Here is a 72,089-nt window from a genome sequence, read left to right as displayed (position 1 = left end):
AATTTACTTTGAAATGTGCCTTAACTACCTATGTTATACTTTACTTGATGCAATATATTGGCTCTCTCTCTCAAACACCTCATTCTGTTTTACTGCCTTATTTTTGTCATATAGATCTGTTCTCAAAAAGTTTAACATAACGAAGCTCTGTATATAACTAGACCACTTATTTATATTTTTATATTTATTAGGGAATGTATTTTTCATTTCATTTTAGGGAGAAAATGATCAATCGGGAGGGAAATGTTTAGGAGTGAAATACATGTTTCTGAAATTCGGCCATTTTATGAAATAAATCCCATTGGGAATGGAACCCATATTCAGCCCCATATATCCCCTTGGCAAAGGCCTGACATAGTAGACACCTTAATACACCCATAGTTTACAAAGTAATTTGGAATTTAGTAAATTTTGGTGGAGAGGGATGAGGTGGTTGTAAGGGGAGGTGTATAATTATATTCAACAAAATGTCTAACATGTAAATTCAAAGTGTACATGATGTAAATTGAATGCGTGAATTATTGTGAATGAAAAATATTGGTGGTTTATATATATAAAAAGCAAGGGAGATGTTGGTTCTTGTCGTTTTTCATACAAAATAAATAAATATATCGATGTTCACCCTAGAAAAGTATGCAATAACTGAATTGTACCACAGGCTGTCCAAATTAACGACTTGATGCTTAAAATACGGTAAAATTCTTCATTTTCCTGGTGGATTCATTATCATTCTTTTCATGGGTATTCTTACGCAGAGAATCCATGTCTACAAACTTTTGAATTAGTGTAGGTTGATTTAATGACCTATATTCAACTGTCAATGAAAGAGCATTTCTTGAAAAACCACGAAAGTTAAGCCCCAAGAAAATATTGAACTTCTTCACACAATCATTTTAGAGTGGTAGGTCTCGTCTAAGATTCCAGAGAACCTAAGGCTATCAACCAATAATCAACGTTATGCAGAGATTTGTAGTGTATCACATATCTCCAGCCATTGTTTGCGGCAAACCTCAAGAACAAAACTCCACCAGTATATTTGAGTGCAATTTCAAAGAATGCACAAAAAGACATGACTGAAATGTAGTTATCAAGTTGTATCGACATACCCAGTAAAGTGTGTTACTGTAGTCATGGGTACGAATCCAGTAGAACTTTCTGGTAAAATCAAGAAACGTCTTAATGTACTCGGGGAACTCAGGGACCCAGCTATTGTCAAAGAAGTCGTGTCCCAACTTATGGACAATGCATTATCTAAAGACAGTTTATTAGCTAGTCTTGGCATTACTTCCCTCCACAATCAGATCAAACAATTACAAACTAGAATTGACGACATGGAGCAGTATTCCAGGAGAAATTGTTTGAAATTTCGTGGTATTCCGGAGGAAGAAGGGGTGATCACTGATGATAAGATTCTGCAGATCTGTAATGATGTACTCGGGGTAATGGTTTCCAGTATGGACATCAGCCGTAGTCACCGAGTTGGGCCTAGAAATAGGAAATTCCCACGCGATATTATCGTGAGATTTATATCTTATCGTACTAGGGCAGCTGTGTACCAAGCCAGTTTCACTCTGTTCAGTAAGACTGGTGACACAAGTTCCGTATCCGAGGACCGCAGTAGTAATACTCCACCTCATCATCAGCCACCCTCCCTAAAACTCTCCAAAGACCTAAATAAAGTGTACATCAATGAAGCTCTAACTAAGGCTAGAGCAGCGGTATTCTCTAAAGCCTTATACTTGAAAAAAATGCAAATCATTTCTGGGACGTGGACCTCTGATGGAAGAATAGTTATCAGGGAACACAATGGGGAAAAAGTACAAGTTACTAAACTTGATCAACTTTCAGGCTACCCAGATCCTCCCCCGCGAAAGATTAGAACACTTGCTGATCGTACAGAGAAACAATCTGTGTCTGGATGGCAGACTCCAACCCAAAACAAGTAGTTCTATGACATAAATACATTTAGTCAATTGCTGACCAAAAGTTGTGTGACCATATTTTGTACCAGTGTACATTTTTAATTCATATTGTTTACATGTAAAATAATTTCTACTTGACTAAAGTATTAATGATGAATACAATTGTATAATGTAAGTCTGTATGAAGAACATCATCATCTGATGAACTTGTGAACACAATAGTTGTAAATACCTAAAAGGCATACAATGTATTTGGATACAATGTACATGTAAGATTGTTTTCTATATTCTATGTAGCAAAAAATGATAATAATTTGAATTATGATAACAATATCACATGTGAAATTGCTTTATTATATGTGTATAATGCAATTATAATAACTGCAACTTCATGTTGAATTTCACCCCCATATATATATATTTCATATGTTGGATTATATGCAATAGAAAAATATAATATTTCATGTCATTATATAAAACATTAGGTTTGATATTTTCCTATATAAGTACAGCAGTATACATCTATGTATCAACTACTACCTATATAGTCAGAGACTATAGTGTACATGTATATGTATAATGTGCATGGCGCATTGTGCACTGTACGTGCGCATGTACTTTGTATATAGACCTTGTCATAAACTATATATACACAAGTTACTATTACATGTATTAATATTCTTTGTTTTTTAAAACTCATGTATCTAAAATCAAAACCGCCTGAATCATCAAAATATTGTAATTTTTTACATGGACAGTCTTCATCGGTAGTTTATTTATCATAAATGTACGATAATTTCACGTGCAATGTCAGTAATAGTAGTATAACGTACTCACGGCACTAAAACTTGATATGAACATGTTGTCATGACTCTTGTAATTATTATGAGTTGAAATGGTAAATAATATCCCAATATGTATAATGTACATGTGACACGTGTCAATATTTACAACATGACTTGCTTACCATTATATAATTACTTTTCTTTTTACTGTACATAATGTAAATATATACACGGTACATTGTATGTGACACGATGAAAATGTGGATATCACCAGTTTTATGTTAAACCTGTTATACTATGAGCATAAGATTGATTTTCGTTTTATTTTACATGAAATTCTAGTTTGTTTTTTTTATATATAGGCCAACTTGTACTTTAAAACGTCGTTTTTGGATTATAAGCTAGATCTATTCCATTCGGTAAAGCCACATAAATGAAACTAATTGACCTTGACATTTTGTCGTTGTCACTTAAATGTTTACATCAAATAAGATTTCTGAATTGTGAATACAAGCATCTAGTTGAGCATGATTAAAAAGTAAGGCGAATGAAAGCGTGCGGTGTACGAGTGACTGAAGTGGAGTGTTCGTAAGATTTGTTGTTTTTTCTGTTATACTCAATGTGTTCTATGTGTTGTATGTCCTATATGTACAAGAAAAACCGATATACCAGAATTCTTCAATGTCTTTTGATTTTAATCACTTGTGTCCAGTTTACTTTCGATTTCGTCATGCTAGGAATACACATGTTTTTGATCCCGGTTAATATCTTCTACACCGAGTGGACACAAGTGAAAATTACAAGACATCATCTTTTCTATTTTCAGTCGAAATTGTTGATATATGTTACAACTTGTCGTGATTTTTTCTATGATAATTCTTATAGCTGGCTACTTTTTATTTTACTGCTATTAAGTAATGATATAGAGTCTAATCCGGGACCTCTGTGTAACCTAGATATTACTCATCTGAATGTTAGATCCTTACGTAATAAAATTGATATAATTGATTCGGAATTATCACACAGCACTATCTTGTGTCTTACTGAAACACATCTCTCACCTAATATACCTGATGATGATATAGTTTTATCCTCATATTCTAAAGATTTTCATAGGCGTGACCGTAGGACTGGTCCTGGGGGAGGTGTCATTATTTATTGCAAAACTTCTGTTCTTTCCAAAAGACGTATAGACTTAGAAAATAATGATATAGAAATCATTTGGATAGAAATTAAAATTGACTGTCACACTTTCTTGCTTGGCTGCTTATACAGACCTGAATCAAATATTGCTTATTGGTCCAAACTTGACAATATGTTTGAAACTGTTATTGAAACTAACATGAACATAATAATTACCGGTGACATTAATGTAAATATGTTGAATATTGAACAAAATCCTCACCTTAATCATTTACTATTGAAACATAACCTTACTAGTTTGGTAACTGAACCTACAAGAATAACACCAACTACTTCCACTTTACTGGATGTTGTTCTAACAAATAATACTAACATTATCCAAAACACTTCTGTTTATCCTCCAATTTGTAGTGACCACTCAGTCATATCTTTTGATGTTCTTTATTCAACATTTAAGTGTAAATCTTATATCAGTGAAATATAAATTTTTCAAGAAGCTGATGTTGAGAGTATGAATACTGAATTGGCATCAATTGATTGGAATACAGTATCTAGTACTTTATCTGTGGAAGAGCTGAACCATTATCTTACTGATTGTATAAAGGATTTGATTTGTCGTTTTGTTCCGGTTAAAAAGATTACTGTCCGTCCCAATATATATATACATTTCATAAATCTTAAACACTTTCAACCAATATATATTATAGATAAACCCTGGATGAATAGAGATTAAATTGAAAATGAGACAGCGTAACCGTATTCATAAAAAAGCTCGATCTAGTTCATCTCAACATTACACAACACGTGGGAAACTTATAGATTAAAAAGAAATGAAGTAATTGACTTAATTAGAAAAGCAAAGAAAACTTATTATGAAAATCTAGAGAAAAGTTTAAGCGATAAAACCCTTCCCCCAAGTAAGTGGTGGAAGATTGCCAATTCAGTATTCAAAACTAATAATAAATCAGTTTCTCTACCACCTTTAAATGATAATGGTTCATATATTAGTCATCCTTTTGCAAAAGCTGAATGTTTGAATACCTATTTTACTTCTATCTCTACCTCCTCTGTAGATCTTGAGCCTCTACCTCCAGTTTTATCTTACACTCATCTCGTCCTTGACAATATTGTTATTTCTGAACAAGATGTAAAAGATCAACTTTTTGCCCTTAGCGATAAGAAACCACCAGGTCCAGATAATCTTTCTCCTAAAATCATTAAAATGCTTGCTCCTTCTATTTATCTTCCTCTTACTATACTATGTAACAAAACTCTTGAGACTGGTACTATCCCCTCTCTTTGGAAATCTGCTAATGTTAGTGCTATCTACAAAGGAAAAGGTACTGAAAATAATGTTTCTAACTATAGACCTATCTCTGTAACCTCATGTTTTAGTAAAATTATAGAAAAAATTATTTTTAAGTATCTGTTTAATCATCTTTATGAATCAGAAATTATATCAAAACACCAATCTGGTTTTATGCCTAATGACTCAACTGTTAATCAACTGCTTTCCATATATCACACAATAATAAGTAACTTGGATAATAACAAAGAATTAAGATTTATTTTTTGTGATATAAGTAAGGCATTTGATAGGGTCTGGCATGAGGGTCTGTTACATAAAATTGAATCATATGGAATAAAAGGAAATGTCCTGAAAAAAAATTATCTTTCTAATAGAAAACAAAGGGTGGTAATTGATGGTTTTGCTTCTACTTTTAAATATGTCCATGCAGGGGTTCCTCAGGGATCAGTCCTAGGGCCTTTTCTTTTTCTTCTATACATAAATGATATAACTAATTGTGTAACAAGCTGTATAAAATTATTTGCTGATGATACATCACTTTTTAGAATAATTAATACTAACCCCATAGAAGAAGCTGAAGTACTGAGTAATGATCTTAATCATATCAATAACTGGTCTAAACAATGGGATATAAACTTTAATCCAGCTAAAACAGAATCCGTAATATTTTCTAGAAAATCAGAACCAGATCATCCAGACATCTTTTTTAACAATGAGCTTGTCTTAACATCAACTTCTCATAAACATCTTGGTCTCTTCTTTAGTAGTGATGGCAAGTGGAATAAACATATTGATTACATATACAAGAAGGCAAACCAAAAAATGAATATTTTAAGACTCTTAAAAAATAAAATTGACAGAAAATCTCTTTCCATACTTTATATATCCCATATTAGACCAATTCTTGAATATGCTGATACCGTGTGGGACAACTGTCCAGAATATGCCAAGAACCTATTAGAATCAATTAATCTTGAGGCAGCAAGGATTATAACTGGGTTACGCAGAGGTACATCCAGTGAAAAACTGTATTCAGAACTGGGCTGGGTTTCTTTAGGTGACAGAAGGAAAAAACATAAAATGACTTTAATGTACAAGATTTTAAACAAAGAATCACCAGATTATTTATATGATATCATACAACCATATTTAAACAATCCTAATGAATCAAGATACCAACTTAGAAATAATAGAATTTTTTATGAACCATATTGTCGCACTGTTAGTTATTGCAATAGTTTTTTCCCAGATATGATCTGTGAATTCAATAAAATCGGTGACTCCTTGATTGACATTCACTCCATTGGCCAGTTTAAGAAATTACTTGATAGAAATATATATGTAAATAATAATGCTAAAGTTAGTGTTGTTTTTAAAGAATATGGACAAAGAAAATACAATATTATCCTCTGTCAGCTAAGGAACTCAGCTAGCTCTCTCAACTTTGATTTACATAATAATCACTTGATAGAATACCCCTCATGTGCTTGTGGTGCACCACTTGAAACTGTACAACATTATTTCTTTGAATGTCCAAGATATGTAACTTACCGTCAAGATTTGTATCATTCTCTATATCAACATGATCATCCTCATTATGAATTAGATTTTATTCTTAACCGCTGCCAAGATTGTGATATTAATGTTAATAAATTAATATTAGCCTCTGTAATTAGCTATATTATTGGCACAAAAAGATTTTGCAAATTATAAAAGGTTTTAAAATTATAAATTATGAATATGAATTTGTATACTTGGTTAGATATTGAAGAATTCTGATATTCTAGTTATCATTTATTCCTAAAATAGGGATATAACTCTCTAATGTTAAAGTAATTGACCACCTGTGTTGTCCCAGGAGAAGACTTATATAGGCACTAGCCTGCTGTCTAATCCTATTAATACTTTGTATTAATAAAATGTTTTGAAATGGAAAAAATGAAAGAGCATTTCTTGAAAAACCACGAAAGTTAAGCCCTCATTTTAGAGTGGTAGGTCTCGTCTAAGATTCCAGAGAACCTAAGGCTATCAACCAATAATCAAAGTTATGCAGAGATTTGTAGTGTATCACATATCTCCAGCCATTGTTTGCGGCAAACCTCAAGAACAAAAGCCCACCAGTATATTTGAGTGCAACTTCAAAGAATGCACAAAAAGACATGACTGAAATGTAGTACTAATCCAGCTAGTAGACAAGCTTATGTCAAATAAGAAATTCAGTTGTATAATACAGATGTTTTGTATGTCATTTTAGGTCTATTCAATCTACTTATTTTTCAGGTATTGAAATGGTACGCTGGAAATATTGAAAATATGGATAAAAAAAAGAAACCTCGATACTGCAAGAAAAATAAGAAGATAAAATCAAATGATGGAGACAAAATGGGAAAAAAAGGAATTTTCAAAAAACAATTACACATAACAAGCAATGAACAATACAACAAAGAAGTGAAAAGTTATAAAGAAGAGGCAGAGGAGAATAAGTCGCGTGTAAATATCGGTATTCTCATCTACGCAGCTCAACATGATAAACAGGAAGACCTGAAATATTTCCATCAGAAAAGAAACCTGCGATGGTGTCTACAAAAGCTTCTCAAATATGCGCTGAACCATGGTGACGAGGATCTGGCTCTGTGGTTTCTTCAAGAGGGGGAAGACTTAACGAAGTTGGTTAAGCACTCCACTCCACTATTGCATCTCGCAGTCGAAAAGGGATATTCCATAGTTTTAAATGAACTTTTGCAACGACCACATGTGGACGTCAATGCTAGAAATAGAAATAAGGATACAGCTTTGCAATTGGCGTTGACAAAGGAAAATCCCACCATTTGTAGAATACTTCTAGAATATGGTGCCAGAACTGATATCCCTAATCGGAATGGCATGCTTCCTTTACATCAAGTGACCCAGGCCAGTACAGATATCAGGTTGATTGATCTATTAATAGAATTCAAAGCTGATATAGAAGCTCTAGATGAACACGGAATGCGACCAATCGAATATGCGTTGCAGAAATCGATCAACAGGCAGGGATTTCTTCGTAAACTGATCAGCCATGGAGCAATGGTGGGAAAAAAATTTGAATCAAAACTACATTGCAAATGCATGTCTGCAATTCAGGTAGGTCAGAAATTTGGAATTACGAAACTTATCATGCGTGAATTGCGAAAGCGCAGTCCTGAAATCAATTCAAAAGACATATCGGTACTAGACTGTGTGAACCTGACTGGAGACATTGGATCTCTCGTTGATCTCTTGAAAGAGGACGGGGATATCTCTACCTTAAGTCAATTGGACAAAAGTGCTATACTTACGCGCCTTTTTAACTATATCACGTGGACGGGGAGTCATCGTCTTCATCAATGCTTACAGGAAAGGGGTATTATAGCTGATGATGAAAACAAGACTTGGCTACATAAAACCGGTTTGTATCCTTAGACTTGCAAAGTCTCGTTGATACAATAGACTTGTTCTTAGTAGATATGATTATTTGTTATCCTGTGAAAGGTGATGTCAAGCGAAGCCGAGGCAGATTTTGTTCACATGTCGATAGTTTCATTGTTATCAATTACGCGATTGTCAAATCCAGAGAGAGATAGACAGACAGAGAGAGAGAGAGAGAGAGGGGGGGGGGAGAGAGAGAAAGAAAGAGAGAGAGACAGACAGACAGACAGAAGGACAGACGGACAGATACATATATAGAGAGAGAGAAAGACAGAGAGACAGAACGACAGACGGACAGACTGACAGACAGACAGGCAGACACATACATAGAGAGAAAGTGTGTGTGTGTGTTTGTATGTGAGGGTGTGTATGTGTGTGTGTGAGGGTGGGGGTGTGTGTGTGTGTGTGTGTGTGAGGGTGTATGTGTGTATGGGTGTGTGTGTGTGTGTGTGTGTGTGTGTGTGTGTGTGTGTGTGTGTGTGTGTGTGTATGTGTGTATGGGTGGGTGTGTGTATGTTTGTTTACGAGGGTGTGAGGGTGTGTGTATGAGTGAGGGTGTATGTGAGAGTGTGTGGTGTGTGGGTGTGTATGTGTGTGTGTGTGTGTGTGTGAGGGTGTGTGTGTGTGTGTGTGTGTGTGTGTGTGTGTGTGTGTGTGTGAGTGTGTGTGTGTGTGTGTGTGTGTGTGTGTGTGTGTGTGTGTGTGTGTGATGATGCATAATACATAAAATCCAATTTTTAATGTTGAAAGAGTTAATAACATTTTCATCTTTTCAGGCATGCTATTATCTCAGAAGCATGTAGCAATGTTTCATGTTGAAGTGATGGATGATCTTGAATTCATCTTGTCAAGACATGTAAGTTAATACTGAAATCCTAGTTTTCTGAAACGTACATCGGAATCACTTTCGAATTACATTTGCAAGAGTGTTGGGGGGAGGGGGGTTGCAAAAGATAAAGAAATAATTAAATAAATCAAAATTATCCAACACGAATGTAATTCTTTATGAAAGGCGACCACGTTAATTACCGTTAGAGGCAAATGATCTCAGTATTTTGTATACGTCAGGTTTTGTTAATGGAGCATAGTAGGGTTGTCATTTAATTAGATTGATAACTGTAGACAATGATGTTTATTTATCATTTTACTGACGTAAAAACTTCTTCTATGTATTGTCTTAAACTGACAAACCGTGTGTAAGTATACGGATCCCATAGATATGTATTTCCTGTATGAAGGTATCATTGAACCAGATACTGTGAAAAAATTCGATTGAAAAATATTTCTTCACAGCACATGAAATCGAATATGTATAATGTTTTCCCGGCATATATACCATAATCGTTGAGTATTTAATTATAATGAGATGTGTCTACACTACAGTGAATACAATCCACAGGGAATAGATCCTAAAGGAAAAGCATAAAGGTTAACTTATTTTTTCTCACTTGTAGACTGAATCGTTCAAAGAGCATATGGATGTCAACTCCATAGAATCGGTAGTTACCATATCACCTGCTACAAACGAGGGTGCTGTCATGAAAGTATTTGCCCTTGTTATGCAACATCTGTTAAACACAGTTCATGGCTTTCCTGCAAAATCTTCCATCAGATTCAGGCACATTCACACCAGAGAATTCCTTACTAATCACTCCCTACCGGAAAAGATTTGTTCCAATGAAAAGTATTCATCATTGCTTTCGGAAGACACTCATTCAGACACATGCTTTCTGAAAGAAATATACGAGTTTCATGTTGCCAAGAATGATGTCGCGTACGGTAAGTTTTCTTTTTCTTTTTCATCGACAATGTTTTTAAAAGACAACGTTTTTAAACTTTCAATTAACATCGGAATGCTGAGTTGTGCAGGACATTTGTTTGTTAAATTCACTGAAATGATATTGGCATTAATGATATATCGAGATATCGTTTCCATACACGTAAATTCATCAAGATTCCAAGTTTGCATGGAAGATGGATTTTCCTATCGATCTTGAATGATATATACTGGATTTAGAATTCTATTACATGTAAGATTTATGAGCCGGGTCTTGGATTCTTTTTTTCTATTTTCACAAGCATCTGGCGACTGTTACAAAGTAACGTGACGAAGTTAGTAACTCTCATATGACAAAAAAAAACCAAACATAATGTTCTTTTTACCACAAAATAAAAAAATAACATTGTTTAGACTGATACAAAACTTAATGATATGTTCACTACTTTGTTTACGCCACAATGCACAATACACATTATTGCGTCACAATAGAAAGTACGGAAACCTTCAGCGAATTACCTTTAAACCAGGACATCGAATACATTCGTGTTTCATGTATCACTACAAAAAAGTACCGTACTTCATAACACTGTGATAAAAAAGCCTCGAAGGTTGTAGGTTGATGAAAATGTTTACTGCCTCATTGGAACACATTGTATTCCTTTGTTCGATATGAAACTGGACCCGTTTGATGTTCGTATGCTGCGTTGTTGTATACATTATTCTCATGAAATAACATAACATGAATTACTTGTATTGACTGAGATTGAAGAGCCTAAGCATCACTAAGAAGGTTTTTGGCTTCACTGTCTTTAATTCTAAATTCTGCTGTCTTTTTTACCATCTTTGAAATTTGTACACACTACTGGAGGACATTTAATCCCTGATGTATGCCGTAAGCCAATTCATTCGAATAGTGGTATGGTTCAGAATGTAGGTGACATGTACTTTGACATCTATTTCGATCACTTCCGATTCGTTTAGTTTTGCTCTACAGTATCTAATTTGTACATAAGGGTGCTATTCACTATGTTGTCTTTTGTACAATGCTATTATTGTGGTCGTGGTAAATATTTAGATCGGTTGAGCGTCAGATTATTACGCCAGAGGTCCCGGGTTCGAATCCCAGCGGAGGCATTGGAATAAAAAGCCTCTGTTACATTGTTTTGTTGGAAACGTATGTACATACATATATATAAAAATCCTTTATCGGTTTACAATGTGCTTCTAATATTGTTATTATTTTATCCTGGCCACTATTTATTTTTCAATTGTATATAGTGTTATTTGTTAACTGGTTGTAACTACAATGCATATATGTCTATGACTAAAATACTACCATTTGCGTTTTTTAGAGTGCCACTCACTGCATAATCAGATTCTTCATAAAGGTTTGCATGATCTGGAAAAGAACTGGAATGACTCTGAATACATTCATTCAACAGACAACGCTGGATGGACACCATTACATCTGGCCATTGTTTTGGGAGAAAGCGAAATTGTCAAAATACTGCTTGACCACGGCGCAAATACATCATTGTATACAACGCTTTGTCTCCCCGCCTTTGTCTGTGCAAAGTCGAACAGGAATATTCGCATGCAGTTCTCACCCCTAGATCTAGCCGTACGCCTCAATATGAATGACATTGTACAGCTAATTACAGAAAGGAGCCCGGCTAATCCGTCCATGAAGGCTTTCATCAAGATGTCATACGGATTAGAATTAGAATCCACTTTGCTGCAATCAGTTTGTAAGGAAGCAGAAAGAAAATATAAGGATATCGGAGCACGATTTAAGCCAACATACACAGTGCGCAAAAATCAAGCGATTCTTCGTGTCTGCCTCGGATTTACGGATGATGTGTGTGACGTGAAAGAAGGAGACATACATGGTGTAAAAGTTATAATCATGAACCCGAATATTGCACCAGAAAGCGAATGGATAGAAGATGATAAGATGACAGAAAATGAAGAAATCGTTTGTAAGGCGATCGTTGATCGATGGGCCGATAATCTTTGGAATCAGCATCCGAATTTGAATGCAATCACTGCCGGAAGCATAGTTAGCGTAAAATGTCCCAAAGCAAACCCTGAAGCACATATCATGCTACACTGTTCACACAAAGGATACATTCCCTTGGCGAGCCAATGTTTTCCAACTGAACTGAAATGTGAGAAGGGAGCAATGCCAGTGGCAGTACTTGAAGGAGAGTTTATTTTCAGCCCGCGGTCATACAGCTTGAACGCCATTGATATCAGTCATCCACCTACCGGACGATGTCGCATGGAAACAACTGAGCACATTCCTTTGAAAGTTGGAATGAGTATATGTGGTTCTCATGGACAAGAAGGTTCTGTAGGAACTTTAGGAATATTTGTGGAAATTGGCAATGGAAAAACGGGGTTCATCACTTGTTCCCATCTGTTCCATGCAGAAAAAATCGAAAAGGGAGATACTCCTTTTAGCTATCAATCTTCACAAGAAAAGAAAGGTGATGACGTCATAGCTCCATTTGATCATTTTTACGAAAAACATATCAGGGGTGTAAAAAGGATGGAAATCGATGATGATCCGCCCGAAGACGTTGATGACAGCCCAGAAAACACGTATGTATTATTTGGTTACCTTTTGCAATCGCTCTTTGTCCGTGGTCTTACGGACACCAAGCGTCAAGTGTTTACTTCTTTCTTGTGAAATCAATAACTTGAGTAAATATGAAGTAATTTTGATACAACTTGCTATGCAACCTTATATCAAGAAGATCGATTGTAATATACATTTGAAACATTGCAGTATTATTACCATTGACCATGTGAACCCAACCCGAAAACTTGATAAAGGGCCGGTTTCCAAAACGGCCCCTTCTTTGATTCAAATTTCCTGTTGGTGGTGCATTGCCCATGCCGTTGCGGTCACAAATCTATACAGTATAAAGATTTAGGTCACTTGGTTTGTTTTTTATGGCTCCTCAAAGTTGTACCTTTCAGAAGCTAAGTGTTGATAAAATGTGCATGTTATGTAAAATATTAATGAAAATCTAATCAAAATTAGTCACCATAAAGAATACATTCATGGCATGATTGTGACAAAAAATCATGTTTCCATCGCGCCATTTGGCTGTTTTATGGAAGAAACAATTTCAAAAATTCCATTTTCGATGATAACATTTTAGACACAAAAACTGTGTTTTTTTAGAGAATACACCCTTTTATGGGCGTTGGATGCAAACCAATTTTTATCCAATTAAATAGTACGTAATATGCTATTGATGAGAGGAAAAATCATCAAAATGTAAGTGGTGGAACAAAATGTTGGGTTGAATTAGCCTATGGTTGAATTGCCGATTTTCGACTTTCTTTAGATAATTAACAAAAAAACGAGAGTATTTGCTCGGTATGTTGAGAATATGTACACAGATATGAAAAAAAGTGAGAGAAACACTTTTTCATAAAAAAAAAAATCCAAGATGGCTACTTCGCAAGTCCCCGTGGTTGAAGACATTGGCTGACAAATAGACAGAACAACAAACAAAACGTGTTCCTTATGATTTTGGTTGGTTTTCGCATTTACGGGAGTGTTCATAGCTACGGGCGATTGTATAATACCTATATTTATAAGTTTGGTTAGTCACATGGTAACGGGGATCTTTCATATCGAGCCCCAAACATACTTTCGACATATGCACTCTGTTGCCGCATGGAAAACTATTTCAAGTTTTGTCGGAATTTCTTTACCTGTGGTTGTAATGGTCGAGGGTTTTCCAGCGTCCTGTAATACCCAAGGTAGTACAGAATACTGGAGATAAGCGCACACATTCCCATCGTTCTCTCTCCAACTGGGCACTGGCAGTAGTAGTCCTTTATTGGGGCCTCAACATCGGGTGAAACTGTGAACCGTATCCAAACGTTATATTTCGTTTGGCTTTTGTGTCGAGAATGTATTTGACATCGGAGAAGGTCTGGGGAGTGCTGGTAAAGCCACACCTCATAGTCTCCGTCATCACTTACATGTTCGGCGATGTAACCAGGAGCCAGAGATATCTGATACGTTCGACACGTAATGGTTCTCAAGTAATCAAAATCGAGACGGGGAAACAGTACAGAAGATGCATCCATCTTGACAAACTCGGACCTTGCCCGTCTAGATAGATCTGGGTCTATCTTGACTCTCTGAGCTAAACCATTCGGTGTTGTCAAACGGTCCTTCATACGTTCAGCCATTAGCCTATCTTTGGCATCTCTCTCTGGAGATCTCTGGTAGATCGGTCCTTTAATACCATTCAGACAGGCTGTGACGGTTCGAAGCAAAGCCTCAATGACATTGATAAAGCTGTTAGACACCAATTGCGTTCGGAAGAACGTCCAGTGTTTCAGACGACCATGATAGGATTCCACAATCCACTTCGATTTGGTGATAGTTCTGTCGGGTTGAGGTTCAGGCTGATTTTTGTTCCGAAGATACTTCATGGAGCACTTCTGGCAAATAAATGCTTGTTCCTTTGTTGACATCAATCCTTGTTGCACCAGCGTATCTAGGAGCCATTTATATTGTGGACTATTTACATTGCGTGCACTTCTGTTCTTATTGCCACTACGTTTCTTGAAGTATACTTGACACTCTTCTCCAACACATTTACCCTCCATCTTGAAACAATAACGACTGGTTTATGAAGCGTCGATAAAGTAACAAAATAGCAAGCCACCGATGATTGCTGTAGACAGCTAATACTTAGTAGTTTGGTACAATTATGCGAAAATGTGTGATAAATAACGAACAACTAATTACACAAAATAACAAGACAATATAATAAATCACATTCAATACCTCCAAGAAGCGCAGAATTGATTGATTTCTTCGAACAAAATAAAGTATTTCATATGGATAATCTATCTATTCGATGTGGCGTTGTCGGCAGGCACAAAGAAAGTGAGACAAGTCAGGGTCTCAACCCGGACAGAGCCACAACGCTTTGGAGATGGGACAATAAAACAAGGAAATTGAGACAAGAATAGCTAGCGTCGAGTGAATGATTTCGTAAACGTATAGACAAAGACAAGAAGATACGGATAAATGTACAAGGCCACACGATCAGAAAATTCAGAAGAGGACAGCTTGAGATAGAACAGTATTCATGTATCAGGGTGTCCTCAGTGTAAATCTTTATATCGATACTATTTATTTAGTCGTTACACATCATAAAACTGTCATGAAAATATCCGCTCTGATATTCAATAAGAAAAAGTTTGTATATAATAAGCTATATAATAGGGTTACAGACAAGGTTGTTACTCATTTCCCCTTTTCTTTCAATTTACAACCACATTCAGGCGGCGATATGAGAACGTTCCACCACATGGAATTAGCTGACTAATATGAAACGAGTAAAGCTCTATCCGATTTTCTGATGGAAATTTGCATCCAAAACTATATAACGGGAGAAAATTGCAAATTTATGGCATTTTTCTTCATAATTGTGTCTCTGCAAGTGCATTTTCATCCGAGAATATGTTTTTTTTTATGTTTTATGAATAAACACGATGTTTAGGAAATATTTGTCAAAAGAAATTTATACTATGTTTCGAATTACAATTTCGAGATAACCTTCTTTTATTCACGAACTTATGTCTTTGATGTTGAAATTGATAACTTTATAAAAATACATTTTCACTGAAATTATGAAATCTGGGTGTCGGAAAGGTGTAAAATTATTTTTCGGAAAAGAAAAAAACAGTGGTTGAGCTAGATAAGAAATTATACGGGGCAGGCTCCTATGGAGAATTAACATTACTGGAAACAGGCCTTTTCAACATATCTGAAACAGTTCAGTGATTAAATGAGAATTGTATATATCGTTGTGGACAGGACCGTCTACTGGCAGTGTGGAAATGTAGAACGAGCCGTGTTTAACTCTGATTTAGAAACGGGAATTGATGCGGCACTTGTAGTGATTGACCCAAACCGAAATCCACGTGATGGTTCTTTTGATGACGTCAAGTATACCCATCTTAAAAATGCAGGTAAAGTGATTATAAAAAAAAAGCCCGAAAATGGAATCGTGTTCACATATTATAAACGCTAAATAGAATGTGTTGTTGCGTAATTCTAGATATAAATACATGTACTTGTCTAATATATTTACGATCTCTACCATTAAAAAGCAAATGACGTTTTCTTTGTTGCGAAGAAGAGAATTAAAGCATTTTACTCAGTTAACAGAATTGTGACATCGATTGTTCTTTGAAAACTACAGATGATCAAAGCTGACAACAGTTACGTCGTCGGATTTCACTTTCGCTTCCCTGGTAATATAAGAACAGTAGCATTTTTGAAAACCGATTGATGAAAAAAAAATTTCATGACGTATTTACAAGAGGAATAATTAAGAATATTTCTAAAATAATGTTTTGTTTACAATTGCTTTTAGTGTATGATATTGTATTGGCTTTGTCTTTGAATGTTTGATGTTCAATATTTATAGAAATGAATGTTAGAGATCATCCAACATTTGCATCAGGAAAACAGGCCGATGTGAAATACCTTGATAACGATTGTAAGTAAATCTTCCATATCATTGTTTCCTTAAGTAAACGTATATCGTACCAAACAAAAGTGTCCCAATAAACCATAAATATATTTATCAATGACGTTGAGCTATCTTCAAAAGGACCTGTTTCACGGTAGTTTTATCCACATCTCAATTAAATCATTAGTGTGTGTAACCTATAATAAATCATTGTATAGAGTCGAGTCATCTTTTTTGAAGTCTGCTGCAAGTTATGAGGTCAAATATAAAGCTGAGTATTACAAATATAAAAAGTTATGGAAGTAATATCTTATTGATGTTACGAGGGCAACCATACCAGAGGTTTTCTTTCATGCCAGGCAAAAAAAAGTACGCCTTCACAGGATGGTCAGATTCATGCTCGTCAAATTGAATCCTAACATTTTACTTCGGTTGAGACTTGTGACGAGAGATCATCATCGGGGGAATGATATATCAGATGCCTCAAGTTTTTTGCATTCACTTTTCACTCGGCGTGTCATGTTGTGGTCTTCACCAACTCGCTTTGCCAAAACGTGGCCTTTTTTGTCGGAGCGAAAGCATTCGCTGAGCCATTTTAGTATCTCGTTCCACTCTAAGTGGCCAAATGATCTCAATGAAGTAATCTGATAGTAGTTGATCCTTGAAAAGTACCTACTTCTTCAAACTTCCACGATAAGACTCTACAACCCATCGCTCAACAAGAAAATCTAAGACATCCCCTGAAACTGCAATCCACAATTATATTGTTGTTTACTTGCATTCGATATTTCAGGAAGTCGAATTTCTCCAAGATGAGTTAAGTTATGGATACATCATTCACACTGCCGTGATAAGGACCAGTTGTGTCTAAAAACAAATATCTTTACAGTTTGGTTTTGTAGAGGATAGTAAGCATGGTCATTTTATTCAATGAAAGATTAGTTTTTTGTTTCGCCCAAAAATACAAAAAAAAAGTCAATTGCAGTTGCACTGTCAATTGAAACTAAAATTAAATTGACCCAACGTTAGCCGGTTCTTACATGGCAGCCTTAATCTGATAATTTTTGAAATCTTAAATTCGGAGAACTCTCATATTTGGATACTTGATGTACGTTCTGGCAAATCATTGATTATAACCGAGGAAATGAATCCACTCGGTTTACTATGCAGAGGAACGAAAATGTTTATACTGATCTTTGGATCAGGATGTCATTGTCATTTGGATTATTCTCAGACTCCTGAACTGTTTCGCAAATAACCTTAGAATCATTATTACACAGAGTATCGTCCTTGGGGTCAGGTCGTGGTCTTTTTCTAACGTACCTCATGTAACACTTAACACATAGCTTACTCCGCTCTCTACAGCTAGTCCCTCTGTGTTAAGCATATCTTTCAACCAATCATTTCGAGGAGAATCTAGAATTCTTGCTGATTTCAAGTTCTTTATTTGATCTTTAAATCTCGTTTTGCAAACTTGGTATACCACATACAACATTCATTTTTACCAGAAGCAATATCACAAACATAAGTATTAGTTCCAAAACATTGAAACACAGGTAATGGTATTCTGTGTCTTAGGCAGATAAATCAAGGCTTAGATAACCAAGGTATTGTACTAAGTGTGAAATTATAGTGCAAAGTACCAATAGTAGACCACAGAATATAACCGCTCCCGTTTGCTAAAAATTACTCCGGTGTCATTCAATGATGAATTAATTCTAGGGTAATGTGTTGACTGAACAACAAGTCTTCATTAAATGACAGCATCAACTTCAACAGATGAATTACTTTTATAATGATTTGGCGGCATTGCTGACTAGTTTTGCTAATAAGCAACCAGGTACACAATGCAATAAGATATATAGCTGGAGACTAATGGGCACAGTTCACCAGTCCGTGACCTTCAGCTGCTTACCTCAACTTCAGCTTGAATGTTTTACGCAAGGAGGGATACGACCATCTTACTGATTCATTGATGATGCACAGAATACCGCTTTGATATACCTTTTATATCTTATAGAACAAGAGCAAGTACAGGCCATGTGAGCCTTTTCTGATTATAATCCAAAGAGGCAAAATGTGATCTATTATCATTTTTAATCAAAGACACATAGATAAAATGAATGAAATTGAAATAAACATATATTTGGATAAAAAATAACACACAGGTTGAAATGTCAGAAATAAGTGTAGTTTCTAATTCTGTCATCACAAGAAAATCTGTCCCTGAAACAATTTTACCGGTTCTAGAATTTGATAATTTTTTTGTGACTTAAAGAACATACATAAATGTGTTAATATTTTCGGTGAACAGCAACTGTAAGTTTTCCAACTTAAACTTCCATAATTGTTTTATATTTGTAACACGTAGTTCTATAATTGAGTTAAAAATATGAAGCAAACTTTAATGAAGAGGATAAGACCCAATTATTTAATTCATTAAAGGTTTTGAACACGTTTTGGGGAAAGATGTGCACCCTGGATCACATTTATGAAAGGGTCATAAAATTGGTCATAGTACGGGTGACTTTTGGATTTTTTAAACATACATTCTTCAACTCAATGAAAATATTTTTCAACCTTAAATTACTACAATTTCTCCTGCAAGTGTAGATATAGAACTGAAGAATGAAATAGAGAAACAGCTGACTAATTAGGTGCTTACCTTGTGTAAATTGGTTTATTATACTACGAGATGACATTGAATGTTGATATGAGGATATTATATGCTCTTTTCTCGAATTGATTCTACATTTGATTCAAGAAATTTTATGCCATGGGTGTACTTAAAGAAGTGGAGATATAAAGAGTCAGTTATTGCTTTCATTGATAGGTTCTCCTGAATCGCCTATCAGGTGTATGAAGCTTGGAGCTGGTTCTGGGCTGTCTGTTGGACTGCTGACATGGACATCTGGTCAGGCAAGAACCTCGGATTCTGATAAGCTTGGGATTAAGAAAGATTCCTCGCATAAATATACGTTTAAAGGCCAGTATGTTATTAGCGGACTTAAGGGAAAGCAATTTTTTGAAGAAGGAGATTCTGGATCGGCAGTTTTTGTCATGATAAAGAGAAACAAACATTATTATCCGGACGCTTGTCTTGGGATCGCTATTGGATTTGCTGAGACGAAGACGTTCGTTACTCCCATAGGTAATATTCTTGAGGCGCTGAAATTGGACGAAGGACCAGCACTAACACTTAAACAATTTGTTCAACATTGATTTTACGTGTCAAACAAAGTCAAACATGTCTAGACATTCTATGGGTCCTGTTATTATCGTTCATGTATGTAACCATCGGAATCTATATAATAATTAACACATATAATAATGCTCTTGAAGTGATTAATTTTTTGAAAGTTCAAAAGCTGATGGATGTGTTAATTTTGTAGATTTAGAATTAAAGACATTTGTATCTGTGTGAGGAAGAAGATAATATAATAATTGTAGAATTTCAAACACGATTTGTTAGCTAGTTATAGGTCGAATTAAGGATGGTAAGGTTAATGACCTTTCTTCATTGTTACCCACATCAGTGTCAACTCAGTGAGATTATTTAGTTCTTAACCTTCATGTCCAATCGAAAAAGTTTTGTCGATTGTAAACATTTTATTTGATAATGACTTCAGATAATAAAGGAAACATGTTTTATATTTTCATCAGCATGAAACATATGGTGGGTTTACTATTGAAGCCATGCCGGACTATACATTACAATTTTAGTTTGAATTGCTCTCTTCTTTATATTCCTAGTATTTAGTGTATGTTTCTTCATATTGAAATTAAATGTTTGTGTTTTATGTAACTGACTTTCGTGACTGCTTGTCCACTTAGATAGATCTAACTCAGCTCGATCAGTTTTATCTAAGGATAAACAGGAATGAGAAATGTGACATTATGATGAAAACAATAAAGATAAATGATCGCATCATAAGTCACAAGTAAGTAATATGTATCGTGATGCAAAATGACGGAACTAACAATTTTAAATATTGATATGTAATGTAACATGTAAAAACTTAACGTATGACTTTATTTTTGCCCACTGCCAGCACACAGTGAGCTGGTCAAATCGGATTCACCAGAAAGCGCAAAAGCATGGCATTTAGCTGATGTATTTTCAGTATGAACCCTTACAAAATTTGCAAAAAAAATATCTCGAGCCATATACTAGTTCACAGGAGTTAAAATTGTTAAAATCTTAAAACAACATCTTATTAAACAAGAGGCACATAAATATGGTATTTGGCCGGAAGGTTTCTGGAAGCGCGGCATATACTGTAAAAAGAAATGAGCTTGACCCATATTCTAGTTACAGGGATCGAGTTTGTTATAACCTTAAAAACGACTTCTTTTTAAGAACCATAAGGCCTAGAAACATGATAGGTTAATAAGTCTCCCGATTTAGGATTGACGAAATTTGCAAAAACAAGAATATGATCTTGAACCATATTGAACGTCGCAGGGGTCAAATTTGTTAAAACCTGTAAAAGATCTCTGGTAAATCAAAAGTCCGAGTAACAAAATATGTACTGGAAAGGTGTTTCTAGATCAAAGCCTGGCAAATTTTGAAAAAAGGAGGTAACATTTACCTATTATCTAGGTAATGTCTGCCACTGTAAGAAGCTAATATTGTTTTGAAAATTCGTTGTATAATACGTAATTATATGTTTATTATATCTATATATAGATGTATAATACGTATCTATAAGTTTATTATCTATATATAGATGTATAATACGTATCTATATGTTTATTATCTATATGTAGGTGTATAATATGTATCTATCTGTTTATTATCTATATATAGATGTATAATACGTATTGATCTGTTTATTATCTATATATAGATCTATAATACGTATCTATATGTTTATTTTCTATATATAGATGTATATATCTTTTTATTTTCTATATATAGATGTATAATACGTATTTATCTGTTTATTTTCTATATATAGATGTATAATACGTATTTATCTGTTTATTTTCTATATATAGATGTATATATCTTTTTATTTTCTATATATAGATGTATAATACGTATTTATATGTTTATTATCTATATATAGATGTATGATACATATTTATATTTGTATTCCCTACATGTAACTGTATAATACATGTTTATATATCTATTCTTCACATATATATGTATAATACATATGTCAAACGCCATTTAGACTACAATCCAAAGAGAATAATTTACCTTTATTTTTCAATCGCGTTTTCATCAAGTAGTATATTGAAACATATCAAAAACTTGTCCTTTTATAATCTAGCAGCAAATCATTAGATATTACTAGCGGGAAAATGTTCCGAACATGTTTGTCACTGATGACGATAACGAAGTAAAACACGATAATCATAGTTCATCATAAAAGCGGACACTGAAGCATATATGTATATATATATATATATACATTATTTCGATCATATGTCTGTGTATAGGTATGTGTACAGGTCTGTGAACAATAGCCATTGTATCAAATTTGTTAAAAAATATCCACGGTAATCTATTTGGGGTACCGAAACGGTTTATTCATGACTGTCAAAAAACTGAATGATTATAATTCTTAACTAAACAGTTAATCTTGTTGAGTTGTGTAATGATATGTTGTCAGTACAAGAAGGCTTAAAATTTCAAGTTTAGGAATGATTTAATGAATTTTAGATACTAAGATTTAAGACTTTAGGAATTGTATATAACTATATAAATATAATTTGTTGTAGTGCTGTGATTTACGTACCTGGATTTACCTGTGCTTCCAATAAATTGTGTAATTATCCCCTGATCTGTGGTTTTCTTTGTCATCACAGTCTTATCTACACAATTCCTGCGTGTCCCAAAAATTCAACCTGATAATTAGGGACATTAAAACATTAAAACCAGATAGTAATAACTACATGAACATAATAGGGACGGACACGCCGGTTAATTTAAACCATAATGAATGTGCAGCCAGTAACATTGGAGCAAAATTGACAGACTCATTGGGTACTACAAAATCAGCAGAGAATTACGCTGGAGTATTAGTGAATTGGACAGCTAAAATGTTGCTAAGACACTTACGACGGTCTTCACGTAGCTCGTTATCGGGGTTATCCAAAGGCTGGTGGGTATGATAACGTACATGCATTTCCTGTTGACGAATGTTACCACAAACTCGCTAAACCCGGACATACACACAAGGAAGAAGATTTAAGTGGATACAATACTACACTCAGATGTAAACAATACCATGTTGTGAACCAAGGTCAACGGAGAGGAAACTTATGATCCGTATGTATTTACACAGATAAATCCATGGTTATAATGTATTTACACAGATACATCCATGGTGATAATGTTTTTACACAGATACAACCATGGTTATAATGTATTTACACAGATACATCCATGGTGATAATGTTTTTTACACAGATACATCCATGGTTATAATGTATTTACACAGATACATCCATGGTCATTATGTATTTACACAGATACATCCATGGTGATAATGTATTTACACAGATATATCCATGGTCATTATGTATTTACACAGATACATCCATGGTTATAATGTATTTACACAGATACATCCATGGTAATAATGTATTTACACAGATACATCCATGGTTATAATGTATTTACACAGATACATCCATGGTTATAATGTATTTACACAGATACATCCATGGTCATTATGTATTTACACAGATACATCCATGGTCATTATGTATTTACACAGATACATCCATGGTGATGATGTATTTACACAGATACATCCATGGTGTTAATGTATTTACACAGATACATCCATGGTTATAATGTATTTACACAGATACATCCATGGTTATAATGTATTTACACAGATACATCCATGGTCATTATGTATTTACACAGATACATCCATGGTTATAATGTATTTACACAGATATATCCATGGTGATAATGTTTTTACACAGATACATCCATGGTGATAATGTATTTACACAGATACATCCATGGTTATAATGTATTTACACAGATACATCCATGGTTATAATGTATTTACACAGATACATCCATGGTTATAATGTATTTACACAGATACATCCATGGTCATTATGTATTTACACAGATACATCCATGGTCATTATGTATTTACACAGATACATCCATGATGATAATGTTTTTACACAGATACATCCATGGTTATAATGTATTTACACAGATACATCCATGGTGATAATGTTTTTTACACAGATACATCCATGGTTATAATGTATTTACACAGATACATCCATGGTCATTATGTATTTACACAGATACATCCATGGTGATAATGTATTTACACAGATACATCCATGGTTATAATGTATTTACACAGATACATCCATGGTAATAATGTATTTACACAGATACATCCATGGTTATAATGTATTTACACAGATACATCCATGGTTATAATGTATTTACACAGATACATCCATGGTCATTATGTATTTACACAGATACATCCATGGTCATTATGTATTTACACAGATACATCCATGGTGATGATGTATTTACACAGATACATCCATGGTGTTAATGTATTTACACAGATACATCCATGGTTATAATGTATTTACACAGATACATCCATGGTTATAATGTATTTACACAGATACATCCATGGTCATTATGTATTTACACAGATACATCCATGGTGATAATGTATTTACACAGATATATCCATGGTGATAATGTTTTTACACAGATACATCCATGGTGATAATGTATTTACACAGATACATCCATGGTTATAATGTATTTACACAGATACATCCATGGTTATAATGTATTTACACAGATACATCCATGGTTATAATGTATTTACACAGATACATCCATGGTCATTATGTATTTACACAGATACATCCATGGTCATTATGTATTTACACAGATACATCCATGGTGATGATGTATTTACACAGATACATCCATGGTGTTAATGTATTTACACAGATACATCCATGGTCATTATGTATTTACACAGATACATCCATGGTTATAATGTATTTACACAGATATATCCATGGTCATTATGTATTTACACAGATACATCCATGGTGATGATGTATTTACACAGATACATCCATGGTGTTAATGTATTTACACAGATACATCCATGGTTATAATGTATTTACACAGATACATCCATGGTCATTATGTATTTACACAGATACATCCATGGTGATGATGTATTTACACAGATACATCCATGGTCATTATGTATTTACACAGATACATCCATGGTTATAATGTATTTACACAGATATATCCATGGTCATTATGTATTTACACAGATACATCCATGGTGATGATGTTTTTTACACAGATACATCCATGGTTATAATGTATTTACACAGATACATCCATGGTCATTATGTATTTACACAGATACATCCATGGTGATAATGTATTTACACAGATATATCCATGGTCATTATGTATTTACACAGATACATCCATGGTTATAATGTATTTACACAGATACATCCATGGTAATAATGTATTTACACAGATACATCCATGGTTATAATGTATTTACACAGATACATCCATGGTTATAATGTATTTACACAGATACATCCATGGTCATTATGTATTTACACAGATACATCCATGGTCATTATGTATTTACACAGATACATCCATGGTGATGATGTATTTACACAGATACATCCATGGTGTTAATGTATTTACACAGATACATCCATGGTTATAATGTATTTACACAGATACATCCATGGTTATAATGTATTTACACAGATACATCCATGGTCATTATGTATTTACACAGATACATCCATGGTGATAATGTATTTACACAGATATATCCATGGTGATAATGTTTTTACACAGATACATCCATGGTGATAATGTATTTACACAGATACATCCATGGTTATAATGTATTTACACAGATACATCCATGGTTATAATGTATTTACACAGATACATCCATGGTTATAATGTATTTACACAGATACATCCATGGTCATTATGTATTTACACAGATACATCCATGGTCATTATGTATTTACACAGATACATCCATGGTGATGATGTATTTACACAGATACATCCATGGTGTTAATGTATTTACACAGATACATCCATGGTTATAATGTATTTACACAGATACATCCATGGTTATAATGTATTTACACAGATACATCCATGGTCATTATGTATTTACACAGATACATCCATGGTTATAATGTATTTACACAGATATATCCATGGTCATTATGTATTTACACAGATACATCCATGGTGATGATGTATTTACACAGATACATCCATGGTGTTAATGTATTTACACAGATACATCCATGGTTATAATGTATTTACACAGATACATCCATGGTCATTATGTATTTACACAGATACATCCATGGAGATGATGTATTTACACAGATACATCCATGGTCATTATGTATTTACACAGATACATCCATGGTTATAATGTATTTACACAGATACATCCATGGTGTTAATGTATTTACACAGATACATCCATGGTTATAATGTATTTACACAGATACATCCATGGTTATAATGTATTTACACAGATACATCCATGGTTATAATGTATTTACACAGATACATCCATGGTTATAATGTATTTACACAGATACATCCATGGTCATTATGTATTTACACAGATACATCCATGGTTATAATGTATTTACACAGATATATCCATGGTCATTATGTATTTACACAGATACATCCATGGTGATGATGTATTTACACAGATACATCCATGGTGTTAATGTATTTACACAGATACATCCATGGTTATAATGTATTTACACAGATACATCCATGGTCATTATGTATTTACACAGATACATCCATGGTGATGATGTATTTACACAGATACATCCATGGTCATTATGTATTTACACAGATACATCCATGGTTATAATGTATTTACACAGATATATCCATGGTCATTATGTATTTACACAGATACATCCATGGTGATAATGTATTTACACAGATACATCCATGGTGTTAATGTATTTACACAGATACATCCATGGTTATAATGTATTTACACAGATACATCCATGGTTATAATGTATTTACACAGATACATCCATGGTTATAATGTATTTACACAGATACATCCATGGTCATTATGTATTTACACAGATACATCCATGGTTATAATGTATTTACACAGATACATCCATGGTCATTATGTATTTACACAGATACATCCATGGTTATAATGTATTTACACAGATATATCCATGGTGATAATGTTTTTACACAGATACATCCATGGTGATAATGTATTTACACAGATACATCCATGATTATAATGTATTTACACAGATACATCCATGGTTATAATGTATTTACACAGATACATCCATGGTCATTATGTATTTACACAGATACATCCATGGTCATTATGTATTTACACAGATACATCCATGGTTATAATGTATTTACACAGATACATCCATGGTGATAATGTATTTACACAGATACATCCATGGTTATAATGTATTTACACAGATACATCCATGGTGATAATGTATTTACACAGATACATCCATGGTTATAATGTATTTACACAGATACATCCATGGTTATAATGTATTTACACAGATACATCCATGGTTATAATGTATTTACACAGATACATCCATGGTTATAATGTATTTACACAGATACATCCATGGTTATAATGTATTTACACAGATACATCCATGGTTATAATGTATTTACACAGATACATCCATGGTCATTATGTATTTACACAGATACATCCATGGTCATTATGTATTTACACAGATACATCCATGGTGATAATGTATTTACACAGATACATCCATGGTGATAATGTATTTACACAGATACATCCATGGTTATAATGTATTTACACAGATACATCCATGGTTATAATGTATTTACACAGATACATCCATGGTCATTATGTATTTACACAGATACATCCATGGTCATTATGTATTTACACAGATACATCCATGGTGATAATGTATTTACACAGATACATCCATGATGATAATGTTTTTACACAGATACATCCATGGTTATAATGTATTTACACAGATATATCCATGGTGATGATGTATTTACACAGATACATCCATGGTGATGATGTATTTACACAGATACATCCATGGTTATAATGTATTTACACAGATACATCCATGGTTATAATGTATTTACACAGATACATCCATGGTCATTATGTATTTACACAGATACATCCATGGTCATTATGTATTTACACAGATACATCCATGATGATAATGTTTTTACACAGATACATCCATGGTTATAATGTATTTACACAGATACATCCATGGTGATAATGTTTTTTACACAGATACATCCATGGTTATAATGTATTTACACAGATACATCCATGGTCATTATGTATTTACACAGATACATCCATGGTGATAATGTATTTACACAGATATATCCATGGTCATTATGTATTTACACAGATACATCCATGGTTATAATGTATTTACACAGATACATCCATGGTAATAATGTATTTACACAGATACATCCATGGTTATAATGTATTTACACAGATACATCCATGGTTATAATGTATTTACACAGATACATCCATGGTCATTATGTATTTACACAGATACATCCATGGTCATTATGTATTTACACAGATACATCCATGGTGATGATGTATTTACACAGATACATCCATGGTGTTAATGTATTTACACAGATACATCCATGGTTATAATGTATTTACACAGATACATCCATGGTTATAATGTATTTACACAGATACATCCATGGTGATTATGTTTTTACACAGATACATCCATGGTTATAATGTATTTACACAGATACATCCATACATCCATGCTGATAATGTATTTACACAGATACATCCATGGTTATAATGTATTTACACAGATACATCCATGGTTATAATGTATTTACACAGATACATCCATGGTTATAATGTATTTACACAGATACATCCATGGTCATTATGTATTTACACAGATACATCCATGGTCATTATGTATTTACACAGATACATCCATGGTGATGATGTATTTACACAGATACATCCATGGTGTTAATGTATTTACACAGATACATCCATGGTCATTATGTATTTACACAGATACATCCATGGTTATAATGTATTTACACAGATATATCCATGGTCATTATGTATTTACACAGATACATCCATGGTGATGATGTATTTACACAGATACATCCATGGTGTTAATGTATTTACACAGATACATCCATGGTTATAATGTATTTACACAGATACATCCATGGTCATTATGTATTTACACAGATACATCCATGGTGATGATGTATTTACACAGATACATCCATGGTCATTATGTATTTACACAGATACATCCATGGTTATAATGTATTTACACAGATATATCCATGGTCATTATGTATTTACACAGATACATCCATGGTGATGATGTTTTTTACACAGATACATCCATGGTTATAATGTATTTACACAGATACATCCATGGTCATTATGTATTTACACAGATACATCCATGGTGATAATGTATTTACACAGATATATCCATGGTCATTATGTATTTACACAGATACATCCATGGTTATAATGTATTTACACAGATACATCCATGGTAATAATGTATTTACACAGATACATCCATGGTTATAATGTATTTACACAGATACATCCATGGTTATAATGTATTTACACAGATACATCCATGGTCATTATGTATTTACACAGATACATCCATGGTCATTATGTATTTACACAGATACATCCATGGTGATGATGTATTTACACAGATACATCCATGGTGTTAATGTATTTACACAGATACATCCATGGTTATAATGTATTTACACAGATACATCCATGGTTATAATGTATTTACACAGATACATCCATGGTCATTATGTATTTACACAGATACATCCATGGTGATAATGTATTTACACAGATATATCCATGGTGATAATGTTTTTACACAGATACATCCATGGTGATAATGTATTTACACAGATACATCCATGGTTATAATGTATTTACACAGATACATCCATGGTTATAATGTATTTACACAGATACATCCATGGTTATAATGTATTTACACAGATACATCCATGGTCATTATGTATTTACACAGATACATCCATGGTCATTATGTATTTACACAGATACATCCATGGTGATGATGTATTTACACAGATACATCCATGGTGTTAATGTATTTACACAGATACATCCATGGTTATAATGTATTTACACAGATACATCCATGGTTATAATGTATTTACACAGATACATCCATGGTCATTATGTATTTACACAGATACATCCATGGTTATAATGTATTTACACAGATATATCCATGGTCATTATGTATTTACACAGATACATCCATGGTGATGATGTATTTACACAGATACATCCATGGTGTTAATGTATTTACACAGATACATCCATGGTTATAATGTATTTACACAGATACATCCATGGTCATTATGTATTTACACAGATACATCCATGGTGATGATGTATTTACACAGATACATCCATGGTCATTATGTATTTACACAGATACATCCATGGTTATAATGTATTTACACAGATACATCCATGGTCATTATGTATTTACACAGATACATCCATGGTCATTATGTATTTACACAGATACATCCATGGTGATAATGTATTTACACAGATACATCCATGGTGATAATGTATTTACACAGATACATCCATGGTTATAATGTATTTACACAGATACATCCATGGTTATAATGTATTTACACAGATACATCCATGGTCATTATGTATTTACACAGATACATCCATGGTCATTATGTATTTACACAGATACATCCATGGTGATAATGTATTTACACAGATACATCCATGATGATAATGTTTTTACACAGATACATCCATGGTTATAATGTATTTACACAGATATATCCATGGTGATGATGTATTTACACAGATACATCCATGGTGATGATGTATTTACACAGATACATCCATGGTTATAATGTATTTACACAGATACATCCATGGTTATAATGTATTTACACAGATACATCCATGGTCATTATGTATTTACACAGATACATCCATGGTCATTATGTATTTACACAGATACATCCATGATGATAATGTTTTTACACAGATACATCCATGGTTATAATGTATTTACACAGATACATCCATGGTGATAATGTTTTTTACACAGATACATCCATGGTTATAATGTATTTACACAGATACATCCATGGTCATTATGTATTTACACAGATACATCCATGGTGATAATGTATTTACACAGATATATCCATGGTCATTATGTATTTACACAGATACATCCATGGTTATAATGTATTTACACAGATACATCCATGGTAATAATGTATTTACACAGATACATCCATGGTTATAATGTATTTACACAGATACATCCATGGTTATAATGTATTTACACAGATACATCCATGGTCATTATGTATTTACACAGATACATCCATGGTCATTATGTATTTACACAGATACATCCATGGTGATGATGTATTTACACAGATACATCCATGGTGTTAATGTATTTACACAGATACATCCATGGTTATAATGTATTTACACAGATACATCCATGGTTATAATGTATTTACACAGATACATCCATGGTCATTATGTATTTACACAGATACATCCATGGTTATAATGTATTTACACAGATATATCCATGGTGATAATGTTTTTACACAGATACATCCATGGTGATAATGTATTTACACAGATACATCCATGGTTATAATGTATTTACACAGATACATCCATGGTTATAATGTATTTACACAGATACATCCATGGTTATAATGTATTTACACAGATACATCCATGGTCATTATGTATTTACACAGATACATCCATGGTCATTATGTATTTACACAGATACATCCATGGTGATGATGTATTTACACAGATACATCCATGGTGTTAATGTATTTACACAGATACATCCATGGTCATTATGTATTTACACAGATACATCCATGGTTATAATGTATTTACACAGATATATCCATGGTCATTATGTATTTACACAGATACATCCATGGTGATGATGTATTTACACAGATACATCCATGGTGTTAATGTATTTACACAGATACATCCATGGTTATAATGTATTTACACAGATACATCCATGGTCATTATGTATTTACACAGATACATCCATGGTGATGATGTATTTACACAGATACATCCATGGTCATTATGTATTTACACAGATACATCCATGGTTATAATGTATTTACACAGATATATCCATGGTCATTATGTATTTACACAGATACATCCATGGTGATGATGTTTTTTACACAGATACATCCATGGTTATAATGTATTTACACAGATACATCCATGGTCATTATGTATTTACACAGATACATCCATGGTGATAATGTATTTACACAGATATATCCATGGTCATTATGTATTTACACAGATACATCCATGGTTATAATGTATTTACACAGATACATCCATGGTAATAATGTATTTACACAGATACATCCATGGTTATAATGTATTTACACAGATACATCCATGGTTATAATGTATTTACACAGATACATCCATGGTCATTATGTATTTACACAGATACATCCATGGTCATTATGTATTTACACAGATACATCCATGGTGATGATGTATTTACACAGATACATCCATGGTGTTAATGTATTTACACAGATACATCCATGGTTATAATGTATTTACACAGATACATCCATGGTTATAATGTATTTACACAGATACATCCATGGTCATTATGTATTTACACAGATACATCCATGGTGATAATGTATTTACACAGATATATCCATGGTGATAATGTTTTTACACAGATACATCCATGGTGATAATGTATTTACACAGATACATCCATGGTTATAATGTATTTACACAGATACATCCATGGTTATAATGTATTTACACAGATACATCCATGGTTATAATGTATTTACACAGATACATCCATGGTCATTATGTATTTACACAGATACATCCATGGTCATTATGTATTTACACAGATACATCCATGGTGATGATGTATTTACACAGATACATCCATGGTGTTAATGTATTTACACAGATACATCCATGGTTATAATGTATTTACACAGATACATCCATGGTTATAATGTATTTACACAGATACATCCATGGTCATTATGTATTTACACAGATACATCCATGGTTATAATGTATTTACACAGATATATCCATGGTCATTATGTATTTACACAGATACATCCATGGTGATGATGTATTTACACAGATACATCCATGGTGTTAATGTATTTACACAGATACATCCATGGTTATAATGTATTTACACAGATACATCCATGGTCATTATGTATTTACACAGATACATCCATGGTGATGATGTATTTACACAGATACATCCATGGTCATTATGTATTTACACAGATACATCCATGGTTATAATGTATTTACACAGATACATCCATGGTGTTAATGTATTTACACAGATACATCCATGGTTATAATGTATTTACACAGATACATCCATGGTTATAATGTATTTACACAGATACATCCATGGTTATAATGTATTTACACAGATACATCCATGGTTATAATGTATTTACACAGATACATCCATGGTCATTATGTATTTACACAGATACATCCATGGTTATAATGTATTTACACAGATATATCCATGGTCATTATGTATTTACACAGATACATCCATGGTGATGATGTATTTACACAGATACATCCATGGTGTTAATGTATTTACACAGATACATCCATGGTTATAATGTATTTACACAGATACATCCATGGTCATTATGTATTTACACAGATACATCCATGGTGATAATGTATTTACACAGATACATGGTCATTATGTATTTACACAGATACATCCATGGTTATAATGTATTTACACAGATATATCCATGGTCATTATGTATTTACACAGATACATCCATGGTGATAATGTATTTACACAGATACATCCATGGTGTTAATGTATTTACACAGATACATCCATGGTTATAATGTATTTACACAGATACATCCATGGTTATAATGTATTTACACAGATACATCCATGGTTATAATGTATTTACACAGATACATCCATGGTCATTATGTATTTACACAGATACATCCATGGTTATAATGTATTTACACAGATACATCCATGGTCATTATGTATTTACACAGATACATCCATGGTTATAATGTATTTACACAGATATATCCATGGTGATAATGTTTTTACAGATACATCCATGGTGATAATTTTTTTTACACAGATACATCCATGGTTATAATGTATTTACACAGATACATCCATGGTTATAATGTATTTACACAGATACATCCATGGTCATTATGTATTTACACAGATACATCCATGGTCATTATGTATTTACACAGATACATCCATGGTTATAATGTATTTACACAGATACATCCATGGTGATAATGTATTTACACAGATACATCCATGGTTATAATGTATTTACACAGATACATCCATGGTTATAATGTATTTACACAGATACATCCATGGTTATAATGTATTTACATAGATACATCCATGGTGATAATGTATTTACACAGATACATCCATGGTTATAATGTATTTACACAGATACATCCATGGTGATAATGTATTTACACAGATACATCCATGGTGATAATGTATTTACACAGATACATCCATGGTTATAATGTATTTACACAGATACATCCATGGTTATAATGTATTTACACAGATACATCCATGGTTATAATGTATTTACACAGATACATCCATGGTGATAATGTATTTACACAGATACATCCATGGTTATAATGTATTTACACAGATACATCCATGGTTATAATGTATTTACACAGATACATCCATGGTCATTATGTATTTACACAGATACATCCATGGTCATTATGTATTTACACAGATACATCCATGGTGATAATGTATTTACACAGATACATCCATGGTGATAATGTATTTACACAGATACATCCATGGTTATAATGTATTTACACAGATACATCCATGGTTATAATGTATTTACACAGATACATCCATGGTCATTATGTATTTACACAGATACATCCATGGTCATTATGTATTTACACAGATACATCCATGGTGATAATGTATTTACACAGATACATCCATGATGATAATGTTTTTACACAGATACATCCATGGTTATAATGTATTTACACAGATATATCCATGGTGATGATGTATTTACACAGATACATCCATGGTGATGATGTATTTACACAGATACATCCATGGTGATAATGTTTTCACACAGATACATCCATGGTCATTATGTATTTACACAGATACATCCATGATGATAATGTATTTACACAGACATATCCATGGTCATTATGTATTTACACAGATACATCCATGGTTATAATGTATTTACACAGATACATCCATGGTGATAATGTTTTCACACAGATACATCCATGGTCATTATGTATTTACACAGATACATCCATGATGATAATGTATTTACACAGATATATCCATGGTCATTATGTATTTACACAGATACATCCATGGTGATAATGTATTTACTCAGATACATCCATGGTGATAATGTATTTACACAGATACATCCATAGTTATAATGTATTTACACAGATACATCCATGGTTATAATGTATTTACATTGGGATACCTTAAATAAAGCGCTTCGTTCACTACCTTCGTTAAAATTATTTGTATTCTCATAAATATCAGATGTACCGTCTCCCTGCCTGTTTATTACATAACACACACGACTTACACACTACTGTAGTTCCCTGAATTATGATGATTTTAAGACAACCCTTGTAAATAATCAGCTTCGTATACTTGTGATATACCTTTTGAAAACGTTTCGCTGTTTCTTGAGTGCTGTCTTTATACCAAAGAAAGGAATATTTAAATCCAGTTTACTATTTTGAATGTTGCTTTCAATTTGGATAAAAATTTGTTCGGAAATCCTCATCTTACCACAGATCTTAGTTTAGATATCTCTAGACAGGTGCATGACTTCATTAGGCCAAGTAACAATTTTTATTCTACTGGTAATAATCAAAATATAAATTTGTGTATAGTGTTATGCATGTTCCAATTAGTAATTGGTTTTCATGAGTATTAGGATATCGCTCTCTCCATCCCATGGTATAGTGTATCGATGATGGACAACTTGTGGGAAAGCCGAGAAGACTAGTTTAACGTTGAATTCTTTAAAGTCGTGGTATGAAAGATGATGATTAAAATATAAAAAATGTTTTATATAATAAAATAATGCAATCTAGTCATTGATCGTATTTGTGATCGCAGAAAAAAACAATTCGTGTTACACTGCAAGGAAACACGTTTACAGGTTTATCTCGACTTCACTTAATTAGAAATAAGAAAATGTATTGTGATATCTCGCAAACGCAAATATAGAGAATTAATTAACTTTTGATCCAGTTGGAAATGATTTTACTTTAAAATCTTATCAACTTTATACTGCATATCTACAGAGATATATGCATACATTTCTTCACGAACTAGATGATAAATCTAGCATTACCCTGACTGCTTGAGAAAAAAATGAATATGCATAATTATATAGATATATTTGTATATATGTATGTGAGGAGAGGTTGTACTCGGGGGCGTGAGGGAAAAGCTAATTTTGTACAGGTAAATGCACCAATATTGGTCTACGAATAAAAATCTTATTTGATTTTATTGAAAGCCTGATGGGATTTTGTCCACTAAGTTTCGCACATGGAACCTTCAGTTTTGCCATGACATGTTCCAGGAGTGTAGAGAACAAAAGTGATCGCAACCCCTGGACGATCGAGGATGGTACTTGACTTGTTCAGACAAAAACCGGCGATGTACTGGTTTAGCTTCCTTACCTTACTAAGTAAAATATTGTTTTATGAAACTATTGTCATCATATCAATCAGCTGCGCGAGATCATGCATGTATAAAAATTGTATGACACATACAATGACCGTAAGCTATATATAGACTATAAGATATATATATATATAGACTGTGAGATATATATTGACTAATGTTGGCAAACAAAAATAACTTAAAATATTGATCATGAGAAACTATGGTTTGTTACATTTTTCGTACAAATGTGTTATAGAGAGTTCGGGGAAATTACTGTGATACATTTATCTTCTCCTCTTTAAAACAAGTGTTCATGTCCTGCCATATGAAGTGTTTTTCATACAACATCTGGTTTGTAATCAAATATGGAGGATAGTTGCACACACAGTATAGACTAATGTGATAGCACAATACTGTACGGAGGGATGGAGATAGTCTTCTTATTCACTCTCTTCTGCATACCAGATGTGTTAGGTAAATATCTGTATACTTTTGATGTCGTTTTAGATGCACGAAACAGTGTTATCTGTATGAAATAGTTTTACGCATCATACCAGGCACATTTGATTCTATCGTGCACTGTCGTTCTATCCATGTATAAGATATGTATTTGATAGGAATCTGCCTTTTATAGCGGATTTATATGCGGTTTGTTTAGAATATATATCTCACAGAGTTTACATATATCTTATTGTTGTCTATTTATATCTCAGAGTATTTATATATATATCTTATAGTCTATATATATATATCTCACAGTGTTTACATAAAGTGTTTATATATATCTTATTGTCTATTTATATCTCAAAGTCTTTATATATATATCTTATACTCTCTCTCTCTCTCTCTCTCTCTCTCTCTCTCTCTCTCTCTCTCTCTCTCTCTCTCTCTCTCTCTCTCTCTCTCTCTCTGTGTGTGTGTGTGTGTGTGTGTGTGTGACAGAGATAGAGTGTGTGTGTGTGTGTGTGTGTGTGTGTGTGTGTGTGTGTGTGTGAGAGAGAAAGATGATGCGTGTGTGTATGTGCGCGTGCGTGTGTGTGTGCGTATGTGTGTGTGTGTGGATGTTGGTGAGGGTGGGTGTGTGTGGGTGTGTGTGGGTGTGTGAGGGTGTGTAGGTGTGGGTGTGGATTCGGCCGAAGTGACACCTTAATTTACCCCATCGCTCACAATTTCAACTTTATAATTTTATGTTGCTTCACGTTCCAAATATGTGATGCAACTTATGTTATATATGTATATTAAAGTATTTATATATAATCTAATTCATTCATGGTCTCGATCAGCTGATTGAGATCTGGTTTTTATTTTCAGTTTAGATATTAATTTTATGGATAATTGACTGGTGTAATTGAAATATTTTACCTATTTTTAAAACAACAGCAAACAGCACCAAACAACAGCAGCAAAATGTGGCAAACAACAACAACTGTAAAACATCAGCAAACAATAGCAAAACAGCTGCAAATAACAGCAAATAGCAACAGCACACCAGCGGTAACAACAGCAAAAGTCTGTTTTTTTGTCACCATGACATGTTTTGAAAAAGAAATAAAATAAAAACGTAATTTTGTTAGTGACAAATGCAAATTTTGCATAAAGAATATGTGTTGATTTGAGGAAATGTAATAATTTTTTGCTTTTCTTGTCAGTAAAATAGTAACATTTTGTATGTAAAAAAACCTGTAAAAATATACTTTTGTATGCAAAATACCAACAATACACGCCAAAACACGCCATACAATTCATATACCATTGTATAAAGGATATTTATACTCTTCGGTACAGCCGAAAACTTAATGACGTCATCAAAACCAACCCGTCAGTCGAATTACACAGAATCTACTACAGAAAAAAGATAAAGAAATAGTAAGTAAACATATCCCAGGGACACAAAGAGCGAAAGTGACCGTAATTCCTGAGGAGTATCGAGGATGGTGTAAACGATGTTAACTTGTAGTCAAGTCACTTTCATGTGATAATTTTCGGTGACATACAAACTACAAATGGACAGACCACATGTAAAGTATCCAGTTAAAGGTTAATCTCAGAAAAATTTCTTTTCCTGTAGTACTTGGATCAAATCAAATCGTCCGACATTGATTTGGACATTGCCACGTAAATATACCAAGTCGGATCCAGGTTTACACGAAGCTAATGCCGGTGAACGTTCTGTGTTGTTGTGGCCATATTTGTTACTCTAGGTGGCAGGCGTTGGTCCTTACACATGTTATTCATTGAGGTACCCATCGGCTATTTGAAAGAAATACTGCCTTTAATACCCTTAAATTGTCGAAACGTGCATGTCACATGATTTTGTCACAACAAATCGTCCGACGCTCACATTAAGCCATATGTTTTTGAAATTCTGCCCTCGTTATAAGCTAATAAACAACTTGTGGTCAAAAGTACCTAAATTCAAATGGTCGTATCCCGTGTTTTGATTAATCTTCGACGATCCAAAATAGCATGCCTATTACTTCAAGTAAGATATAAAGATTTTATCAAATGATCTGTTTTAAATATTAGGTTCGATGTTTTACGTCATACCACAACTGATGTCGCCGTCGGAAGCCGTTAAGGCTTGCAAGGATAACAACAGCGAGTTGGCCATTCCGGACACAGAAGACGAGGAGTTGTTAAACATCCTCAAGGAGATTGACGAAAATGGGGCCTGGACAGGACAGTATGTAAATGTTGCTCCATGGGCGTATGCCAGAGGTAAGACGTGCACTTGAGATGTAATTATTTGATATTTGATTTCTGAAATTGGCCGAATATAATTAAACGTTTATTTTCGAAGTGGTCTTAATATGATAGATGATTTCTGCCATTTCCTTGTTTCGTTTTGTCGAACCGACCGAAAAATAACCTTCGTCTTTTCGCCACTTATTATCGTTATTTCGCAGCGACATACAGAAAAAAACGACATAATTCAACACTAAATTGAGAAGTTGCTTATAAGCGGAGCTAAACGATAATCATCGTTATGTCCCAGTCTAATTTCGTCTTTTCGCAGTGATAAAACAGTAATCATCGTAATATCGCCCTGCTAATGATCGTCTTTTCGCCGTAACATAATTACAATTATCGTGGTGTCGCCTTGCTAATGATCGTCTTTTCGCCGTAACATAATTACAATTATCGTGGTGTCGCCTAGCTAATTATCGTCTTTTCGCCGTAACATAATTACAATTATCGTGGTGTCGCCTAGCTAATTATCGTCTTTTCGCCGTAACATAATTACAATTATCGTGGTGTCGCCTTGCTAATGATCGTCTTTTCGCCGTAACATAATTACAATTATCGTGGTGTCGCCTTGCTAATTATCGTCTTTCCGCCTTCTGATTTGGATGATGTACTCACATGTTTTGCGCATGCTCGATACTCCAGGGGATGAGAAATATTGTATTCATTCTCATATAGACAACAAGTTTAATACAGAACAAATACTTTAATTTTTATCTTATACCTACTGACTTGCAGTTGAATGACATACCTACAGGATCTAACAATTATTTCCATGTGTCTTTTGAAATTCGGCTACAGACGATTACATGTAATGGAAACTATCCATAACATTGATCTATTGTATCTAGTTAAGGGGATACACTAACCTATACAGTTTGAATTATTTCAATTGTTGTTGCATGTTGTCGACGATGACCTAGTGATCTGATCCAATCCGACGAAAACCTAGTGATCTGAGTATCCGATCCGACGGAGATCTAGTGATCTGAGTATCCTATCCGACGGAGGCCTAATGATCTGAGTATCCAATCCGTCGAAGGCCTGCTGATCTGAGTATCCTATAGGACGAAGGCCTAGTGATCTGAGTATCCTATCTGACGAAGGCCTGCTGATCTGAGTATCCTATAGGACGAAGGCCTAGTGATCTGAGTATCCTATCCAACAAAGCCCTAGTGATCTGAGTATCCTATCCGACGGAGGCCTATTGATCTGAGTATCCAATCCGTCGAAGGCCTGCTGATCTGAGTATCCTATAGGACGAAGGCCTAGTGATCTGAGTATCCTATCTGATGAAGGCCAAGTGTTCTGAGTATCCTATCCAACAAAGCCCTAGTGATCTGAGTATCCTATCCGACGGAGGCCTATTGATCTGAGTATCCAATCCGTCGAAGGCCTGCTGATCTGAGTATCCTATAGGACGAAGGCCTAGTGATCTGAGTATCCTATCTGATGAAGGCCTAGTGATCTGAGTATCCTATCCGACGAAGGCCTAGTAATCTGAGTATCCTATCCGACGGATGCCTAGTGATCTGAGTATCCTATCCGACGGAGGCCTATTGATCTGAGTATCCTATCCGACGGATGCCTAGTGATCTGAGTATCCTATCCGACGAAGGCCTAGTGATCTGAGTATCCTATCCGACGAAGGCCTGGTGATCTGAGTATCCTATCCGTCGAAGGCCTAGTGATCTGAGTATCCTATCTGATGAAGGCCAAGTGTTCTGAGTATCCTATCCGACGGAGGCCTAGTGATCTGAGTATCCTATCCGTCGAAGGCCTAGGGATCTGAGTATCTTATCTGATGAAGGCCTAGTGATCTGAGTATCCTATCCGACGGAGGCCAAATGATCTGAGTATCCTATCCAACAAAGCCCTAGTCATCTGATTATCCTATCTGATTATCCTATCCGACAAAGGCCTAGTGATCTGAGTATCCTACTATCTGAGTATCCTATCCGACAATCTGAGTATCCTATCCGTCGAAGGCCTTGTGATCTGAGTATCCTATATGACGAAGACCTAGTGATCTGAGTATTCTATCTGATGAAGGCCTAGTGATCTGAGTATCCTATCTGTCGAAGGCCTAGTGATCTGAGTATTCTATCCGACGAAGGCCTAGTGATCTGAGTATCCTATCCGACGAAGGCCTAGTGATCTGAGTATCCTATCCGACGGAGGCCTAGTGATCTGAGTATTCTATCCGAGGAAGGCCCAATGATCTGATTATCCTATCCGTCGAAGGCCTAGTGATCTGAGTATCCATTCCAACAAAGCCCTAGTGATCTGAGTATCCTATCCGACGAAGGCCTATTGATCTGAGTATCCTATCCAACAAAGCCCTAGTGATCTGAGTATCCTATCCGACGAAGGCCTAGTGATCTGAGTATCCTATCCGTCGAAGGCCTTGTGATCTGAGTATCCTATCCGACGAAGGCCTAGTAATCTGAGTATCCTATCCGTCGAAGGCCTTGTGATCTGAGTATCCTATCCGTCGAAGGCCTTGTGATCTGAGTATCCTATCCGACGAAGGCCTTGTGATCTGAGTATCCATTCCAACAAAGCCCTAGTGATCTGAGTATCCTATCCGACGGAGGCCTAGTGATCTGAGTATCCTATCCGACGAAGGCCTTGTGATCTGAGTATCCTATCCGACGGAGGCCTAATGATCTGAGTATCCTATCCGACGGAGGCCTAATGATCTGAGTATCCTATCCGACGGAGGCCTAGTGATCTGAGTATCCTATCCGACGAAGGCCTTGTGATCTGAGTATCCTATCCGACGGAGGCCTAGTGATCTGAGTACCCTATCCGACGAAGGCCTGGTGAATTATAATATTTGAATACTATTTCTCATTAAAACAATATCTTACGCTTGGAACCAAACAGACATATTGCATTAAATTTAGAAAACATGATGCTATTACTATTGTTTTCAAAAGCTATTCTACGCCGCCATCTTTGTTCCGGATTTGTAATCGGAACACTAAAAGAAGATAATTATCGTTTTTTCGCGGCGAAAAGACGGTAATTAGCGGGACGACATAACGAAAATTATCGTTTTGTAGCTGCGAAATAACGATAATCAGCGGGGCGACATAACGATAAATATCGTTTTGACGTAGCGAAAGGACCATATTTAGCAAGGCGAATGATTTCGCCCGCTAATCAGAGACTTCATAAGTTCGGTATTTTGCGTTGAGTTATGACGCCTTTTCGTTATATTGCTTCGAAACGATGATAATTAGCGGGGGCGATAAGATTATCGGTCCGTCGGGACGACAAAACGAAACAACAAAATGGCAAAATCACCCACCATATCCAGACTCATCGTATTTCTCTATATCAAAAAAATCAAATACCAATCATAAATTTGAGCAATAAATTTAACTCTGATGGGAGAAACTAAGAGACAACTACAGAACAATGTGCAAATCAATATGATCAGATTCATGCAATACATTAGTTTATATACTTTCTACAGTCAGTATTTCTCTCTACTATTAACACACTGTGCCTCTCTCTACTATCTACAGACAGTGTTTCTCTCTACTGTCTACAGACAGTGTTTCTCTCTAATGTCTACAGACAGTGTTTCTCTCTACTATTAACACACTGTGCCTCTCTCTACTATTTACAGACAGTGTTTCTCTCTACTGTCTACGGACAGTGTTTCTCTCTACTATCTACAGACAGTGTTTCTCTCTACTATCTACACACAGTGATTCTCTCTACTGTCTCTACTGTCTACAGACAGTGTTTCTCTCTACTATCTACAGACAGTATTTCTATCTTCTATCTACAGACAGTGTTTCTCTCTACTATCTACAAACAGTGTTTCTCTCTAATGTCTACAGACAGTGTTTCTCTCAAATGTCTACAGATAGTGTTTCTCTCTACTATCTACACACAGTGTTTCTCACTACTGTCTCTACTGTCTACAGACAGCGTTTCTCTCTACTATCTACAGACAGTGTTTCTCTCTACTATTAACACATTGTGCCTCTCTCTACTATCTACAGACAGTGTTTCTCCAGACAGTGTTTCTCTCTACTATCTACAGACAGCGTTTCTCTCTACTGTCTGCAGACAGTGTTTCTCTCTACTATCTACAGACAGTGTTTCTCTCTTCTATCTACAGACAGTGTTTCTCTCCACTATCTACACACAGTGCCTCTCTCTACTATCTACAGACAGTGTTTCTCTCTACTATCTACAGACAGTGTTTCTCTCTTCTATCTACAGACAGTGTTTCTCTCTACTATCTACAGACAGTGTTTCTCTATACTATCTACAGACAGTGTTTCGCTATACTATCTACAGACAGTGTTTCTCTCTACTGTCTACAGACAGTATTTCTATCTTCTATCTACAGACAGTGTTCCTCTCTACTGTCTACAGACAGTGTTTCTCTCTACTATCTACAGACAGTGTTTCTCTCTACTATCTACACACAGTGATTCTCTCTACTGTCTACAGACAGTGTTTCTCTCTACTGTCTACAGACAGTATTTCTATCTTCTATCTACACACAGTGTTTCTCTCTGCTATCTACAGACAGTGTTTCTCTCTACTATCTACATATAGTGTTTCTCTCTTCTGTCTGCACACAGTGTTTCTCTCTACTATCTACGCACAGTGTTTCTCTCTACTATCTACAGACAGTGTTTCTCTCTCTACTTTACAGACAGTGTTTCTCTCTACAGACAGTGTTTCTCTCTACTGTCTACACACAGTGATTCTCTCTATCTCTACTGTCTACAGACAGCGTTTCTCTCTACTATCTACAGACAGTGTTTCTCTTTCTACTGTTTCTCTCTATTACAGACAGTGTTTCTCTCTACTATCTCTCTACTGTCTACACAGTGTTTCTCTCTACTATCTACAGACAGTGTTTCTCTCTATCTACTGTCTACACACAGTGTTTCTCTCTACTATCTACAGACAGTGTTTCTCTCTACTATCTACAGACAGTGTTTCTCTCTTCTATCTACAGACAGTGTTTCTCTCTTCTCTCTGCAGACTATCTACAGACAGTGTTTCTCTCTACTATCTACAGACAGTGTTTCTCTCTACTATCTACAGACAGTGTTTCTCTCTACTATCTACACACAGTGTTTCTCTCTGCTATCTACAGACAGTGTTTCTCTCTACTATCTACACACAGTGTTTCTCTCTACTATCTACAGACAGTGTTTCTCTCTACTATCTACAGACAGTGTTTCTCTCTACTATCTACAGACAGTGTTTCTCTCTACTATCTACAGACAGTGTTTCTCTCTACTGTCTGCAGACAGTGTTTCTCTCTACTGTCTACCGACAGTGTTTCTCTCTGATATCTATAGACAGTGTATCTCTACTATCTCCAGATAGTGTTTCTCTCTACTGTCTACAGACAGTGTTTCTCTCTACTATCTACAGACAGTGTTTCTCTCTACTGTCTACAGACAGTGTTTCTCTCTACTATCTACAGACAGTGTTTCTCTCTACTGTCTACAGACAGTGTTTCTCTCTACTGTCTACAGACAGTGTTTCTCTCTACTGTCTACAGACAGTGTTTCTCTCTACTATCTACAGACAGTATTTCTCTCTACTATTAACACACTGTGCCTCTCTCTACTATATACAGACAGTGTTTCTCTCTACTCTCTACAGACAATGTTTCTCTCTACTATCTACAGACAGTGTTTCTCTCTACTGTCTACAGACAGTGTTTCTCTCTACTATCTACAGACAGTGTTTCTCTCTACTATCTACAGACAGTGTTTCTCTCTACTATCTACAGACAGTATTTCTCTCTAATGTCTACAGACAGTGTTTCTCTCTACTATCTACAGACAGTGTTTCTCTCTACTGTCTGCAGACAGTGTTTCTCTCTACTATCTACAGACAGTGTTTCTCTCTACTGTCTGCAGACAGTGTTTCTCTCTACTATCTACAAAAAGTGTTTCTCTCTACTATCTACAGACAGTGTTTCTCTCTACTGTCTGCAGACAGTGTTTCTCTCTACTATCTACAGACAGTGTTTCTCTCTACTATCTACAGACAGTGTTTCTCTCTACTATCTACACACAGTGTTTCTCTCTACTATCTACACACAGTGTTTCTCTCAAATGTCTACGGACAGTGTTTCTCTCTACTGTCTACAGATAGTGTTTCTCTCTACTATCTACACACAGTGATTCTCTCTACTGTCTCTACTGTCTACAGACAGTGTTTCTCTCTACTATCTACACACAGTGTTTCTCTCTGCTATCTACAGACAGTGTTTCTCTCTACTATCTACACACAGTGTTTCTCTCCACTGTCTCTACTGTCTACAGACAGCGTTTCTCTCTACTATCTACAGACAGTATTTCTCTCTACCATCTACAGACAGTGTTTCTCTCTACTGTCTGCAGACAGTGTTTCTCTCTACTATCTACAGACAGTGTTTCTCTCTACTATCTACACACAGTGTTTCTCTCTGCTATCTACAGACAGTGTTTCTCTCTACTGCTTCTAATGTCTGCACACAGCGTTTCTCTCTACTATCTACAGACAGTGTTTCTCTCTACTATCTACAGACAGTGTTTCTCTCTACTGTCTGCAGACAGTGTTTCTCTCTACTATCTACAGACAGTGTTTCTCTCTACTATCTACAGACAGTGTTTCTCTCTACTATCTACAGACAGTGTTTCTCTCTACACACAGTGTTTCTCTCTAATATCTACAGACAGTGTTTCTCTCTACTATCTACAGACAGTGTTTCTCTCTACTATCTACAGACAGTGTTTCTCTCTACTATCTACAGACAGTGTTTCTCTCTACTATCTACAGACAGTGTTTCTCTCTACTATCTACAGACAGTGTTTCTCTCTACTATCTACAGACAGTGTTTCTCTCTACTGTCTACAGACAGTATTTTCTATCTTCTATCTACAGACAGTGTTTCTCTCTACTATCTACAGACAGTGTTTCTCTCTACTATCTACAGACAGTGTTTCTCTCTACTATCTGCTGGCAGTGTTTCTCTCTACTATCTACAGACAATGTTTCTCTCCAATGTCTACAGACAGTGTTTTTCTGAAATGTCTACAGACAGTGTTTCTCTCTACTATCTAGAGACAGTGTATCTCTCTACTATCTACAGACAGTGTTTCTCTCTACTATCTACAAAAAGTGTTTCTCTCTACTATCTACACACAGTGTTTCTCTCTGCTATCTACAGACAGTGTTTCTCTCTACTATCTACAGACAGTGTTTCTCTCTACTATTAACACATTGTGCCTCTCTCTACTATCTACAGACAGTGTTTCTCTCCACTGTCTACAGACAATGTTTCTCTCTACTATCTACAGACAGTGTTTCTCTCTACTATCTACAGACAGTGTTTCTCTCTACTATCTACAGACAGTGTTTCTCTCTACTATCTACAGACAGTGTTTCTCTCTACTGTCTACAGACAGTATTTCTATCTTCTATCTACAGACAGTGTTTCTCTCTACTATCTACAGACAGTGTTTCTCTCTAATGTCTACAGACAGTGTTTCTCTCAAATGTCTACAGACAGTGTTTCTCTCTACTATCTGCTGGCAGTGTTTCTCTCTACTATCTACAGACAGTGTTTCTCTCTACTGTCTACAGACAGTATTTTCTATCTTCTATCTACAGACAGTGTTTCTCTCTACTATCTACAGACAGTGTTTCTCTCTACTGTCTACAGACAGTGTTTCTCTCTACTATCTACAGACAGTGTTTCTCTCTACTATCTACAGACAGTGTTTCTCTCTACTGTCTCTACTGTTTACAGACAGCGTTTCTCTCTACTAACTACAGACCGTGTTTCTCTCTACTGTCTACCGACAGTGTTTCACTCTGATATCTATAGACAGTGTATCTCTCTACTATCTACAGACAGTGTTTCTCTATACTATCTACAGACAGTGTTTCTCTATACTATCTACAGACAGTGTTTCTCTATACTATCTACAGATAGTGTTTCTCTCTAATATCTACACACAGTGTTTCTCTCTACTATCTCCAGACTTTGTTTCTCTATACTATCTACAGAGAGTGTTTCTCTATACTATCTACAGACAGTGTTTCTCTCTACTATCTACAGACAGTGTTTCTCTCTACTGTCTACAGACAGTGTTTCTCTCTACTATCTACAGACAGTGTTTCTCTCTACTATCTACAGACAGTGTTTCTCTCTACTGTCTACAGACAGTGTTTCTCTCTACTATCTACACACAGTGTTTCTCTCTACTATCTACAGACAGTGTTTCTCTCTACTATCTCCAGACTGTGTTTCTCTATACTATCTACAGACAGTGTTTCTCTATACTATCTACAGACAGTGTTTCTCTCTACTATCTACAGACAGTGTTTCTCTCTACTATCTCCAGACAGTGTTTCTCTCTACTATCTACAGACAGTGTTTCTCTCTACTATCTACAGACAGTGTTTCTCTCTACTATCTACAGACAGTGTTTCTCTCTTCTATCTACAGACAGTGTTTCTCTCTGCTATCTACACACAGCGTTTCTCTCTACTATCTACAGACAGTGTTTCTCTCTACTATCTACAGACAGTGTTTCTCTCTACTATCTACAGACAGTGTTTCTCTCTACTATCTACAGACAGTGTTTCTCTCTACTATCTACAGACAGTGTTTCTCTCTACTATCTACAGACAGTGTTTCTCTCTACTATCTACAGACAGTGTTTCTCTCTACTGTCTGCAGACAGTGTTTCTCTCTACTGTCTACAGACAGTATTTCTATCTTCTATCTACAGACAGTGTTTCTCTCTACTGTCTACAGACAGTATTTCTATCTTCTATCTACACACAGTGTTTCTCTCTACTGTCTCTACTGTCTACAGACAGCGTTTCTCTCTACTATCTACAGACAGTGTTTTTCTCTACTGTCTGCAGACAGTGTTTCTCTCTACTATCTACAGACAGTGTTTCTCTCTAATGTCTACAGACAGTGTTTCTCTCAAATGTCTACAGATAGTGTTTCTCTCTACTATCTACAGACAGTGTTTCTCTCTACTATCTACAGACAGTGTTTCTCTCTACTATCTACACACAGTGTTTCTCTCTACTATCTACACACAGTGTTTCTCTCTACTATCTACAGACAGTGTTTCTCTCTTCTATCTACAGACAGTGTTTCTCTCCACTATCTACACACAGTGTTTCTCTCTACTATCTACAGACAGCGTTTCTCTCTACTATCTACGGACAGTGTTTCTCTCTACTATCTACAGACAGTGTTTCTCTCTACTATCTACAGACAGTGTTTCTCTCTACTGTCTGCACACAGTGTTTCTCTCTACTATCTACGCACAGTGTTTCTCTCTACTGCTTCTACTGTCTACACACAGCGTTTCTCTCTACTATCTACAGACAGTGTTTCTCTCTACTATCTACAGACAGTGTTTCTCTCTACTGTCTGCAGACAGTGTTTCTCTCTACTATCTACAGACAGTGTTTCTCTATACTATCTACTATCTACAGACAGTGTTTCTCTCTACTATCTACAGACAGTGTCTCTCTCTACTATCTCCAGACAGTGTTTCTCTCTACTATCTACAGACAGTGTTTCTCTCTACTATCTACAGACAGTGTTTCTCTCTTCTATCTACAGACAGTGTTTCTCTCCACTATCTACACACAGTGTTTCTCTCTACTATCTACTATCTACAGACAGTGTTTCTCTCTACTGTCTACAGACAGTATTTCTATCTTCTATCTACAGACAGTGTTTCTCTCTACTGTCTACAGACAGTATTTCTATCTTCTATCTACACACAGTGTTTCTCTCTGCTATCTACAGACAGTGTTTCTCTCTGTATCTACAGACAGTGTTTCTCTCTACTACAGACAGTGTTTCTCTCTAACTACACAGTGTTTCTCTCTACTATCTACAGACAGTGTTTCTCTCTACTATCTACAGACAGTGTTTCTCTCTACTATCTACAGACAGTGTTTCTCTCTACTATCTACAGACAGTGTTTCTCTCTACTATCTACACACAGTGTTTCTCTCCACTGTCTCTACTGTCTATAGACAGCGTTTCTCTCTACTATCTACAGACAGTATTTCTCTCTAATGTCTACAGACAGTATTTTCTATCTTCTATCTACAGACAGTGTTTCTCTCTACTATCTACAGACAGTGTTTCTCTCTACTATCTACAGACAGTGTTTCTCTCTACTATTAACACATTGTGCCTCTCTCTACTATCTACAGACAGTGTTTCTCTCCACTGTCTACAGACAATGTTTCTCTCTACTATCTACAGACAGTGTTTCTCTCTACTGTCTACAGACAGTGTTTCTCTCTACTATCTACAGACAGTGTTTCTCTCTACTATCTACAGACAGTGTTTCTCTCTACTATTTACAGACAGTGTTTCTCTCTACTATCTACAGACAGTATTTCTCTCTAATGTCTACAGACAGTGTTTCTATCATTATAATTATGGTTCCCACTGTTGCTAAGTGTTAACGTTTGATCTAATTATCAGGATGTTGGAGAGATTTTGACACAACGACGTCCTTTAATATTTCTAACAACAGTGGTTCGGCATGTTTGCAGTCATGTGGTCCTGAATTTGATACCGCTTTTGTAAAGGTATTTCATATCATCTATAATAAGCATGTATCTTATGTGGTGACTTCACTCACTAAATTATATTCATAAATCATTAGAATTACGTGATGATATCCACAAAATAAACACTTTGTTGTTTTATTCGTTGCTAATAAGACCAGAAAAGATTCAGTGAATAACATAACCAACCATGTCTTTATCGGTGTTATTTAGACATTTTGATTCAGTGAATAACATCACCAACCATGTCTTTATCGGTGACATTTTTTTATTTTGGTGGTGCCATTTATCCATTTCGCGACATTTTGCTGTTTGTTTTTATCAAGGAACGCAATTTGCTGCATCAAAAACTTGAAAAGTCACTGTCATCACAACTTGTTACTATTTAAAGTGCCACAAATACGGATTATGAGGATGTGGTCTTATTGAAAATTATCAAAATTTGCTCAAAGATTCGAGTTAGTACACATACCAATCTGACATTCATTTCGACAAATTTGAATTTCCTGCATTGCCGTGTTATACCTTAACTTCACTTAGAAGTTCTAGAAAGACGAAATAGTTCTATGGCGGAGTGTGTACACTTTTATTTTACAACTATTGCGAAATAAGTTATTTCAACTTATACTAACCACTCTTGTTGTTAATTTAATCAAGTACGTTTTAAAAAAATCAATTAGTGAATTTCTTAGTTAAATCTAGTACACTTATATAAAGCACTTAGTGAATTTCTTAAGTAAATCTAGTACACATTTATATAAATCACTTAGTGAATTTCTTAGTTAAATCTAGTACACATTTATATAAATCACTTAGTGAATTTCTTAGTTAAATCTAGTACACTTATGTAAAGCACTTAGTGAATTTCTTAAGTAAATCTAGTACACATTTATATAAATCACTTAGTGAAATTCTTAAGTAAATCTAGTACACATTTATATAAATCACTTAGTGAATTTCTTAAGTAAATCTAGTACACATTTATATAAATCACTTAGTGAATTTCTTAAGTAAATCTAGTACACTTATATAAATCACTTAGTGAATTTCTCAGTTAAATCTAGTACACTTTTATATAAATCACTTAGTGAAATTCTTAAGTAAATCTAGTACACTTTTATATAAATCACTCAGTGAATTTCCTAAGTAAATCTAGTACACTTTTATATAAATCACTTATTGAATTTTCTAAGTAAATCTAGTACACTTTTATATAAATCACTTAGTGAATTTCCTAAGTAAATCTAGTACACTTTTATATAAATCACTTAGTGAAATTCCTAAGTAAATCTAGTACACTTTTATATAAATCACTTAGTGAATTTCCTAAGTAAATCTAGTACACTTTTATATAAATCACTTATTGAATTTTCTAAGTAAATCTAGTACACTTTTATATAAATCACTTATTGAATTTTCTAAGTAAATCTAGTACACTTTTATATAAATCACTTATTGAATTTTCTAAGTAAATCTAGTACACTTTTATATAAATCACTTAGTGAAATTCTTAAGTAAATCTAGTACACTTTTATATAAATCACTTATTGAATTTCTTAAGTAAATCTAGTACACTTTTATATAAATCACTTAGTGAAATTCTTAAGTAAATCTAGTACACTTTTATATAAATCACTTATTGAATTTCTTAAGTAAATCTAGTACACTTTTATATAAATCACTTAGTGAATTTCTTAAGTAAATCTAGTACACTTTTATATAAATCACTTATTGAATTTCTTAAGTAAATCTAGTACACTTTTATATAAATCACTCAGTGAATTTCCTAAGTAAATCTAGTACACTTTTATATAAATAACTCAGTGAATTTCCTAAGTAAATCTAGTACACTTTTATATAAATCACTTATTGAATTTCCTAAGTAAATCTAGTACACTTTTATATAAATCACTTAGTGAAATTCTTAAGTAAATCTAGTACACTTTTATATAAATAACTCAGTGAATTTCCTAAGTAAATCTAGTACACTTTTATATAAATCACTTAGTGAATTTCCTAAGTAAATCTAGTACACTTTTATATAAATCACTTAGTGAATTTCCTAAGTAAATCTAGTACACTTTTATATAAATCACTTATTGAATTTCTTAAGTAAATCTAGTACACTTTTATATAAATCACTTATTGAATTTCTTAAGTAAATCTAGTACACTTTTATATAAATCACTCAGTGAATTTCCTAAGTAAATCTAGTACACTTTTATATAAATCACTCAGTGAATTTCCTAAGTAAATCTAGTACACTTTTATACGTTTCCTAGTTCTCAGATGTACACCATTGTTTTTTATCGTTTCTTATTCAACAGGGGGAAGAATGTGTTTGCACACAACAGCCTTACGCGACGAAAACAAACTATTACTTTTGCCAAAAGGCTTGTGAAGGAGACAGGGGAGCGTGTGGTGGGATTAACACACACACGCAGTATACTAGGTGTAAGTGCTAATGTTCTCATACCGTTGTATAAGTAATATGTACATTGGGTATAGTCAAATAATTTTTTTATGATTTATCTAGTAAACGTGTTTAAATTCTAGCAACTACCGCTTTAAAATTAGCAAATTTGAATCTTCTGAATTATCTTTCAATAGTTTCATTAGTTCAGGTGTTAGCAAATCAAACATAATCTTAACATTGTTGATAAATAGGCTTGGTAACGAATTGTTGATAATTTCTTGGTTTAAAATAATGTGCTTACTATTGGGAAGTGATCAACACTCAAGTTGATGTGATGTAAGGGAAGTCACTCCTATTTAGATGCAGACTTCAGTGAAGATATCGGATCTGACTTTTCAATGGCGGTATTGTAAATTTTTTTTTATATTTCATAGAAAAGACGAAAAATATTGTTTGCTTTTTCACCTGTGTCATTACTACATTCTTTCTATCACCTGAACAAACAGTATAGATTTAAACCCAGACTTGCCAAATGAAGCAACAGCTTATCAAAACATGGCTTATAAATAACACTCTATGTGAAAAATGGTTTTCTAACAGGCTTTCTAAACACATGTCCGGAAGAGTCTGATCTCAGGCATAATTGTGCGTACATTTACTTGAATGGGACATCGAGGACCGCCTTGTGTGAAGAAGAACACATCCCTATCTGTTTAACAGGTAAATTTACCAAAGTATACATGTATATACATATACACCATAGATTTTAAAGATATATTGGTCTGTATACATACATACATACATACCTTGGTTGTTAGGTCTATTCATCTTTTGTTTAGCTGACGTTGACATTGCGCTTAATTAGTCAGAGGTGTTTTCATTTGGGGTTTTTTTACCGGACACTAATTTTTTTTTTTATATATATATATATAAAATATCTTTACTATAATATCACAAATCTTAGCAAGTAATAAAGGGTTTATTATCATCAAAATTGGTAGAAACTCATTTCAAAACAATATGAAACAAAAACACTCGTGAACTACTAATTGCGCATTTTAATTTGCGCGAGTGCGTAAATCGCCTTTTCGTAAAGTTCATTTTCTCACCAATCAAAAGGCCGGAAGGTCATATACTACTAGTGATATATATAATATAATTATTTAACTATCAGCAATTTTCACAATGGTCTGGTAGTGAAATGACACGATGTATTATTGAAGAAATCTATATATACCCTTCCTCACAGACCATGTACATGGTACAGATACAGACCAGTGTGTAGTCTTCGCTGATATACACAATGATATTCAATTGAAAAGCTATAAGAAAAGTTATTGATAATTATCACCTTTTGTTCCAACCTTATACTGAAACCAAAACTACTGACATGAACATATCTATTGAAGGTTCGAATGGCGAGCTGATAGCCAATGTCTCCAGAAAAATGTCCTGGATAAAATCTAATGAATTTTGTCGCGAACAAGATGCTAATCTTGCCGATGTATCGCAAAACCAGGACGTTGAAAAGAGTTTGAAAAGACAAAATTCCAATTACTCATCCTCTACCACTTTCTGGGTGGCATTAAGTAGAGCGAACACACAAACAATATCTATAGCAGGTACAGTATCAATATTATCATAGCGTGGTTATTTTGTATTGTATTTTCTGATTGGTCGAAATACTTCTCATAGCTTTAGACATGGTCAAGTATTCATTCAAATTTGCTTGTCTGATAAACAGACCACAAGTTGCTTTAAAATTAGAGCACGAAATGTTTCCGAAATGATTTTGCAAAACTTGCATGAGAATTAATTAACCTAGGTCTAAAAATAAACACCGGAATTTCTTAGTCAGCCTATGAATATTTGCCCGACGTCACATGTTAAACTTCCGGTAATGACCAAAAATGGACCTCGAGAGTATGTATGCCACCTTCGACACGGAAGAATTTCAGAAAAATTGATGCAGTAAATATTCCGAAACTCTTCATACAATGTAATAGTTATATCTATAACAGATAGGATATAAATATTATTCTGACATTGAGAAGAACGCTCACACCAACGAAACCAGGAAATGTAAGAACATATTACAAACATTTCAACTTCTTTCACGTAATGGGATAGAGGAAAAATGAAGTTCCACGTTATACAAATCACCTGTCTTTAGAGGTCCACAAGACATCAATTACCAACGTCTTTAAAGGTCCACAAGAAAACAATAACAACCGTCTTTAAAAGTCCATAAGACACCAATTACACTTGTCTTTAAAGGTCCATAAGACACCAATCACACCTGTCTTTAAAGGTCCACAAGACACCAATCACACCTGTCTTTAAAGGTCGACTAGACACCAATTACAACTGTCTTTATAAATCTACAAGACACCAATCGCAACCGTCTGTTAAGCTCCATAAGACAGCAATCACAACCGTCTTTAAAGGTATACAAGACACCAATCACACCTGTCTTTAAAGGTCTACAAGACACCAGTCACACCTGTCTTTAAAGATCCACAAAACATCAATCACACCTGTCTTTAAAGGTCCACAAAACACAAATCACACCTGTCTTTAAAGGTCCACAACTCACCAATAACACCTGTCTTTAAAGGTCCAGAAGACATCAATCACATCTGTCTTAAAAGGCCCACAACACACCAATAACACCTGTCTTTAAAGGTCCAAAAGACATCAATCACACCTGTCTTTAAAGGTCCACAAAACACAAATCACACCTGTCTTTAAAGGTCCACAACTCACCAATAACACCTGTCTTTAAAGGTCCAGAAGACATCAATCACATATGTCTTTAAAGGCCCACAACACACCAATAACACCTGTCTTTAAAGGTCCAAAAGACATCAATCACACCTGTCTTGAAAGGTCCACAAAACACAAATCACACCTGTCTTTAAAGGTCCACAACTCACCAATAACACCTGTCTTTAAAGGTCCAGAAGACATCAATCACACCCGTCTTTAAAGGTCTACAAGAAACCAATCACACCCGTCTTTAGAGAACAGATTTCCACTGCTCTGATGTTACCTGTATGGATTTTTCTCTGAAATATTGTAAAATAACAAATCATGATATTGATATTCTAATAAAAAAAACAACAATGGTTACTTTTTATAGAATCTGGTTTATTTCATTTTTATGTCAAATTTCAAAGATTTTGATATTTTTAAACGGTTTACAATACCTCTGCCATTTTCTTGTAGAATATTTTTTGTAATTTATTAAGCACGAAAACACCTTCACCTTGTAGGTAATACTTCTTTTAACACTTCATCACGATGCTCCTACATCCAAAACAACGATCACGATGTCAAAATGAGAAACTGTTCCGATAGAGCATTTGCCGTTTGTAAAGCAAACTGTAAGTATATCGCAATTTTTAATATATCATGTGTAATTATGAATGTTTGTTTTTGTTTTTATGTTCCACAAATTTTCGGGGAAACATATTCAGTACCTTAGAACCTCAATTACAGAGTTATTGCCACTTGTTCAAAATATTTTGTCTAGAGTATAACGTTGCTTGCAATTGCTTGCGATGTACCCGTGTTTAGGCCTGCAGCCCCTTGATTACATAGTTATTGCCCTTTGTTAAATATTGTGTCCGCTCAATACTTTGCCAGCATTTAAACTAAGATATTGAAATGTGATACATACATCAGTCACACAAAAGGAAAGTCCTTGCCAATGACCCCTCACTTACAGAGTTATTTCCCTTTGTTAAATTTTGTCATGAGCATTATTTTGCTTGTATTATGAACATTGGTGTATACATTGGTCATACTAAGAGGATGTGCAGTATACCAAATTCAGGGCATGCAACGTATCCCCTTTCAGAATTAGTGCTCTTTGTTTAAAATTTTGAGTCCGATAAAGTGATATTTGGTGAGCATTCACCCGTTTCACTAATATTCTTGTTTTTTTTTTTTTTTTCTTGAATTTTATTTAAATTTTTACCAGTTACCCATCAAGATTCCACTGAAGAAAATTTGGTGTTCATGCATGCTTTATCATATTGTTCTCCAGTCTCATTTATCATAGATGTGCGAACAACTGCTATCATCGAATTTACCTCAAAATCTAAAATTAACTTATATAACTGCGATTGAATATCTTGCTCCGGAACACGCGTGATCCCTTTCTGTCTTTACTGCTCTAAATAGAAATATTGTGAATATTTAAATGTATTTCTGTGTTTCAGTAGATGACAAAGATCAAGTTTTTGGTAATAAGGAGACCAATCAAGGCTTTGACAATGGTAATTCTACCACGGACAGCACTTCTAGCCTTCCGACAGTGAATCTCTCCATCGGTACGTTCCGAACTGTTTCCATTTGCTGTCCGTTTTATTTTTCCAAAATGCATTATTTATTATTTACATGTATTTCGCATGTTCTATGTCGGTAGCTGCGACCTGTTGTTTTACCTCATTGTTTTGGCTGTTGAAGTTGTGGTATTGAATAGTGCCTATTTGTCGAATGCTATTGTCGATGCTCGAAGGCACACGCAGGACTCGGACAGCAATCTTTGCCTTAATCTTGTCGGGAGATATTCCATTTGAGATCGTGATGTTATATAATTGTATTGTTCAATATTTGCACGGTTGGTGTTTTTTGTAAAGCAGAGGACGCTTGCCATTCTGAATCACATGGTCCTAATAACTCCATCAAATATTTCGTTTGTACCTATTTCGATCCTGTTTCGCCGATTTCAATGCTGATTTAAAGGGGCTATTTAGTCAAGTTTGTTTATTTTTTTTCTAGTTACAAATTCATCCTTATGAATTATCCTCGCCGACATATTGATACAAGCGCTAGTTTTCCATCGGTTTTTAATTAATTATATGGGAAATCCTAATCGTCTGTATAGACACGATAAATGCAAATGAGCAAGCCGCCTATGCACACTTTAACCTGTGAGCATGAGCAAACGCGTCTGAAAAAACTAAACAAAAAAGGCTTCCCAGCCGAAGCGTGTTCGTGGCAAACGGGTCACGTCATCGAACACAAAACGTCGAAAAGGCCAGTTGCAGAAAGCTCACCCTCGAATAACAATAAGAGAGCAGTGCGAGAGGTTGGAGAAGTTCAAGAAATAAAGCTTTTTCCAAAGTAATGACGAAGACTCCCCTAAACTGTTGGTAAGTGATAAGTCATCATCGCTGGTGAAGTTTTTTGTATGTAAGACCATATTTGGCAGATTTAACCCATCAAATAACAATTCACCGTGAATTTTAGTAACTTTTATATGTTTCACAAAGGTTTACCACGCAATTTCTTTCATGATTTCCTTATGAAAGGAGTTAACGCGAAATCAGACACACCATTTCGTCACTTGATGCCTCCATATGGCGTGCATTTGTTTACAGTCTTCTTCCCACCAGAGGGCACAGCGTTTCGCGCTATATTGGGATTATCGCTATTTTTGGCAGGGGCTTCCCCAGATTTTAAACTGACCACACTGGACATTGGCTATGTAGGGGGAAACTAATATGTACAGATTTGTTTATCTGGACACATATATTTTCATTTCCAGCTGAATAGAAAAAACGTTGCTTGACAAATAGCCCCTTTAAGACTATGTTGAAATGTTGGTATTTTCTTGTTAGTTCCCTGCTTGTATGTCTGTCCGTCCGTCCGCTCGCCCGTCTGCCTGTTCGCCCGTCCGGATGGTTTCCAGATGATGACTTGAGTAATGGATGACGGATTAGTTTGAAACTTGATATGAAATTACTTTAGTAGGAGGTCTAGTGTGAGTTTGAGTTGGGGGTCGAAAGGTCAACTACAAAGGTCACTGTTGCTTAAAATAGATTTTTGGTTTCCAAATGATAACTTGAGTTAGGGATGGAAAATAGACATTTATCACACACGTTCGTTTCCACTTTGACAACTTCTGCAAAGGATAGTGTTACTTGATCAATTTGGTCAATACCATTTGATACAAACATACCTCTGAACAATTCGACATATATATGATACACACTAGTTAAAATTCCCATGTCTTGTTCCAATTAAAGTATTTGAAAAATTAATTCAAAAATGTCATTTATGGCACGACTGACTGTTGCTTGTATGACTAATGGTACGTTTGGTTTTGTTGTCCCTAGGCCTTGTCTCTACCCTTGCTTTTATTACATGTCGGTACAGATGACTTGACTAAGGCATCTGCAGAAGTGTAGATACTCTTCTTTAATTTCTACTGAGGGGACAATCTTCTTGTTATCGCCGCAGGTCACATCATTTATTTTTTCGTTTTTATTTTTATTTATTTTTTTTTTTGTCGTATGTGTTGTAACTTCCATTACGTCCTATTTCTAAGTTGGTACTCATAAAGTGTCCGATTTGAAACTGTCAGTCTGCCTGATGTAGAGAACTGACCTCTTATCTCCATCAATAGTTTCAAATAGTTTAACACAATTCTTCATTTTTTTTTCAAAATAAATAAAAAAAGTTAATGATAGTTAATAAAAACATCAATTACTGCTGACAGCTATATAAGCGGTTATGGAATCTACAAACGATTGTTCAATTCGATTTAATACAAATAAAGATCAATTGAAAGGATTGCGTTTTCATTCTGCTTACCGCTATTCTTTGGTGAAGTAAGATTGTAATATTACAACCCATGTTACCGCTATTCTTTGGTGAAGTAAGATTAATATTACAACCCATGTTACCGCTATTCTTTGGTGGAGTAAGATTGTAATATTACAACCCATGTTACCGCTATTCTTTGGCGAAGTAAGAATATAATATTACAACCCATGTTACCGCTATTCTTTGGCGAAGTAAGATTGTGAAATTAAAACCCATTTTCCGTGTCATGTGTTTGGCGAAGTAAGATTGTGTCGGTTTTGTTTCAGTCATTCACCATTACATTTCCACCACGGTCAGTACTTCTGGTTTCCCAACTGATGATCGTTCTACCGGTACGTTTAATTGCCTTCAGCTCTTATTTGTGATCACTTTTGATACGTGCTTGCTGTTACCCTTGTTCCCACCATGAGAACGCTACATTTCTATCTGGTTTTCTTCACCTTAGTTGTTTTCAGGGTCTGCCCTTTCTTCTAGTCTTTGCTAACAACATCACAATATCCCATTCTAAAACTGGTAACCTATGGTATGGTGCTTGTGTATGTTTTGTACAATATTTGTTTTTGTAGGTGGTAGGCACTGCTGATGACCTTTAACCTCCAAGTTCAATTGTAATTTTATTAAAACTCACTAAATGTATTGTAGTTTGGGGATAGTACACCTTCATTCCGTTTCGCTTTTTATACTCCCGTCGAAAGACGTGACGTATTATGTTTTCACGCGGGCGGGCGCACATAGGTTTCCGTTCGATAACTTGAATAATTTTTACAGATTAATTTGAAATTTCACATGAAGGTTTATTACCATAAAAGTCAGGTCAAGTTCGATAACCAAAATTTTTCGCCCATTATTTACAGAGTTATGGCCCTTGGTACGTTTGCAAAATAGGTTTCTGATCGATAATTCGAGTAATTGTTTTACAGATTAATTTTAAACTTCAGTTGAAGGTTTATTACCATAAAAGCCAGGTCAAGTTCGATAACCAAATTTTTTCGCCCATTATTAACATAGTTATGGCCCTTGTTACATTTGCATAATAGGTTTCACCTCAATAACTCGAGTAATTTTTTTTATTTATTGATTTGAAACTTCATATGAAGGTTAATTACAAAAAAGGTTTCCGCCCAATAAATTACGTAATAATAATTAAATGGTTATTTGGATGGCACTTTAACATGGTAAATCCTTACAATTTTGCTTCCAGTCAACATACCATTACATGACCATGTTGTCTCAATTATATGTGATACTGCACTGGACAATTTCCCTAATTCCACAAAGGGCGATTAATCCATGATTTTCAACCCAATCCTACAAACGATGGCAATAAACCTTCCTATGAATCGTCAGTGAACTTGCAATATTTATGAATAGTCTGTAAACTTAAGTAAATATCATAATAAACATTCCTACAAATCATCAATAAGCCTTCCTATGAATGAAACCTTTCTACCAATCATCAATGTCCGTTTGTTTAAGAGCTGTCAGTAATCCTTCCTACGAATCAAAAACATCCTGTGCTACAAATCGTCTGAGCAGTTTTTGTAGCAAAGCACCGTTAACTTAATAGAAATTCAGAAGATAATCTTGGAAATCAATCTTACAACCTAGAAACCAAAACCTGAAATTCGTCCAGTCATGGTTGTTCAACTTAGGACGGGCGTATTTTCTAACGCTTGTTACACTTGTTTTATTTTGTTATAATTCAAGTTCATTTTTCCTCGGTCGCCAGTTTAGACTTTCAGAATCATTGACGAGTCCTTTTGTACAATAAATCTGATATATATCTTCCTCCCTCCCTCATCCTCCCTTCCTGTCTGCCTGTCTGTCTCTGTCTCGAATTCTCGCTCTCTTCCTCACTTCCTCCCTCCGCCCCCCTTCCCCCACTCTCTCTCTCTATCCCTGTCTCTCTCTCTCGCGCTCTCTCTCCCTCACTTCCCCCCCCCTTCTCTCTCTCTCTCTCTCGCTCTTTCTTCCTCACTTCCCCCCCCCTCACTCTCTCTCTCGCTCCCTCACTTCCTCCCCCCCACGCTCACTCTCTCTCCCTCACTTCTTCCCCCCCCCCTTACACTCTCTCTCTCGCTCTCTCTCTAACGGCGGACATAGAAATGTAATAAAGACTCGCCAGTGAATAACAACTTTCACAAACAAAAAGCATATATTAAGATAATACTTGATACGTTCATTACTATCAGGTCTTCGATTAAACAAAATTTTACCAGAGCGCAAATGGCTTGAAACACGTTTGTTGTGAATTGGAAACATTAAAAAAAAAGTTGCAGAGATATACTGACACTAATTTTTGTTCTACGCTATGTAATTTGATTTATTTATTTTTTCAGTTTACATCATACTCGGTACGGTCCTGGCAGTCGCCTTCATCGGTATCATAGTTGGAACATCAATTCTTGTGAAGAGAAGGTAAATAAAACACAACCTTAGGATTTGCTTCTACACTTATGTCACGATATACAAAAATAATGAAAAGGAGAATAACGTAATGATCCGTTCTATATATTGCAACACCTTTTTCTGAAGCTGAGTAAACAATTAGTGGGTAATGAGAAATTATTCACAGAAAAACAAACAGGATCGTAGTAAATTTGTTACTGTATTACATTTATTCAATGAATGCGTGACTTTGACACCCACAAATACTTCCGAAACAAATATTCAGCTTTGCTAAACTCACAAACCTGTTGCAGAATGAAATCAAAACGAACACCACACCAGCAAAGCCATCCACATTATGACTACACAGAAATGCAGCACGTGCAGTCAACCGACGCATCAGGACTGAGAGTCGCAGCAAGTAGTGTTACAGATCCGACCGCATCAAATAATACCAACAGCGATAATGAAATGAGGATCCAGGATGAAGGGAACTATGATAAACTTGGCGATGGGTTTACTTCTAAACAAATTTCAAATGTATCAAACTCCTATGATAGTGCACGGCCACTTCAAGAAGGAATTTACAATGATCTTCAAGAAGGCAGAGAACGCGACAACGGTGTGAGGGATTCGTTCTACGCCACTTCACAGTCCTGCTCAACAACGGAGGGTAATTATGACTTGTTCCAGAAACGTGACGTCGCAACCGGAGCTGAATCAGAATACGACCACGTCGTTCACCCAAAAGACTGAACAGATTAAAATAAAGAGTGTTGACGACCCGCTGAATAGGATAACTTGAAACATGGTGTTTTATATCATTAGGTCCTAGACAGTCTTTCAATAAAGAAATGTGTATATATATATATATATGTGTGTGTGTTTGAAAAGAAGAAAATCAACACAGCAAATGTATTCCGCCAACGTTTTCAGACCTAACGGTCATCTTCATTTATTATAACGTATATATACAATGGTTGATACCGCGAAAACGAGAAACCATGAAATAAGAACTGATAAAGAAAGCTTCACTAAGTCTCAATTCTTCCTTGTATATGACAACCTCTTTAGCTTCATGTTTTAAAAGTCTCGAAAATTCGAACCACAAAAATATCGTTACTGCACACAACGATTGATTAAAAACATGATATTACAAGCCGTTAAATGCATAGTAGTTTTTTTTATATCCTTTGTTTAACTATCTGGAAACAAAGCTGATTTTACTCCCTTTCAAAGACAGACTTGTGCATATGTATTCATGTAATTATCTTTTGTTTTTATTTGTAAAATAAATGGAATTAGACGGATTTTGACTTTAACAAGACATTCGTATAGAGCCTGATACTCATAGTATTAATTATATCAGTGTCATCGTTAGGTAGTAAACATGTATCACTGATTTTCTCATTAAAGCTAAATATTTCTTACTCTTAATTTGTAATTCATTTCTTATAACATTTTGCTTTTAGCTTATAAATATTTTGCTATGACATCTATCTCTTAGTTTGTAAATATTTTGCTATGACATCTATCTCTTAGTTTGTAAATATTTTGCTATGACATCTATCTCTTAGTTTGTAAATATTTTGCTATGACATCTGTCTCTTAGTTTGTAAAGATTTTTCTATGACATCTCTTAGTTTGTAAAGATTTTTCTATGACATCTATCTCTTAGTTTGTAAATATTTTGCTATGACATCTATCTCTTAGTTTGTAAATATTTTGCTATGACATCTCTTAGTTTGTAAATATTTTGCTATGACATCTATCTCTTAGTTTGTAAATATTTTGCTATGACATCTATCTCTTAGTTTGTAAATATTTTGCTATGACATCTGTCTCTTAGTTTGTAAAGATTTTGCTATGACATCTATCTCTTAGTTTGTAAAGATTTTTCTATGACATTTCTTAGTTTGTAAAGATTTTTCTATGACATCTCTTAGTTTGTAAAGATTTTTCTCTGACATTTAACACAGTTGACCAGAATTAAATAAAAAGAGGCCAGACTACAGGTCAATGTCACGAGTTAAAAGGTCAAGGTCAAACATTTAATTGGTAAATGTTTTGTTATGAAATTGAACTCGGCTGCCAAGAATTAAATAAAAAAGGGTCCTAACTATTGGTTAATGTCATGTAGTAAACGATAAAGGTCAGGTGCTGAATATTGTATTGGTAAATGCTTCGTTACGATGTAATGAAGTTGAACCTCAAATCTCTTTTTTGCACAACTGGTTAATGAGAGTTTTCCATGGTAGAAACATTTTTTCTGTTAAACTCATTTTCTTGATTTACTTAACTAATCATTCCTTATGGTTGTTTTTTTTCCTATTTTCTTTATTGTAAGGATACAGCTTGTACATATGTCCTAGTTAAACCTGTTTGCGATATAAAGCTACTTCTAATTATAGTACTTTACATAGTCATATCGCTTGTTTTTATTGTGTTGTACATGTATGTCTGTATGTTGTAGTAAGTATCTACAATGTGTGTCTGTAAGGTAAGGTAAGGGGTCACCTGCCCGACCACGTGGGTTTTCCCCGGGTACTCCGGTTTCCTCCCACAATAAGACCCCTCGCGCGCTTACATCCGGGCCAACAAGAGTGATTAGTATAAGTTGACATAACTTGCTTCGCAATTGTTGTAAAATAAATAAAGTTTATATATATATATATAATGTGTGTCTGTGTGTACATATTGTTAATTGACTGAAGTATGTACATGCTATTTTTATTTCCTGCAACAATCACTTAGATACGGTAGTATTATACAGAATATATCTAATTAAGCATTTAATTGCTCTCAGTTGGAAATGATAGGAATATAAACGCCAACAGGATAAGAGAAAATGAAGTACACTAGAGATTCATATTGAATTTGCAATTATAATTCCATGAATGTTAACAGAAAGCAGGCACCTCCTGGGTTTAAAATCTAGGCCCTTCGTATCACTGACGAGTCCTAAAAGGACGAAGCAGCTGTGTGTTGCAGTTTAATCTATTCTTTGTCTGTATTGTATCCTGATTAAAGTTTTATTAAAAGTATTGACTTGGTTGGCTTAATACAATCTCACCATAGCTTGTGTATCCTACACAAGTTTGTTACTGTGTTAGTTTGCCTGTATATACCCAGGCGGGGTTACTTCGCGGAGAAGTCCTCTTGTAGGGGCTACCATAAAGAATGTACAGGAGACCAGCTATATACCATCTAGATCATTTAGGGTAAAATGACAGGACAGCACAGAATGGTCCGTTTGTAAGTAAGTCCTCAGATCTTCATTCTGGATCAATTAGGATAAACTGCCAAACCAGGACAGCATAGAATGGTTCGTTTGAAAGTAAGTCCTTGGATCTACATTCTGGATCAATTCGGGTAAAATACCAACCAGGACAGCACAGAATGGTTCGTTTGTAAGTAGGAAGAGTCCTTCATTTTGGATCAATTCGGGTAAAATACCAACCAGGACAGCACAGAATGGTTCGTTTGTAAGTAGGAAGAGTCCTTCATTTTGGATCAAGTAGGTCCCTTGATCAAGGTATCAAGGTCCGCTCTCATAAGATATAGTATTTCATATTATTACATTATAAAAGATAATAAATTCAATTGTACCCATATAGTGGTTGATCTGTCATAGATGGATATAGTAAATGACTGGCATAGAAGTCACTCAGTAGGATAATAAACAGTACAATAGTTAACAGTGAAATATTCAAGATAAACAACATAGTGTCCAATATTTCTCGAGAAATAGCGATAACAAACTTTCATTGTCTAAATCCTGCATAGACATTTTGTTTTTCCGATACAGTTAAAGAAATATTCCTCCAGTATTTCTCGAGAAAAAGTGATAACGATTCCAGCAGTCAAAATCAAAGATGGCCGCCTGTTGATAATTTTGTTTTCCTGATCAGCCTTAGAATAAATCAGTCTGAACAGCGGATTAGGGAAAACCTGCACACAAGATCTAAAACAACAGCAAACTTCGACTGTCCAAATCTAAGATGGCCGCCTGTAGGCGATTTTTTTTAACAAGCTAAAAATAGTGTAACCAGCAGAAAAAGCAACAGAGCCTCTGCTTCAGTCTTCAGTTCGATTCTTCTTTAATTTTAGCTACAGACGGAAGGCATTCGTCTGCAATATATTAAAAACATAACATTCAATAGAAACACAGATGATAACGCACCTGTAACAAATTAGAATAAATGAATGAGAAGGATTAACATTTTGACCACCATCATACAATTGCATTGATGGTGGCATCTCGCATAGGATTACATACACATTTGTCATACACCGAGAAACAGTGTCTGTTAACATGGCCTATGTCAACAGTAATCAGAACAGTGTTAACAAAACTCACTGTAAGGTAAACGAGACATGATAGCAAAAATCCTTCTTCGCTTTACAATAAATCTCCCTGAGATGAACACCTGAGATGGACATTAGAAACTTACGATATATGAAAAATTCAAGAATAAAATTCAGTAAGTTCTGAACCACGGAAACGAGAATTACAAATCATCACAATTTACAGCACCACGATCTTATTCATCACGCTATCGCAGACGTCATCAAATAGTAGCAAAGCGAATATACTAATTAACACTTACGATGTGATTACATGTATGTAGATACAGGTAAAATATTAATAAACAGCAGCGATCACAAATACAGTAAGTTGTGTTAACACGCATTTTTCATATTCCAGTTATACTTATACATAGTAAATCATAAACAGATATATTACTTAGAAATCACATTGCTAACTCAGACGTTTGAAAACAGATACTGAGCGTCTGCTGTCAGATCTCGAACTGCCAGATCGATCACAAAGAAATTGATCTGAACTGATCGCTGAAATTCGATTGGTCGACGCAGTTCGTTTTATTCTGTGAATAAACTTTAAATCTTTTATATAAATTACGTACTCGTTGTTACATATACTGAGCCTATCCGTAGAATATAATACAATTATAACAATAATAATTAATATAATTGAAATACATGTAGTGATAATCCACATTGTACATTTGTATCACGTGGCTGTCATGTGACATAGACAATATCTATATAGCATTATATTGATAAAACATTAGGGAACGAATATCAATAAGGAAATACAAATGATGTACAATTCACCATGTTACATTAGATTGGCATAACCAGGGACAGACAAAGGCAATCAAATCATCACGTTAGAGAAATACCCTTCCAACAATTCTCACGAAATAGCAATAATAAGGTTGCTTAAGGACGGGCGGACCACAGACTACGGTCTTCAGGTGACGGATCAAAAGGGCAATTTAAAAAGGCTTAAAAAGCAATAATATAAAATATTTTGCCTAGATCAGCCCATCTCTTAATCCTTTTTTATGAAAACTTGTAATATTGCATTTTCTTATATTTATCCTGAAATAGATTTACACTAATGTTGATAAATGATGATATCAGGTAAACAAACAAGACAATCGACGTAGGACTAGTGTTTCCAGGAATTATTCATTATATCCAATATCATGTCGATAAATAAGCATTATAATATATACTTACATAGTACTGTATGTACATACAAACCTACTACATACCAATGTCTGGTGCAGAGGAATGTATCACTAAGAAAATACCCAGACAATATGTAACAAACAACAAAGTACCTTCTGATGTACATACATTGTACATACACAGAAATGTATAGTTTATAAAATGTGATATACCCAGACAATATTTAACAAACAACAAAGTACCTTCTGATGTACATACATTGTACATACAGTGAAACCTCGCTATTAAGACCATTTTGGGGACTGGACAAAAGTGGTCTTAATAGCGAGGTGGTCTTAATAGTGAGGTGGATCAGATTGACCACAAAGAACCGTAACTCTGTTTAAAATAAAGAGTATATATATCATTAAGTAATGTACATGTATATTATTCATCAATATTAACTAATAATAATAAACTAAAATGTTGAATTTTATGAAATGCATGTAAAAAAGACAAAATTGCTGAAGTGACAGAAGAATAATTATGTATATATTCCTTAGTTTATATCATAATATACATATATATTTACTATTGTAAACATTGAATAAAAGGAAACAAACAATCCATTTTAAGTTCAATTGGAATTTAACGTTAATTTTGCAACTATTTCACATAAATTTACGAACACATTTACTCAGTATTTGTAACAACATTAATGAAGTCCCTATAAAGTCTTTCAACGCTTCATTTTTCACTTAAATTCGCAAACACATTATCTTTATCAGTGTATCACTCAGTACAACACATTTTTCTTTTTACTTAAAAAAAAGAGTCCAGTGCACAATATTGCGAAGAGCTACGGATCTGGACAGCCTCCTCTTTCATACGTCCTTTTTACCGATCGCGATAGCCCGTTTCGTTTCCGTGGTTTCGTCATTGCTTGATAAAGTTCATCGGAGTTTTGTGACAGAGAAAATGTGTCGTAAAAAATTGGAACACATACACGTTTTTTTATTGTTCAAGCGATATCGAGAGTGTAACATTGCTACAAAAACAGTTAAAAACCCTCGACAACGTGTGCGCGTGCAAGCCAAGGAATATCGGCCGAAACGACTACATAATTCACTTTTGGGTATGCAGGGCTTCTAAGGTGTTTAACAGCATACCTACCGATCCATCAATATATAATTAACAAACAACAGATTGCTATTAAAACGTGTCTAGCACGCGGTTTCGGACGGGTAGGCCAAGTTAATCCGATAATGATGTTTACTTCGTTTAACGCCACCTGGTGACAGGGTCGGTAACCCGTGACGAAAACAATGGTCGTGAACGACACACCTGTTCGCGGTTCACTGCCCACCAGGTAAACGTTAATCACCGTGGACGTAATAGTGAGGTCAATTATCGTTAATAAGTGGTCGTTGGGACTGTAGGAAGTGGTCGTAATACGGAATAGCGGGGTGGTCGTAATACTGAAGCGACCAATACAAAGATATATAGTGGAAAAAAATGGGACTGAAAAAAGTGCCCGTAATAGCGGGGTGGTCGTAATTTTGAGGTGGTCGTTAGGTGAGGTTTCACCGTACACAGAAATGTATAGTTTATAAAATGTGATATACCCAGACAATATTTTACAAACAACAAAGTACCTTCTGATGTACATACATTGTACATACACAGAAATGCATAGTTTATAAAATGTGATATTGTTACATACTCAGACAATACGTAACATACAACAACGTACCTTCTGATGTACATACATTGTACATACACAGAAATGTATAGTTTATAAAATGTGATAAACCCAGACAATATTTAACAAACAACAAAGTACCTTCTGATGTACATACATTGTACATACAGAAATGTATAATTTGCATTGTATAAGATTTCAGGCACAAATCAATAGCAACTTTTCAGTTAGATTTAGATAAATAATGAATTGAACAATATAACAGACAACACGAATATATGTGAAATATGCACTGCCTCAAAGAGAGCGGAATATGCTCAATATAATGAGATGAGAGACAAATAAGCTAACATCTGGGTCCTCCAGTCAGTCGCTGTTCTAGTGGTTAATCAAGCTAAAGAGACATCCGCCAATATGACTAAATATGATGTCCTACTGAATGTTATATACACCTAGTAAAGGTAACAGTGACTAGATATGATGTCCTACTGAATGTTATATACACCTTGTAAAGGTAACAGTGACTAGATATGATGTGCTTTATACACCTTGTAAAGGCAACAGTGACTAGATATGATGTCATTATGAATGTTATATACACATTGTAAAGGTAACAGGGACTAGATATGGTGTCCTATTGAATGTTATATACACCTTGTAATGGTAACAGTGACTAGATATGGTGTCCTATTGAATGTTATATACACCTTGTAAAGGTAACAGTGACTAGATATGATGTCCTATTGAATGTTATATACACCTTTTAAAGGTAACAGTGACTAGATATGATGTCCTATTGAATGTTATATACACCTTTTAAAGGTAACAGTGACTAGATATGATAGGCCTTTACATAGACTTAATCATCTATATCATTACAACTTTTCACTGTTCGCATTTTAGTAATGATTTCCTCTGTATTGTATCGTGTTTTACTCTTTTCTACTCGTAATACCGGAAATAAGAAGAAATTCTCGTTATACTGGAAAGGAAACCAACAGGAAATCTTGTGACACCGGAAATAAGATCTACAGGAAATCTTGTAAAACCGGAAATAAGATATTTTAGCATGATCAACATCTCTTAAAAGGTATTGCCAGAGACCAGTACATTTGATTAATCTCTTCATGTCAAATGTTAGAAAAATGATTCTAAAATTAATATTCAATGCACAATTCGACCCTGCCACTCTACTTCCAAGGATCTGAGATCCACTGTTTATACAAAATGGGTTTCTCTACACCCAAAGGTGCTTCAGACCAAATTGGGATTGAATCCTGGTATTCCTTCAGAAGTAGAAGTGTTTTACAATAATTTACTCAATGTTCCTATTGGGACAAGCCCTTACCAGTCCAGAGGTCGACATTCACAGTTTATACAAATCTATTCTCCTTCAAGCTAGCTTATTTTGGACCAAATTGGAACAAAATCCCTAGCAACAGGTGAGCTAGAAACAATATTCTGATTTCTAGCCGTTTATAAAACCATAGATCTGTTTACAGATATAGTTATAACTACAGCATAATTGAAACTAGAAAAAAAATTATAAAACATTAACACAAATTTTACGCAAGATACATACAAAATGACGGCATACGACTAAACAGTATACCAAGTCATGAGAAAGTCATGTTTTATGTACATGATGTCTTTCACTGAGGGACTCTAGAATTCCTCGTCTTTCACTGAGGGACTATAGAATTCCTCGTCTTTCACTGAGGGACTCTAGAATTCCTCGTCTTTCACTGAGAGACTCTAGAATTCCCTGTCTTTCACCGAGGAACTCTAGAATTCCTCGTCTTTCACCAAGGGACTCTAGAATTCTTCGTCTTTCACCGAGGAACTCTAGAATTCCTCGTCTTTCACCAAGGGACTCTAGAATTCTTCGTCTTTCACCGAGGGACTCTTGAATTCCCCGTCTTTCATCGAGAAACTCTAGAATTCCCCGTCTTTCACCGAGTGACTCGTGAATTTCACTTCTTCTTTCATCATCTGTTAAACAATTTAATGATACCTTTTTACGTTTTGGCCAAACTTTATTCCAGGATTGATAAGAAAAGGCTGAAAGGTTCTGTGTGCCTAATCTTGTTATAGCGGTTCTATAATATTAGGTATCAAGTATATCAAGCTCTTTTGTACATTTTAGGAAGCAGAATGATCTGTTTTTGCCAATCTAAATTTCTATCACTGAAGAATACTTCAACAGCATGCAACATCTTAACTTGCTCGAATATTGACATAGCATGGTTCAGAATATACATATGTACTTTCTGAAATTATTCAATATCGAAAATTATGAAAGGATCTCTTTCAGGAACAATGGAAATTTGCCCTCGAAACAAATTAAATAAAAGTGGTACGTATTTGTAGCACCTTGCGTGACTTCCCATGAAATATGATTAAAAAATTCAAAAGGTCCATAGAGCCTGTGCTACAACCCATTTAGTGTCGTAACCATAGGAGTATGACATCTGAAAAGGTACTCAAACCACCGCTTATATTACCAAATGATAAACTGTTTGATTACCAAGGATTAGTTTGACAATATGGTGATAAATATGTAGCAAAATATTGGTCCTTTATGTCAAGAACGTTTGGCGAAACTTTCAGGAAAATCGAGAACCGGTAAAGGTGTCATTTAAAAGGCTAAAGATTAGTATTTCTATTTTGTAAATTTTTTGGAGTTTTCAACACAGGAGCATTTTTCAGCTTTACCTGGGAGATGAAAATGTCTTTTAACGATAGAGAGTTTTGAAGTATTAAATACGTGTTGTTGTTACCTAAGGAATAATAGTTCCAGCTTAACATGGTCACTAAAATTCTGTATATCATAGTAAACCAAGTGCATCCTCGGGTCATTCTTTTTTATTCTTTTTGAATCTTTGTCCCAGCAAGTACAAGTTGTAATGGGTACCCATACATATGCCCCAAAACACACACACACACCTAAAAAAAACTCGAAGTCGTAACTGATAGTGTTACAGCTTGCGAAGAAATGTAATAAAAATTGAACAATGTTTGAATTTCACCAATTTAGTCATTCATGTATGGCCGTAATATTGTCCAATAAGTACATAAACATCAACGTTGTGTTTGTCGTGTCAGACAACACTTTTGTTAAAATCAGACATTATGGAAATTTCCACCAATCAGAAGGTCGAGGCTATTTTGTTTTAAGGACCCAATCATTGTGTTTCTGAAGAAAAACAACACT

At 34.8% G+C, this 72,089-nt stretch overlaps 2 protein-coding genes across 4 annotated transcripts; both read left to right on the top strand.

Annotated features, from left to right (window-relative positions):
* Positions 1 to 7,472: 7,472 nt before the first annotated feature.
* LOC132543703 (uncharacterized) lies at positions 7,473 to 20,244 on the top strand. The gene is made up of 8 exons (XM_060207222.1): positions 7,473 to 8,583; positions 9,380 to 9,459; positions 10,058 to 10,382; positions 11,736 to 12,954; positions 15,117 to 15,140; positions 16,244 to 16,398; positions 16,860 to 16,931; positions 19,738 to 20,244. Exons 1-8 carry the CDS (start codon positions 7,473 to 7,475, stop codon positions 20,124 to 20,126), a joined length of 3,375 nt encoding a protein of 1,124 aa, XP_060063205.1. The 3' UTR covers positions 20,127 to 20,244.
* A 17,093-nt stretch (positions 20,245 to 37,337) lies between these two features.
* Positions 37,338 to 62,851, top strand: LOC132543688 (uncharacterized). 3 transcript variants are annotated; one of them, XM_060207203.1, is made up of 11 exons: positions 37,338 to 37,394; positions 39,447 to 39,638; positions 50,185 to 50,291; positions 52,598 to 52,724; positions 53,287 to 53,406; positions 54,096 to 54,308; positions 55,962 to 56,072; positions 56,913 to 57,023; positions 59,571 to 59,636; positions 61,644 to 61,722; positions 62,007 to 62,851. In XM_060207203.1, exons 1-11 carry the CDS (start codon positions 37,346 to 37,348, stop codon positions 62,446 to 62,448), a joined length of 1,617 nt encoding a protein of 538 aa, XP_060063186.1. In that variant the 5' UTR covers positions 37,338 to 37,345; the 3' UTR covers positions 62,449 to 62,851. The 3 variants fall into 3 exon arrangements, with proteins under 3 accessions (XP_060063186.1, XP_060063188.1, XP_060063187.1); XM_060207205.1 differs by lacking the exon at positions 54,096 to 54,308; XM_060207204.1 differs by lacking the exon at positions 59,571 to 59,636.
* The last annotated feature ends 9,238 nt before the right edge of the window (positions 62,852 to 72,089 follow it).

This window comes from Ylistrum balloti, unplaced genomic scaffold, assembly GCF_031769215.1.
Source record: "Ylistrum balloti isolate Yb309-2 unplaced genomic scaffold, AGI_CSIRO_Ybal_v1 Utg369762, whole genome shotgun sequence".
Lineage (NCBI taxonomy): Eukaryota > Metazoa > Mollusca > Bivalvia > Pectinida > Pectinidae > Ylistrum > Ylistrum balloti.
The sequence above is the reverse complement of the archived record's forward strand: the minus strand, read 5'-3'. Positions and strand labels throughout refer to the sequence as shown.

What these genes read in the sequence shown, in the direction of transcription:
- LOC132543703 (XM_060207222.1), top strand. Translation starts at nt 7,473, where the DNA reads ATGGATAAAAAAAAGAAACCTCGATACTGCAAGAAAAATAAGAAGATA. An exon ending in TACCCATCTTAAAAATGCAG is followed by an intron (nt 16,399 to 16,859) that starts GTAAAGTGATTA and finishes CAATATTTATAG; the next exon opens with AAATGAATGTTAGAGATCAT. An exon ending in GAAATACCTTGATAACGATT is followed by an intron (nt 16,932 to 19,737) that starts GTAAGTAAATCT and finishes TTTCATTGATAG; the next exon opens with GTTCTCCTGAATCGCCTATC.
- LOC132543688 (XM_060207203.1), top strand. Translation starts at nt 37,346, where the DNA reads ATGGAGATAGTCTTCTTATTCACTCTCTTCTGCATACCAGATGTGTTA. An exon ending in ACACACGCAGTATACTAGGT is followed by an intron (nt 52,725 to 53,286) that starts GTAAGTGCTAAT and finishes GTTTTCTAACAG; the next exon opens with GCTTTCTAAACACATGTCCG. An exon ending in TGCCGTTTGTAAAGCAAACT is followed by an intron (nt 56,073 to 56,912) that starts GTAAGTATATCG and finishes TCTGTGTTTCAG; the next exon opens with TAGATGACAAAGATCAAGTT.